The following is a 62,007-nucleotide window of genomic DNA, read 5'->3' as shown; positions in this document are numbered from 1 at the left end:
TCTTCCGTATGATCGGCAGTATTAGACACCTTTGCAACTTTGTCAGCTCATTTTTCTGTGAGCACAAGTGAGTTGAGAGAACAAGTCAAACTGTGAGCCATCCTTTCTTGTCAACACATACCTCGAGGCTCATGTCTTTTTCATGTTAAAGGTGTGTCCGGTTTCTTATTACAGCTTTGGGTGAACAATCATCACTTTGTTGTTAGTACACTGCATGGACCAGTGAGTGAGAACATTATCCATATCCTGGACATTGATCCATCTGAGCCCACACTCCCTAATTCTTTATGGCCCCATTGCAAAGTACACTATTTGCAATGCTTTAATTTTGTCAAATCGCTCTTACTTTTATTCTTGTGATTCTCAGGTATTCAAATGGTCACATGAAAGCAATGATTGTGAATTAAATTCTGGCATAAATACACTGAGAATGTGCTCGCAAGAGTCCCAAACTATTTCTCTGTTGGTACAACAGACCATACCACAGCATCAACTGACTCATGATTTGGAGATGCCGATGTTGGACTGGGGTGTACAAAGTTAAAAACCACACAACACCAGGTTATAGTCCAACAGGTTTAATTGGAATCACACTAGCTTTCAGAGCGCTGCTCCTTTATCAGATGGTAGTGGAGGGCTCAATCCCAACACAGAATTTATAGCAAAAATTTGCAGTGTGATGTAACTGAAATTATACATTGAAAAATTGATTGTCTGTTAAGCCTTTCATCTGTTAGAATACAGTGATAGTTTCACTTCTTTCATGTGTAAATCACAAAACCTTTTTAAAAAAAAGTTGCATTCTCGGGTTAGCTGTTAACAATGGTGATAGCTAAACAATATGTTGAAGGTGTGGGCCCCCTGTGTTCTCTGTCTATGCCATGATGTTTAGATTGATTCTAATCTAAAAAGTGTGATAACGGAGTTTTACATAAATTCATGCAGTTTTTGAGCTCAGAGTTCTACATGAATGTATGCAGTTTTTGAGCAAAGTACAATGTAACCCTGCAAGTACAAATTCATCCCGCAAAATATATGTGTGGCATGTGGGTCTTTGTCTGTGTGTGTGTCTGTCTGGGGGGGGGGTTGTGAGTGTGAGAAAGTGTATGTGTGTGTGTGTGTAGTGAGTGCAGAGTGTCTAAGTCTATGAGGGGGTGCATGTGTGAGTGTGGGAGTGTGTGTGTCTGTAAGGGTGTGTATGTGTGTCAGTGTGTATGTTTGTATGTATAGGAGTGCCTGTGTGTGTGAGAGAGTGTGTGTGTGTAGGAGTATCTGTGTGTGTGTGTATAGTGCAATAGTGGTCACGTGTAATGTGACATGAACCCAAGGTCCCAGTTGAGGCCCTCCCTATGGGTACCGAACTTAGTATCAGCCTCTGCTCAGCCACTTTTCTCTGCTGCCTGTCTCGAAGTCCACCTTGGAGGATGGTCACCCGTAGGTCCGAGGCTGAATGTCCTGGACCACTGAAGTGTTCCCCAACTGGGAGGGAACCCTCCTGTCTGTTGATTGTTGTGTGGTGCCCATTCATCCGTTGTCGTAGCCTTTGCTCGGTTACCCTAATGTACCATGCCTCCAGGCATCCTTGCCTGCAACGTATAAGATAGACAACATTGGCTGAGTCACATGAGTACCTGCCATGTACAAGATGGAGGTGTCCCCATGCGTAATGGTGGTATCTATGTCCACACTCTGACACGTCTTGCAGCGCCTACCGTGGCGGGGCCGTATGGAATTGTCCTGAGAGCCGGGCAGTTTGCTACGAACAACGATCTGTTTGAGGTTTGGCAGTTGTTTAAAGGCAAGTAGTGGAGGTGTGGGGAAGGTCTTGGTGAGGTGCTCATCCTCATTGATAATGTGTTGCAGGTCACGAAGAACATGGCATAATCTTTCAGCTCCTGGGAAATACCGAACAACGAAGGGTACCCTGTTGGTTGCAGCACGTGTCTGTCTCCTGAGGAGGTCATTATGGTTCCTTGCTGTGGCACGTCAGAACTGGCGGTCGATGAATTGGGCAAGGTACCCCGTTCTTGTGAGGGCATCTCCGAGTACTTCCAGGTTCCAACTGACTCAGGTTAACTTTGTCACTCAGAGAGGTCAATGTAAGTGGGAAATGTGAAAGTTGAAATAGGATCGCACACTAGGTGACTGCTTTCCAGAACATCTACGCTCTGTCTATAAAAATGATAGATCCCTACTGGCATAAAATTTACAAAGAGGAGGAAAACAACAACAAACTGCCATTCCTAGATGTCACTGTAGAGCGAATAGCCAACAGGGAACTTCAAACCAGTATCTACAGGAAAACAATACCTACGGACCAAATACTGAACTACGGAAGTAATCATCCCAACACCCACAAACGAAGCTGCATTAGAACATTATTTCAAAGAGCCACCACACACTGCAGCACAGAGGAACTACGCAGAGCAGAGGAAAATCACCTATACAGGCCTCATTCCTGATAAAGGGCTTTTGCCCGAAATGTCGATTTTCCTGCTCCTTGGATGCTGCCTGACCTGCTGTGCTTTTCCAGCACCACTCTAATCCTGCCAGACTACTCAGACTCTTGGCATCATGGTAGCCCACAAACCCATCAACACACTAAAACAGCAGCTAATAAATTTAAAAACCTTATACAGACAACAAGCAAAACAAACATCATATACAAAATTACTTGTAGGAACTGTAACAAATACTAATTGGACAAACTGGCCACCAGGATACATGAACATCAACTAGCCACAAAACGACATGACCCACTATTTCTAGTATCCTTACAAACAGATGAGGAAGGACACCACTTTGATTGGGACAAGACATCCATCCAAGGACAAGCCAAATAGAGACATGCACGAGAATTCCCAGGAGCATGGCATTCCAACTGGAACTCTATCAGCAAACACATTGACTTGTACCCCATTTAATACCATCTGAGAAAATAAACAGGAAATGATATCACCATAGGAAATGACATCACCACAGGGAATTACATCATCAACCCAAGGAAATCTGAACACATAAATAGAAAGCGGGTCATAACACCAGTGCTTTACTGGAGGCTCACTAATGATGTTAACTAGGATGGTGACAAAACGTCTGAAAATGAACCTTACAGCTCAGCAAGCGAACTTACATCCATAAAAATTATCCTGAGCTTCCGCTGTATTGCCACTTCCACACACCACTGTGTTACCATGCCAACACTTCTGTCTCAGGTTTGCTGCAGTGCTCTAATGAAGCTCAACACAAACTGGAGGTAAAACACACCACCTTCCAAACAGTCCTGTACAGCACTCAGGACTCAATGTTGAGCTTTACACTTTTGGAGTATCTTCTTCAATGTCTTTTACCTAACCCCATACCATAGCTCCTGTTTAAATATGTTGCTTTCAACCCAAGCAATCCATTTTCAACAGTTCATAGGCCTCAATCCAGCTACCTAGCCTCTTTTTTTAACCCAGTTTACCAACAAGAATCCCTTTGTCTACGTAACCCTTTTTTTCTCCATCTCTCTGGGCTCCATCGCTACTTATCTGCTCACTCCTCCACCATCCCCAACCCCACCCCCACCTTCACCTCCTGTCATTAGCATATACCACTTTTTCTTAGCAGGCTGCCAGATCTGGTGAAGGGTCACTGGACTCAAAATGTTAACTCTGTTTTCTCTCCAAAGATGTTGCCAGGCCTGCTATGCTCTGCCAGCAATGTCTATGTGTAATTTGTTCGTTGTGCTTGGCCACACACAGTGTGCACCCATCAAAGTAGCAAATCCAGTCAAAAATATCACAGGAAAGGCATTAAGTTGGAGTGAACACATTCCATACTGACTTGGATCACCATACTTCCACCACTAGAACTCTCTACCCAATGCTATTATTTCATGATGTCAGGCTGAAGTTTCATCAACCACTGTTCAAGAGAACTAGGGATGTACAAAGGAAGTTTATCTTGCCAGCAGCAGCCATATGTGAGGAATTAATTTAAAAAGGTTATGTGAAACCCAGAACCAATCTGTAATGCTACACAAGCACAGTGTTAAATCCTACCTGAATGACAGATATTTACAAATCAAAAGGCTATTTGGCCCCTCTTTTCCCAGCATTGCAAAATTAATTCAATACTATCCTCTCTCATTATAGCTCTGTAGCCTCATGTTTCAAAAGGTGCCATAAGCATCTCTTTATGAGGTGTGATGACATCTTCCTCAATTATTTTGAGGGAGCGGCACAGTGGCTCACCGGTCAGCACTGCTACATCACACCTCCAGATTTCCAGGTTCGATTACACCTTTGGGTGACATGGTGTGGAGTTTGCCCATTCTCCCCATGTCTGCGTAGCTTTCCTTTGGGTGCTGTGGTTTCCTCCGAAAGATGTGCAGGTTAGGTAGATTGGCAATGCCAAATTGCCCATAGTGTCCAGGGATGTGCAAGCTAGGTGGATTAGCCATCAGGAATGCAAAGTTAGAAGAGTGGATGGAATGCTCTTTGGAGGGTCATTGAGGTCTCAAAGGGCTGAATGGCCTTCTTCCTTACTGTAAGGATGCTATGATTTCCTATGCTATAGTACTCCAGATTATAACAAATCCCTATATGACTTTTTTCCCCCAACGGTCTTGTTTCATTCTTTTAATGAGCACATTAAATTGATAACCTATCACTCCAAATGAGATTCAGGGAAAATTATTTTTCCCTATTCAATGAAGCAAAACTTTTATTAAAACCTTGATTAAATCAGTCATTATTGCTGAATTACTAAACTTTGAAGTAATGCCTTTATCAACAATAAAACTTCAGAGACCTAAAATCAGTGCTGAAAGATTTATTGTGTTATAGAAATACAATCAAGTCCCAACTCCTCTGTTTCCACTGCAGCGACATATCTATTGTAAACCGATCAATGCAAAAGAAGAATTCAGGCAGGCAACGTGCAGATATTATTGCAGCCAGATTTGTATCAGATGGAGAGAATGGAAGATCACCTCGTCAATAAACCTCCATCCAGCTGCCACAGTAGGGTTCAGCAAGTAGCAAAGGAACAAGCTTCCAATAACTCTGAAATAGAGAGGGACAGATGTTCAGAATATGAACGTTACGATTCTCACTGCAAATACAGCTCACTTTAACAATGGGTTTTCAAATTTACCTGCCACACTAGCAGCCAAGACCAAAAATAATCAAAACAGGAGCAAGAGCTTGGGGAATACATGGAATAGGGCAGAGAAAGGACAGTGGCTGTGAACACTAGAAGAGGTCAAAGGGACAGTCTAGGAACATAGAGGCTGTTTGAGCCAATGTTAAAGCATGATCAGGGGAGTGAAGGAAAGAAAGAAGGGCAAAATTAGAGAAAAGGAGCAGATTATAGACTTGTGAAGAGGAATGCAGAGTACAGAGATGAACAAATCAGAGTTAGAGTCCTGGGGTAGGAGAAACCTAGAACAGAGTCAGACACAGAAGGAGAATAGGCTTAAAACAGAAGTGAGGGGAAGTTAAAAAGATAAAAAATATGACAGCAAGAAAACTTGAGAGCCAAGGAGAGGGAAATAAAGGACAGGGAAATTGTCAGACGAGGAGCTTGAATATTAATGGAGGACACTTACGTAACAATACTCAATAACACTGGGGGTCAGGGGCAGTTTGGAAATAAAGCAGCAAGGGCAAGGGGAGATGGAAGCAAACTTGGATGGCCAGAAGGAAAGGGAAGGGAATGGGGAGAAAGACGAAGGAAGAACTAAATCAACAGTGTGAAGCAGCTGGTGAATTGACAAGAGGCACATTATACTTAAATTGCCGTAAGAGCAACCAAAGCATGCCTAATTGTAATTTCCAAAAGTGAAAACTTGTTGATTAAAGAGGAACGATTGATAGACGACAGAGGAATGGCAGTAAAATGGGATTATTTAGATAACTCAGAGATCTAGTACGGAGAGGTTGACCTGAATGGCATCCTGTGTTACGTTATTCTAACTGACCAATACGTGATGGCTGGGAACAATGCAGGATGGTTAAGAGGGGTTGGTGGTACTTTATGCAAACCAGATTAGTACTCGAGGCCCAGGTAGTGAGAGGAAACAATACAAAAGTAGCTACAGCAATAATCAATAAATAATTAACAAATTAATACAATGTTTTACATTTACATCAGGTCTAGGTTAAACATAGTGGAGTGCACGTCCCACTCATCAAGTATAACATAAAATCTCAGTGATATCACCGAGCGACCGGCGCTTACAATCACATTTAAGTTCAAAGCAGTTTTTTCTGTCATAGTTGATCCACAGAGAACTGTAAAAATGTGATGTTGGGGATTAAAAATAAAACTATTTTAGCTAAATGTAGGGACTGAAAAGGTGGGATGCTCCTGAAGTACTCATATGGACAATACTTGCAGGGTTCCAATTCAGCAAGTTCCTCACTGTTGGTCGAACAGAAACGTAGTGGACTGGTATATAGATTTTATCAGGAGAAAGTGAGGACAGCAGATTCTGGAGATCAGAGCCGAAAGTGTGGTGCTGGGAAAGCAGAGCAGGTCAGGCAGCATCTGAGGAGCAGGACAAGCAATGTTTCAGGCATAAGCCCTTCATCAGGAATGAGGCTTGTGAGCCAAGGGGCTAGAGAGATAAAAGGGAGTGGGGTGGGGGGGGTTGGCTGGTGGGAAGGTAGCTGAGAGTGTGATAGGGAGATGGAGGCGGAGAGATAGGTCGTAGAGGAAGGTGGAGCAGATAGTGGGAAGGAAGATGGACAAGTAGGACAGGTCATGAGGGTGGTGTTGAGTAGGAAGGTTGGAACTGGGATAAGGTGGGGAGAGTGGAGAAATGAGGAAACTATTGAAGTCCACATTGATGCCATGTGGTTGGAGGGTCCCAAGGTGAAAAATGAGGGATTCTTCCTCCTGGCGTCGGGTGGTTAGGATGTGGCGATGGAGGAGGCCCAGGACCTGCATGTCCTTGGCGGAGTGGGAGGGGGGTTGAAGTGTTAGGCCATGGGGCAGTGGGGTTCATTGGTGTGGGTGTATATATTTACCAGGAGTTTGAGAACAGGTATGATTGGGAACAGCACTGCCCTTGAACAGATTTAGGGTGCAAGATATTTACAGACATCCCCAAAGACTGAAAAAGTTCACCCTATCACAAAGTGGATCAAAATGGAAAAAGCTGGAGAATACTGTAGGGAGGGTGGGTAGACTGAGGATCCAGCCTCTCTCCAACGTGGTCTGGAAACCAATTTAGAGGCCTTCTCCTGTGCAGAAACCTGAAATGCGTATTTTTTTTTTTAATTATGTGTGCTTTTCACTGATATGATCCATGCAGCAAGTATCTGAAGGCAGATCTTGATAATAAACACTGGGAATCAAAACCTTTGGATTTTCTCAGTATAGATTTTTCCATCAACCTTTTTGCTCATACAATTGAGGGGTCTCTATTGTAAGGATATTTCATTTCAGGTGTGCAGTAACTTCTATCCATAGAGTCCTACAGTATGAAAACAGGCCCTTTGGCCCAGCAAGTCCACACTGACCCTCCAAAAGGTATCCCATCTGGTAGACCTACTACTTTATATTTACCCGACAAATTCACCTACCGTACACATCCCTGAACACTATGAGCAATTTAGCATGGCTAATTCACCTAACCTACACATCTTTGGACTGTGGGAGGAAACCAGAGCACCCAGAGGAACCCCAGGCAGACACGGGGGGAATGTGCAAACTCCACACAGACAATTGCCTGAGGCTGGAATCAAACTCGTGTCCCTAGCACTGTGAGGCAACACTGCTAACCACTGAGCCAACCGTGCTGCCCCCAGTACATCAAAGGTTTATAGCATTGTTGCAATCATGCGACACAGCTCCAACCTCAGAGGCACGAAATCAAATTCCTACAATTGGCACAGGACCAATTATCTCATCAGCTTGACCGGTCCTTCCAAGTCCCTTCTCCCCTGATGATGCCTGTTATTTTCTTCTACTCCTCAAGTTCTCTGTGCAAAGGCAGGTCCTTCAAAAATATTCATGAAACTGCAGCAGAAGTGCCTTGATTTTATCTGTTAGTAGTAGGGCCATGGACAAGCCGCATAGCACAATTTGAACGTCTGTTCTCAGAAGTTTCACCTGGACCTCAGGATTACTTGCTCAGTGACATTACCATTTCATCCCTGCTTGTCCTAAGTTCCAAATCTACCATTACTGTATGGAAGAGCTTGGCGATCTCCATTTGAATGCAATCAATAAAAACATTTCCAAAACTGTTTAAAGAGCAACACACTAATGACGTCCACTGTTCACTAATGATATTTACCAGGAGTTTTGCAGGCATGGAGCCCATTCAATGAGGCAATATAATCATCACCCAGGAAGTTTTTGTAGTCTTTTTTGGGGACTTCAATGAGGCACTGAGTAGAGTCCTTGAAAAGAAGGTCCTTGCCCGAAAATGTATCCGAGCTGAACATGTTGAAAGTCTCTTTTGAGATTCCACTACGGCCATATTTTTTCTGTAATAGGAAAGAAATTTCTTAATGTGATGAAACTTAGCACACTCCAAAGGTCTACACATTAATTATATTTAGAACAGAACCATCTTCTGAAGGCAATTAATGTTTTGACAATAAGTTTGTCTTTCCAGCATTACCACCAACCAAGACCATGTGAAGAGAGAGTTCTAGGTAACACACTATTATTAGAGTGCAGGATGTATTGTTAAGGTGCATTGTCCACTAGCAATATCTGCATACACTGCAATATATCCACAGTTTTGACAAAACAACATTGTGACTGTTTCTTTAAAACATCAATATGCAAAATGTTTCATATCAGGTCCAGCAGTATTTGTGGAGAGAGAAAGACGGAGTTAACTTTTCAAGTCCGATATGACTTCTTCAGAACTCTTCTGAAGAAGAGTCACACCTAGTTTGAAAAATTAACCCTGGTTCTCTTTCCAGGGGTGTTGTCATATTTGCTGAGTATTTCCAACACTCTCTGTATTTGTTTCTGATTTCCAGTGTCCACAGTATTTTGCATTTATAACAGGTTTTTAGCAATACAAAGCTCCAAGGTTTGCTACTTACAGTCAGGTCAGGAAAAATATGTAAAGAGAAATATAGACCTAAATCTTTTAATTGTATTTTTCTTCACAGCTGCTGATGACCTGCTGAGTATTTCCAGCATTTTCTGTTTTTATTTCAGATTTCCAACATCTGTAGTACTTTGCATTATTTTTTGTGGTCACCATGGTAACTCATTTCAGAAGGAGTCAAATGATTAAGTTTGAAATGGCTGTAAATCTGAAATCAAAGTAGTCTTTGAAAACAAAATGTTAACTCTTTTTCTTTTGCAAATGCTGCCAGACCCACTGAGTTTCTCCAGCAGTTTCTGATTTTATTATAGACTTCGTGATTGGTTCAGTTTAAATTAAACTATATTGACTGACATCTGCAATTACATCCATTGGCACTGACCTACACACTGGGAATGACAATGGCAAACACAGCCCTGTCAACTCTAATTTTGTCCCAAAATTAGGAGGGCTGTCTCGATGCCGAGGCAAGCAATAGCCTGATACAATCATACACACTGAATCTTAAATTATAAAGTCAGAGACACCGCCATGATTATCGTTGGGTATGTTCAGTCCCACCAGCAGAACAGACCCAGCAGCGGTGGTAGCACAGTGGTATACAATAGAGAGGGGCATGCACCAGGAGCCCTCAGCATTGACTCCAGACCCAATGAAGTTTCATAGCATCAGATCAAACTTAAGCAAGGAATCCCCATGCTGATTACTACCTAATGCCCTCCCTCAGCTGATGCATCAGTACTCCTACATGGTAATCGTCATTGAGAGGAAGCACTGAGGATGAAGAATGTACTCTGGGTGGGGAATCAACCAGAGTGGTTTGGTGGCACTGCTACTGACCAAGCTAGCGAAGTCTGAAAGGACAAAACTGCTGGACTGAGTCTGCAGAAATTGGTGATGGAACCAACTGAAAAGAAAACCATATTTGACCTCGTTGCCCATCAATGTATTTGTTGCAGATGAATCTATCCATGACAGAATCAGTTTAGAGTCACCACTGCACAATCTTTGTGGAGACAAAGTCCCATTTTTGCTTTGAGGATACAACTCCATGTTCTGTGGCATTGTCGCTGTGTTAAATGAAACATGATTCAAACAAATTTAGCAACTTGAGATTGGGCATCCATGAAGTATTGTGGGACATCAGCAGGAGCAGCATTATATTTAATCACATTCTATAACGTCATTGCCTGGCATCTTCCCCTATCATTACCATCAAACCGAGGTGTAGTGAAGACTGCAGGAGGGCATGCCAGGAGCAACATCAGGCATACCTAAAATTAAGGTGTCAACCTGGTGAAGCTACAACAAAGAACTACATGCATTTTAAACAGCATAAGCAGCGAGTAATAGAGCTAAGCAATCCTACAACCAATATATCAGAGCTAAACTCTGCAACCCTAAACTCTCCAGCTGTGAAAGGTGGACAACTAATAGGAGGAGAAGGCTCCAAAAATATCTCCATTTTCAATGATAAGGAAGGCTAGCACAACAGTGCAAAAGTTAAGACTGAATCATTTGTAGCAATCTTTAGCCAGAAGTGGTGAGTGGACAATTCAGTTTGGCCTTCTGCTAAGATCACCAGAAACAGAGGGACATGTCTTCAGCCAATTTGATTCAGCCCACATGATATCCAGGAGGCACTGGTTACTGCAAAGGCTAATGGCCCTGAGAGTACTCTGGCAAAAAGTACTGAGGACTTGTGCTCCAGATCCTGCCACATGTACAGCCAAGCTGTTTTAGTGCAGCGACAACACTGGAATCAACTGGACAATGCAGAATATTGCTGAATGCACAAAGCAGGATAAGTCCAACCTATCCATTTATTCCCCATCAGTCTATTCTCAGTCTTCAGTAAAATGATGAAACGTGTCATCAACAGTGCTGTGAAATAGCACTTGCTTAGCAACCAGCTGCTTACTGCTGCTCAGTTTGAATTCTGCCAGGGCCTCTCAGCTCCCGGCCTCATTACAGCGTTGGTTCAAAAATGGAATGCAGGGGATGAGATGAGATTAACTAAAATTAAAGGCAAAGTCACCTTAGTCTTACCAGATCATCAGGCTGCTTTCTCATTAGAGAAAGAGATGTGAGTCACTACACCTGAGGCGAAGGGAGAATCTGGGAAGGGGAATCCTTAACAGTGACTTGAGCTGATGTAGGAATTGAACCCATGCTGTTGAACTCATTCTGCAATCCAAACCAGTTGTCCAGGCAACTGAGAATTGTAAAACATATTGCAGAACGATAAAGTGTTCCTTCAACATGGCAGCAGTAAACAATGAGTTTACAGAAGGAACAGGAACAGAAGTGATGGAAATATTTAGCAAATGAGGCGTTATACTTTAAAAAAAATTGCCAAGTCTCTATTTGATATGCAAGTAAATGAGAAAATGAGATCTCTGTTTAACGTTTCATGTGAAAGAAGACCCTGGGAGAAAATATGACAAAACCTTCTACAAGATTGGTTTATAAGTTGCCATAGTTGCAGAAACCATAGAGCTGTGTTCTCATCTGAAAGACAATTAACCTGAGGGTCACCATGCCTTGGATGAGGGGAGAAGTTGAGAAGGTGGCACCTTCATGTGAACCTCAGCAGACAGTATGGGAAAGTATTTAAATTAGGGGGGAATTACTATGCTATTGGGCAGGAACTGGAGCGCCTAAATTGGGAACAAATGTTCTCAGAGAAATGCATGACGGAAATGTGGAGGTTGTTTAGGAAGCGCCTGTTGATAGTGCTGGACAGGTTTGTCCCACTGAGGCAAGGAAGGGATGATAGGGTGAAGGAACCTTGGGTGACAAGGGATGTAGAACATCTAGTCAAGAAGAAGAAGGAAGCTTATTTAAGGTTGAGGAGGCAAGGATCAGACAGGGCTCTGGAGGGTTACAAGGTAGCCAGCATGGAACTGAAGACTGGGCTTAGAATGGAGCATGAAAAAGCTTTAACGGATAGGGTTAAGGAAAACCCCCAATGCATTCTCCACTTATGTAAGGAATAAGAAAATGGCCAGAATGAGGGTGGGGCTGATCAGGGATAGTGGAGGGAACTTGCACCTGGAGTCGGAGGAGGTAGGGGAAGTCCTTAATGAATACTTTGCTTCAGTATTCACTACTGAGAGGGACCTTGACGTTTCAGAGGACAGTGTGAAACAGACTAATATGCTCGAATGGGCTGATATTAAGAAGGAGAAGGTGCTAATAACTTTGAAAGACATAAGGATAGTTAAGTCCCCTGGACCAGACGGGATATACTTTTGGTTACTACAAGAAGTGAGGGAAGAGATTGCTGCGCCTTTGGCGATGATATTTGCGTCCTCACTGTCCACTGGAGTAGTGCTAGATGATTGCAGGGTAGAAAATGTTATTCCCTTGTTCAAGAAAGGGAATAGGGATAATCCTGGGAATTACAGGCCAGCCAGCCTTATGTCTATGATGGGCAAAGTATTGGAGAGAATTCTGAGAGGAGGGATTTATGATTATTTGGAAAACCATAGTTTGATTAGAGATAGTCAGCATGGCTTTGCAAGGGGCTGGTTCATGTTTAAAGAGGTGAGACTAATTGCGCACATTGTGAACCAACTGGAGATACAAAATCCTAAAGAGGGGGGCCACAGGGCAGCTATTGCTCTTCCGCTCTTTCCATAGAAGTCAGTCACCAATAGCCTGAGCACAAAATTGAATGATCAGCAAACAGTAGGTTGAATTAACAGTTGGTGCGTGTTCAGTGGAAAAGAATGTTGGCAGAGTTGTGCAGGGCCGACCTGGAATTTTGGACAAGGGTGCTTTGTCATTTGTCACTATTCACTAGAGAAGATTTGTACTTTGCAGGGCCAAGCAATAATATTAATAAAAAATTAACACACTGACCTGTTCAGCTTTCAGCAGATTGACAATTTTCTTTTCCATCCCATGTCGTGTCATAACGGCATGTGCTGGCACTTCAGCCAGGTTACAGGTCAAGTAGTCAGAGATTGGTGCTGTACTACCATCCTTGCACAGGAGGCGATAGTTCGCAGATTTCAGATTCTCATTCCAACTGAGATGTCCGTTCCCTGCGAGTGAAAATTATTCCAATCGTTATTGTCATCTCCTTGTCTCCCACAATTCAACCGGGGCCTGTCTTCTGGTTTTTAAGACTTAGCCAGGCATTGTTACCCCAATCCGGACAATACTTGGCAATTTATTGAAAAACACACATTCGCAAATATGGTACAATGTTGACAAAACTAACTGATAAGAGGATGGTATCTTTTTTGTTGATTTAAGCACTTACAATTGATGAGTGAAGGACATATGACAATACAAGGAATTGTCAACATCCAATGGATGTGCTTTACTTTAATGTTCCTTTAGAAAAGGGAATTTAAGTATTTTATATTGACATGTGAAACTATTAGACTTGATTTTTAAATCCAAATTCATCACTTGATGGGTCTTCTGTTTCGATCAGTAGTCGAGCTGAAGGTGAAATATGCTTGCTTTGGACTCTAGGTAAAAATATCTCTGTCATTCCAACTTTCACAAAGACATTCGCCTCTTTCAAAGCACCTTGGCTCCAGAGACCTGTTGCTGTCCCATAGGCTAAAGATTCTCGCTCTCCTTCTCTAAATCCCATGCTCTAAATCAGAGCAAGCCCACTTCAAGTCTTATCGTGTTCACAAAACACTACTGCTCACGTCATCGGCAGATACATCACTAAGCCATTGCAGAAGTTGAAAACATCAGATTTTCACCGTCCAGACCAACACAATTCAAATTTATGAAGAAAGTTACACGCACCGTCAGTGTTCTCTGGCACGGTGGTATGTTTGACGAAAGCAACATCACCTGCTTCTGCCATGCACCTGAAGGAGATTTAAGTTAAATTCAGAAAGCACAATTACAAAAATAACCACGTTCAACTTCCTCCAGTTTCCTCTGTTCCGCAGCAAAAGTATTGACTATTGACCTACAATTACTGGCACGCTGCCCATGTATTTAAACTAAGATGTTGAGTATCAGAAGACTATTCAACCATGTGATTTGTCACCGTTGAATTTAAACTTATGTTTAACCCTGTTAACTCAGAAAAGAGTGCTGTCCAGGAGTAGCAAATCTGACTGAAATTTGGCCTTCGTCACCATCAACTCTCCTGCTGTGAGTGGGGCACTGAACTTCCAATGAGAGCAGTCACTTGACTTAAATGGCGTAAATCAGATGTCTGCCCAATTTGTTGGCTTAGGAGGGACAAGGGGAATTTCATGCTGGTTCCAAGAAATGATATCTGACAGCAAAGTGGTTTGGAAAGACATATGATGCATAGGACTTGGGGCTAAGAGAGAATACTTTAGAGAACAGAAGTCCAGACTTGTACTGCCAAGTCCTGCTCCCCCCAACCCAAAAAACAAAGTTCTTTTTATACTGGTCACAGATAGCCTTGGTGGCTTCCTGTTAAATTTACTGGTCAGGTCAATCAGCTTGCACTTAAAAGAAACCTACAGCCAAACTTCATACAACTGCAAGGAGCATGTAGAATGGAGGAAGCTATGAGACTATTCTGCCAAATGTCAAGACAAAGCTGATCAAGAAAACAGAATAACTCAAAATGTATCCCTTTGAACATGAATGTTCAACACTCTTGCATATACGAGCAATGATGTGGAGGTGCCTGAGTTGAACTGGGGTGGGCAAAGTCAGAAGTCATATGACACCAATTTATAGTCTAACACGTTTTGGCGGCACGGTGGCTCAGTGGTTAGCACTGCTGCCTCACAGCACCAAGGTCCCAGGTTCGATTCCAGCCTCGGGTGACTGCGTGGAGTTTGCACATTCTCCCCGTGTCTGTGTGTGTTTCCTCCGGGTGCTCTGGTTTCCTTCCACAGTCCAAAGATGTGCAGGTTAGGTAGATTGGCCATGCTAAATTGCCAATATTGTTGTAGGTGCATTTGTCAGCGGGAAATGGGTCTGGGTGGGTTACTCTTCGAAGGGTCGGTGTGGACTTGTTGGGCTGAAGGGCCTGTTTCCACACTGTAGGTAATCTAATCTAATATTTATTTGAAATTACAAGCTTTCAGAGCGCTACTCCTTCATCAGGTGATTGTGATTTCAAATAAAACTGTTGGACTATAACCTGGTGTTGTGTGACTCTGTAAGAGTAAGGTAGGGCATGAAAAGGTGAGGTATGAAGGAAATGAAACTGGCTGAAGAAGGAGAGTTCAGGCAGAAAGTTTGGGGTGGCAAGAAACAATGGCACACCTCGAAGAGTAAATAGATCGAAACAAAAGACAATTGTTTTGGTTGGTAGATTATAGCAATCGAATGACTTAAGCAACAAAGTGAAAAGTTTCAAGTAAACAAGGTAACATGTTGTCATTGACATTGCACAGTACAGTTCAAACCAGATAAGGATTCCATATTGTACCTGAAGGCTCCACTGTAGCTGAAGTATCGTTCATTGTTGTTAGCTACACATTTGCTTTCTGTATCCAACGGCTTTCCAGTACCAACACAAAGGGAGCACAGTTTGGGGTAAACACTCTTATCCGCTCCAGGAGCACAGCTCGAACTAAAATAGGTTGCTTTGTTAAAAAAAAATAGAAGACATATAAATTATGCATTTTCCAAGAAAATTAATATCCGCTTTTCAGTTGCAGTCTGAATCCAGACTGCGGTGTAAAATTGGCCAACTGTACTCAGCTGAGAAGGAAAGGAGGGCCCAAAGTTCTAGTGAGGTAGGAGATTACAGAGCAAAGGAGTCTTCAGAGTGAGAGCAAAGGAGGAGTGGAGGAATCCAGATTAATCAGTCTTCACCTCCAGTTAGGTCACAATTCAATTCTGTCTTATTTCAGGGATGTGGTTAATGGTGTGGTTGGATTACACTAGGTAATTCACGCAGATTGTCACCAACACTTTCAAAACTGAAACTCTGTTACTGACTTTTTTTAAAAACAGAGTCTTAGCTATATCCTCGCAAAGCAAGGGACCATTCTGAGTTTCACTGTTTCATTAAAGTAGTTTCTTTGTTGCGCTCAATGAGGACCAGACTCGTCAGTCTAACTAATAAAACCAAATAAAAGATATTGCTATCAAAATCCCATTCTAGTGACACCTGCCTTTTCCTGGGATACTTGGAACAGTCCTCCTCAGTCAGATATATGAAAAATTTCATGATACATTTTGTGATCTTGAAGCTCCTATACCATTTATAGCAGAGAGAGTGTGTGCTATGCAAAGTGAATAAAATAAGAGAATAAAATATGCATGTGAACTATTCATGCAGTTCTAATTCTAAATGTCTTCAACTGACACCATTCTGTCCCAAGAGCTGTAGACTCAGATCCCCCAACTTTCTTCCTCCTAATCTTTCTTTGCAGTATCTTGATGATTATACTGGTGTAATTCGCTAATGTGGCCATAAACACGAATTTTTAAAATCAATTTTGCTTTCAAAAGCCACTATATCCTCATTTTCTTGGTCCATCATCAACTCTTACTTTGCATTTCTCAGCTTCTCTGCCACCATTTCTATGGATAGGCTATCAAATAATGTTTGCTGCATGTCCATTGGCTCTATCTATGACCTTGATTACACTTCCTCCACCCCACAAATCTTCTATTCCATAATTCAAGTTGCTTGTCATTCATTCTAACAGTTCTGACAGGTTGAATCAGTTTCAAATTGTCCAAAGTTTTTCTCCTACTGTGTCAAATACGGCAACAGGGAAGAGGAAGGATTAACAGATTTGCTGATCTCAATATTATGTGAATCTGTGGACCCTCACAAACCTCACATTCTAGATGTTCAGCAGCACAGTATATCTCTGGCTTGAAAATCGGGAATAGATATTTCCTGTAGATGCAAAGATCAGCATTATAAAAACTCCTTCTAAAATGTTCTCCGCCCTTCTTTCACTTTTGTCTTGTGTTTTATATCACTCATGTGCTGCCTTTCCCTTTGATCACATGTTTTTCTGCTCTAGGACCCAGTTGACAGGCTGTCTCTCAACTGCTGTAATTTCTACAGTATTCTCCAGGACTACAGTATAGTACAGATTGTATCTCCCAGGTCATTCGACAGCTCTCATGGTACTTGTAGAATCTCCAAGGCAACCTTCTCTTTCCCACTTCTGGCCTGCCTCTGAAAAGGTGACCAATACTCTCTAGTTTTCACCTTATTCTAGGTTTTCAAATTGTAAAAGATATTAATTCAATAAAAGAGCATGCATGAAGTGCAGCTAATATGAAGCATACAGGCGAAAAAAGATAACAAGTTTCCAAAAGAAGCATAAGAAAGAATCAGTAATAAGATGCAACAAATATTAGGTAGGAAAGTATGCAAGATGTTAGAGAGCAAAGGATGGAAAACAGATAAATTAAAGAGTTTGAGCAAGTGGAAAGCAGAAGAGAAAGAGATTGACATTGACATGGATAGAAGACAATTTACCCCTTATGGAATTTAACAGAAGTATTACCTCGTGCAATTAAATATTTCACAAGGGCAGAGAAAGGTGAAAGCATACTTACAATTATAAACATCACAAGCTCTGATTTTATTTTTGTTGATCAGGTATCCCATGGGAACGTTCCAGCCTGCAGTCCGGCCAATAGCTGTATGACAGGACGTCTTCCCTCTCAGTTTCTCCCAGTTCAGGCTATGATCCTTTATAACCGCCACAGCATAGTAAGAGGCTGTGAAAGAATACAATCAATGTAACATTTTCAGTGGAAGAATGAATAAATATTTATAGCAGAACAGGATTCAGGATAGTGGAAAGTCACCAGGGTAATATGTAGGTTTTAGATTACTTCAGTATTGAGATGTCAGAAATCTGATGGGCTGCATGACTTTTTGTCTTTGCCTTGAGCTACTTTGTCTTATCATTCTATCAATGCCAAGTCCCTACAAGATCAGTTCCTTCTGAGCCAAAAGGTTTTGGATCAAACTCCAATTCCAATCTTGGCCAAGTAATCTAGTTTGACGAGGAGATAGTAAGGACTGCAGATGTGGGAAGTCAGAGTCAATAGATGTAGAGTAGGGAACCACAGTAGGTCAGACAGTATCAGAAGAGCAGGCAAGTCAATGTTTAGGGCCAAAACCCATCATCAGTACTGGGCAGGAGGAGGGGAAGGGAGCCTAGAAGTATCTAGAGGCAGGGGTGGGGCGAGGGGATGGTGATAGGTGGATGCAGGAAGGGGGTTATTGTGATTGGCCAGTGGGAAGGATGGAGTAGATAGGTGAGTACAAAGGTGGACAGGTGAGGTCTGGTCAGGGAGGGAGGGCTGGACATGGACTGAGACTGGAGGGGTTTTAAATCTGGTGAAATTCAATATTGAGGCCATTGAGCTGTAAGCTCCCCAGGCGGTTGTTCCTTCACACCGTACTCAGAGACTAGCTATACTGTTATTACAGAATTGGAGGCCATTATTTTCATTGAATTCTTCTTACTGTGAAGATACCCTTTGAACTTGGTGTATCTCTAACTCACACAGCATAGGGTTCAGAAAGAGAGAACAGGAGGTCACAGAGTGGAGAGCTAACCAGTCCATCTGTGGGGGTAGGGAATGTTTGGATTGCATTTGCAGCCTTTATGCTTCTGGTAAAATGCCTTCAAAACAAACATTTCTTCAAAATTGCTGCAAGTGATTGCATAGTGTTTTTGGTCCTTTAGAATTGAGTTGTTGCTACATTGGCAATATGTGGTGTTCATTGCAAGGCAACAATGCGGCAGTGTTGATTGCTCAACCTTAATTACATAGATTGAAAAAGATTTGCTTGGCTAATATGTATTTTAACACTTACGTATTTTTGTATTCGTTGGTGAGCTGCATGGATTAAGATTTTCTACAGAAAGAAGGGAAAAAGTATAATTTTAATGTAATGCAATCAGAAGGTAATAATTTGCAGCATATATAATCTTAAGTGCCTGAAATGAATCCTCCCCAGCTCAGTCATATCACATACACACAAAAGTAAAACACTAACTTCAAACACCCACAAACATATCAAGTCAAGTATCCTGCATCCGGATAATACTGTATGCATCTCATCAAAGTCATCGAGCCTCACTTGCAATCGCACTGTACACGCAAGTGATGAACAATAGACTGGAGCCATATGTTTTGAGAAAATCCTATGGCAGATTTTCCAATTCCTTAACATTTCAACAGTCTCCTAATTTTTGGGTAAATCCTATAATATGAGTTGTAGTTTTATGTTTTCTTTTTAATATGGTGTTCCTGAAACTCCGAATTATAAATGGGATGTGGAATACAATAATTCACTGACATTACAGAGCTTCAACAGTTCCATTAACAACTTTAAACCCACATTATAGCTCAAGGATGGTGTGAAAAAATAATTAAAGAGATGGATAAGTTGTTCAGGATAAGTAGGACCCAATCAGATGTTCTGAGAATAAGCCCAGACTCACTCTGACAATGACATTAGACGAGATCCTTCTAACTCAGCAATCACATGTGGCCTAAGTTGTTAATCTTCACGACCAAGTTCCCAAATGGAATGAGATTGGCGGGATTGTTTGGGATGCAGAACCAAGTTACCCATATCATGTCCACACAATGATTCATGCCATATGTTAATTAAGCCATGCAAGGAAGATAGCAATTTAAAGCTTTTGCAGAATACTTACTTTTGTCATAATGCTCTGCCATAACTGGAACAAGGCCACACTTTCCTCCAACATAGACTTGCCCACCATCAAGACTTACTGCATCAGCAACACCAGACTGCAAGCAGAGAATTTATAAAGTGTGTCTGTTACTCTGAATCTCTTTTTCACTCCATCTGTCCATTTTGTTTTAATCTCAGGGCATAACCTTAGCTTTCGCTTTATACTTGTATTTGGTACATGATGCAATCTCCTGTGAGCTCTCATCAAAAGTTACACCTCACTCTCCTGTTTTAGTATTGTAGATGTAGCTAAATAATGATTTGTCCGGGCCTGCCAAAATGTCTCTTGCTTACGCTTAGTTATCAGAAATTGAAAGCATTTGAAGCCTGCACAGCAGCTGCACTAACTTCTACAGGCTGCTTGTATCAAAATTACTGGGGCCATTTAACAGAGAGTCTATCCAGGAAACAGTGAGAATGCCATAATTGAATTTGGTCTCAGCCTCCTTGGGCATGAGGAAGCGTGATCGGGGAAATGTTGATTTTAAAGGAGTGAGGAACCAGTTAACAATTCTGAAGAAGACCCTGTTAAACTCAAAACATTAATTTTGTTCTCTCTCTACAGTTTTGATTTTTAAAAAAAGGAAAATCGTGCTTTGAAATAGTTTTCAGCAAGGCTTTGGATACAATGTCAACTGAGAGATTGATCAATAAAGTAATGATGCACAAACGATGGGCCGATTCATCCAGGCCTGCAAGAGCTGAGGATGGAGGTGGGAGACCATGGATGTGAGGTAGGTTGTCATCTGATTTAACACTCATTTCACCAATTCTGATTCCCTTGAATCTGAAATCCCATTTTCCTGCCAATCTAAAGTAAATCCTCCCAGAGGACCACAGAATCTTCCTATACGAGTTCAACTTGACCCAGAGAGAGTCCCAATGCCTCCAAATCTGATGCCGTCCCTTCCTGCATCAATTCTCCAGCCATGTGTGTAGTTGTCCTATTTTAATCCGCACGAGCAGATGGGAATGAAAGTAATCCTGAAATAACTACTTTTGAAGTCCCGCTTTTCAATCTCTTTCGGAGACCTCATCCTCCTTCCTAGCCAAGTCAATGATATTGGCATAAATCACAACTTCTGGCCTATCACCATCCTCTAGAATATTGTGCTGGAGCTACTCCATAATATCCTTGACCCAGACACCAGGGAGCTAACAATACAATCTGGACGCACACTCACAGCCCATAAAGAAATGCCTATCTGTTCCCCAAATTAACAAATCCCCCAACAATATTGATCTTTCCCTCTTCTTACTCCCTTTTGTACATCTGAGCCAGCCATGATGTCATAAACAGAGTTCTGACTGCACTCCTCTGAGGAACCAGAATCCTCGTCATTATCTAAAGCAGAAAGCCTGTTATTGAGCAGGACGTCAGGGGACTACTGCAAAATCTATCTGGTTCTCTTGGACTGCCTGGTGGTCCCTTCTCTACTTCCATGCTACAAGCCTGTGGCATGACCACCTCTTTGAACCACTCGTGACATTTCCTGCATATGTGGTGACCTAGATTAGCAGTAGTGCCCATAACCCCCCACATACTTGATTGGCACTACATCCACAAGCATCCATTCCTTCCACCACTGATGCTCAGTAGCAGCAGTGTGTACTATCTACAAGATGAACTGCAAAAATTCACCAAAGAGCCTGAGACAGCACCTTCCAAACTCACAAGCACTTCCATCTAGAAGGGCAAGGGCAGCAGATAAATGGGAACACCACCACCCTCAAGTTCCCCTCCAAGCCACTCACCATCCTCGCTTGGAAACATATCACCATTCCTTCATTGTGGCTGGGTCAAAATCCTAGCATTCCCTCCCTACCGGCATTGTGGATCAGCCCACAGCAGATGGACTGCAGCGGTTCAAGAAGGCAGCTCACCACCACCTTCTCAAGGGAACTAGGGACAGGCAATGTATGCTGGTTAGTCAGCAATGCCCACATCCCACAAATGAATAAATAAAAATACATCAGGACACACATTCCATGTGACCAAGCTGCCTGTCATGCCTTAATTTTACCTTGTATCAACTTTATTTTAAATAGATTATCTATATTAACTTAATATTGCTTGGCCTTAACTTACAAGTATTCATAAAACTTATAGGAGACAATGAGGACTGAAATGCGGGAAGCCAGAGTCAATAGATGTGAAGCTGGAAAAACGCAGCAGGTCAGACAGCATCAGAGAAGCAGGAAAATCAATGTCGTGGACAAAACCCTTGGTCAGGTGTGGGGAAGGGGAGGAAGCCCAAAAATACATTGAGGGTGGGATGGAGGGGGTGGGGGGTGGGGGGAGGGTAGGTGGGATGGTGATAGTGGATGCAGATAGAGGTTATTGTGATTGGTCAGTGAAAAGGTTGGAGCGGATAGATGAGTAGGAAGATGGATGGGGTGTGGCTAGACATGGGATAAGGGTGGGGGAGGGGGGTGTTTGAAGCTGGTGGGATAAGGGTGGGGGAAGGGGTTTTAAGCTGGTGGGATAAGGGTGGGGGCGTTGAAGGTGGTATGATATGAGTGGGGGAGGGGGGTTTTGAAGGTGGTGGGATAAGGGTGGGGTTGGGGGATTTTGAAGTTGGTGGGATAAGGGTGGGGCGTTGAAGGTGGTATGATATGAGTGGGGGAGGGGGGTTTTGAAGGTGGTGGGATAAGGGTGGGGTTGGGGGGTTTTGAAGTTGGTGGGAAAAGGGTGGGGGCGTTGAAGGTGGTATGATATGAGTGGGGGAGGGGGGTTTTGAAGCTGATGAGATAAGGGTGGGGGGAAGAGGGTTTTGAAGGCGGTGAAGTTGATATTGAGGCCATTGGGCTCTGAGCTTCCCAGGCAAAATGCAAGGTGTTGTTCCTCCAGTTTCTGTTTGGCCTCACTCTGACAGAGGAGGAGGCCAAGAATCGCTGACGGAGTGGGAGGGGTATTAAGATGGATGGCAACCAAAATGTCAGGTTGGTTCATGCATGCAGAGAGCAGATGCTCTGCATTTTATCCATGAGTGTGCGTTCAGTCTCCCCAATATAGAGGAAACCCCACTGGGAGCAATGGATACAATAGATGAGGTTGGATGAAGTGCAGATAAATTTCTGTTGGGTCTAGAAGGATTGTTTGGGGTTTTGGACAGAAGTGTGGGGCAGGTTTTGCACCTCTTGTGGTTGCAGGAAAAGGTACTAGATATGGTGAAGAAGTTGGGGGGGGGAGTATAAAGTTGACGAGGCACTATTATAAAACTTAGACTATTGCTTGGCACTAGGTAATTGAACTGTGCGCGCAGAATGGGTCATATGAGTTCCTTGCATACCATATTAATTCTGTGATTCTGTGAAATTCAACTAAAATTTAGCATACTTTTATTAGTTATTGCTTAAAGCACTTCTTTCCCTTAGACATCAAATTCTCATGTGAAACTCATTCTTTGTTGAATCTGTCTACATCTCATTTCTTGACAATACCAAGTCATTCCTGTTCAAGAAGGCAATCTAACTTATTTGAAGGTTCTGAGTTCTACGCCAAAGGCTGACTCTTAATCAATATTTAAGCCTAAAAAGTACTTAACAAAACTTACCACGTGAACCTAATTTATTATTCACTCCTGACCAGGTGTCCTTAGCGACTGTGAAAAACTTAGCTCTTGCATGGAGCCTCTTATGAGTCAGTGTCTAGTTTATCTGTGGTAATACCACCAAATTAACCAACTACTCCAGTAAACTGACAGAAAATTGCCACCACTAGACATTTGTAAACCAGTGTAGTCTAATTTTGTTAAAAATCTCAAAACACCAGGTGATAGTCCAACAGGTTTATTTGGAAGCACTAGCTTTTGGACTGCTGCTAGCAGTTCCAAATAAACCAGTTAGACTATCACCTGGTGTTGTGTGATTTTTAACTTTCTCCCTCCCCCACCTCCCCAGTCCAGTACCGGCTCCCCAACATCATACTTGAATGTTGTTAGTTCGATATCAGAATGCAACGTTTGATTTATATATACTTTTTTAAAAAGACTTGCCAGAATGTAACAAATAAACCTAACTCACTATTCAATTTGTCTACAGCTCACTCAGATGCAGTCTCTTGATTGAGAATCCCTTATTATTGTAAATAGACAATTTCAATCTCTTGCACAAAGAAAGCTTCTCACCCAGTGAGGAAATAAAATCATATCTCTGTCTCCCTGCTTGAGCCCCGTCTATTCATAATCTATAGCAATGATTTAGATAGGGGGATTTGATGCAATGTTCCAAGATTGCAGACGATATAAATTAAGTGGAAATGGGAGTTGGGAAGATGCATCAGGGGTTGGAGAAACATTAAATAGGTTGTTACAAATTTGGCAGTTGGAATACAATGTAGAGGAATTGCGAGATTATCCATTTTGATGGGCAATAATGAAATGTTGCTTAAATAATAAGAGGCTGGAAAGTGTTGAACTTCAAAAGGACATAGGCATCCCTGTTTATGATTTACTGAAATCTAGTACACAGCGACAGCAAGCAATTAGGGTAATAAAAGATAGCAGGTTTTGAGAAGATTTGTAGCTCAGATTGAGGTTCTGGATGTAATTTTGCTTGCTAAGCTGGAAGGTTCTTTTTCAGATGTTTAATCACCATACTAGGTAACATCATCAGTGAGCCTCTGGTGAAGCACTGGTGTTGTGACCTACTTTCTATTTATGCGCTTAGGTTCCCTTGGGTTGGTGATGTCATTTCCTGTTCTTTTCCTCAGAGGGTGGTAAATGGGTAACAAACTCAAACAAGCAGACAAAATGCATCCAGAAACCATAGCCACTCTCCCCTATATCAAAGACATCTTTGAAATGACAGCCAGACTACTCATACCTCTTGGTAGCCCACAAACCCACCAACACACTAAAACAGCAGCTAATAAACTTAAAAGACCCTCTGCAGAAAACAAGAAAAACGAATGTCATTTACAAAATACTTGCAAGAACTGTAACAAACACTACATTGGACAAACAGGCAGAAAACTAGCTACCAGGATACATGAACATCAACCAGCCACAAAGACATGACCCACTATCACTAGTATCCTTACATAAAGATGAGGAAGGACACCACTTCGACTAGGACGACACATCCATCCTAGGACAAGCCTGAGACACACACGAGAATTCCTAGAAGCATGGCATTCCAACCAGAACTCTATCAACAAACACATCGACTTGGACCCCATTTACCACCCTCTGAGAAAAAGAACAGGAAGTGACAACATGACGGGAAATGACATCACCAACCCATGGAAACCTAAGCACATAAATAGAAAGTGGGTCATAACATCAATGCCTCACTGGAAGCTCACTGATGATGTTCCCTGTATGGTGATGAAATGTCAGAAAAATGAACCTTCCAGCTCAGCGAGCAAACTTACATCTATAATAAATGGTATATTGGTCTTTTTTACAAGAGGATGGGAGTACGGACACTTTACTACAGTGAGATCACATCTGAAGTTTTACCCTATGAAAAGATATCCTTGCCATACAGGATGTGCAACATAGGTTTACCAAAGTAATTCCTGATATGGAGAATTTGTCCCATGAGAAAGGATTAAATAGGCCAGGCCTTTAATCTCTGTAATTTAGAAAAGTGAGAGATGATCTCACTCAAACATGTAAAATTCTTATAGGGCTTAACAGAGCAAAGGTAGGAAAGATTTGTCCCTTGGAATGGGACTCTAGAACCAGATCTCAGAACCAATCTCAGAATAAAGGGTAGGCCATTTGGAGCCAAGCTGAGTGGTAGCAAGCCAGGTTGAGGGGAGACAGTGAGTAGAGCAGTCTCAGTCACCTTGGCAAAACACAGAAGGTTACACAAATGGTTAAGGCTGCTCACCACCTCAGTGACCTGTCACTTTGTGTTGGTGGTAAAGGCTTGTGACCAGCATCTGACATCCCTCCAGATGAACACTTTCTCAACCTGGATATTCAAATCATGACCTGAGAACCTTGGCACTGGCATGTCTCTAGTGTCTGGACTGCTGCCTGTATCAGCCATCCATTGAATGTTCTCGTCATTTATTTAGCTACTTGAATCAACTGGGAAATTTTAAATTTGATTTTCTACCAGCTTAAACATCTCTAGTGAATTGTGCATTTTAATAAATCAAAGATCAAGTGCTGGAAACGTTGACCAGTGAATAGAGTTACATAATCATCACAATTAAACATAAAAAGAATCCAATGCTGAGGTCATTGTTCATTATTAAATTATATGCAACCCAATCAAAGGCTATGACTCCTGCATCCTACTTCTGATCAGAAATATTAGAGAGCCTTGGTTGTTTGGATATGTGAGCACTTAGTGGAGACAGTAAGTAGCTGATAGCACTCTTAATCCTAAGCCACTAAATTCCTGGGTTCAAAATCATACTTGAGTTTTTGAATACAAAAATCAATGTTAGCACCCCACTGGGGGAGTGCTGCATAGTTAGATTGATAGAGTGACGAAACCAAAGCCTTGCTGACTTGCTCAAGTGAATGTAAAAGATTTCATGGTGTCCTAGCCAATATTTATTACGCAACCAACAGCAATAAACCAGATTACCTGGTCATTGTGACATTTCTGCCTGTTGAAGTGTGTTGCATGCATTTTGGCTAAAGTATCTCTTACATTCCAATAGTAATCACATGTAAACAAAAATGTCATTAGCTGTAAAGAGATTTGCAATGTCTGGTAGTCATGAAAAGTGCTTTATTAGTATTAGCCTTTTAAGTGAAGGAGACTTAATTCATTATCTAACTTGTGCTGTACTATTCTAGAGATGATGGATGGAACAGGATGGAGGTAAATTTTACTCTTCAAATAATCCATGTTTTACCTGCGCAGGGAGTGATTACTGTGAAGAGTCAAGGGAGGTTTAATCTCTATCTTATTGATTTAGTATTGACCTGCAATTGTTTTATTAGGTAGTACACTAAAAAAAAGTATTAGATAATATTTGCAGGCTTAATGGTGTTATGCCCCATATAAGCCTCCTCCCATTCTGCTTCATGTAGCCCAGTGCTTCCCAAACTTCATTCCATTGTAACCCTTTTTGGGGCCTGAAGATTGACACAACTCTTCATTGAGAACTGAGATCATGGAAGCAGGGTAGCTGTTAGAATTAGGGAGGGATTACACCTCTGTCAGAGTTCAACTGGAGGTCATTGTTACCTCAGAATTTATCACTCCCCCCCCCCCCCCAAAGAAAATCCATTTGTGATCCAACTTAAGGCCCTGACCACCACTTTTGGAAAGCAAGAATGAAATCCCCTCAACAGATCCTTCTTCCTTTGTATGTTTATTCTGAGTTCCCTTAATGCAACTCTGTCAGTTACCTCAAGTCCTATTTGTGATGGCAGATTCCACATTTTAAAGACCATTTGGGTAAATATGTTTTCTTTCTGTGAATTCCCTTTTAAATTCCAGATAACCGCGAATAAAACCCTTATTCTGGTCTTACTCAAGAAGAAACATCTTTTCTGTTTCCCCTTTCAAAGTCTTTCATTGTCTTATAAAGCTCTACCAGGTCACCCCTCAGTGTTATCCTTTGTAAAGAGTTAAAAAAGACAACTACCTGATGAAGGAGCAGCGCTCCGAAAGCTAGCACTTCCAATTAAACCTGCTGGACTATAACCTGGTGTTGTGTGATTTTTAACTTTGTACACTCCAGTCCAACACCAGCATCTCCAAATCATGCCTTTATAAAGAGAGCGCTTCAAACAATGTAATTTTTCCCACTATCAATGAGTTCTGGCAAAATTCTAGTTTTTTTTATTCCTGCGCCACTTTCTCAGCGTTGAAGGAACATACTCTGTATCTAAACTGTTTCAGGCATGGGAGTAATGGAATAGTGTCAAGGAAGCTTTATTACTGCAGCGGTTCCATGTTGTATTTGAACAAGGGCAAAGAAAACAGTAACATGGCCCATTGCTAACTTTAACTTGATGAATGTATAAGAAGGTTTTGTGAAACATTGTCATTTACCATAACCTGTTTGATGCAGTCCTCAGCGTTGTCACCTGAGACACAGTTTACTGATGTCCACATGTCGCACTTATTCTTTTCAGCATCACCAATTGTACACCAGCGTATCTTATCACTCAAGCTACCGGGCTCTACAACACAAACAATTGGAATTGTTTGTTAGACTCACGTCACTGTAATTTTTGGACTGGGCAGCTTTTCAATCTGTAAGTTCTTATGGAAACATACAGCACAAATTGAAAAACTCGAGTTCCCGTCACTACACAGTGAAGAAGTAGGAGCTTTCATTGTCTTGCAATCTTTCAGCAGCAGTGGAAAGAGAAGAACAGAGCCAATATTTCAAGTCAAATATTACTCCTCCAGTTCTGAAGTAATTCAGATACCTGAAGGGTTACATAGGCCACCACAGCTTAAAGTAGATAAGACATGAGCACTGAAGAAGAGGCATCCAAGGTTACTGCGGCAAGGGAAGGTGGAAGTTGCAGAGACATGGTCATAATTGTTCATCTTCCTTAGACTCAGAGTGGTACCAAAATTTGGAGAATCACAAATATTACCCTCTTGTTGAAAAAGCCAGTCAGGTTATTTACACAGGTAGATAAACTCTTGAAACAATAATTAGGGTCAAGATTAATAGGCATATGGACAAAGATGCTGAAAAATGTGTTGCTGGAAAAGCGCAGCAGGTCAGGCAGCATCAAAGGAGCAGGAGAATCGGCGTTTCAGGCATAAGCCCTTCTTCAGGACAAAGATGGGTTAAATCCAGCATGAATTTCTTCAAATGCAGCATGGGTTTTTAAAAGTAAAGCCATGTTTAACTAGCTTGCTAGAATGGTTTTAAGAGGTGACCATGTGAGTTGATATGGGTGTTTGATATATGCCCATACAAGCGGCTTATGGACAATGTTATAGCTCAAGGAATACAAGAGATATTAAAACCTCGGCTGCAGAATTGGCTGACTGACAGGAAATAAAGAGAAGTGGTTAATGGATGATTTTCAGTTATAGAAAGATGTGCGATGGTGCTCTCTGGTTTTTGGGATGTTGAGGCACCGATCTTCCTGCTATATCAACAATTCTAGACTATAGCTTATAGGGTTTCAAAGTTTGCCAAATATACAAATTGTGGAAGCAATGAGAAGTATAAGAATAGTGTGGAACCTCATTCAGGATATACACAAGTTGTGGAATAGATGCTGAGATGGCAGGTAAAATTTAATGCAGAGAAATGTGAAATGATTCAATTTGGTAGGAAGAACATGGAAGGATAATATAAAATGAAGGGCTGAATGTTACAAGGGATGCAGGAGTTGAGGGACCTTGGTGTACATGTGCAAATGTCCTTGGAGGTAGCAATTCAGCAAGGTGAGAGGAAAAAGATTTAAAAGGACATGAAGGGCAATCATTGTTACACAAACAGTCATTTGTGTATGGAATGAGCGGCCAGAGGAAGTAGTAGATGCAGATACAGTTACAATGTTTAAAAGACATTTGGATGAATACATGAATGGTAAAGGTTTGGAAGGATATGGGCCAAAAGCAGGCAGGTGAGTCTAGTTTAGTTTGGGGAAATGGCCACCGTGGGCGAGTTGGACTGAAGAGCCTGTTTCCATGCTGTTGATTTGATAACTCCGTGTAAAAGGCAAAAGTTATTTTGGGAAAAGTCATTGGAGCTCAGAAGCAAGTGAGAGAGACTGTAAAAGGGTCTAATCATGGTGAATGAAAATGCACAATTAATTTTGCCATTCAGAGATACTACTTTAAATTATCTCATAAAATCAGACATTTATTTAATTTCTTGGTTAAAAAAAATTGAAAGCAAGATGGAAGAACCAATATTTATTATAGCTTATTGCCACTTATTTACCACTGGAACAAAGGAAGACTCATAACTGTCAGAGATTATTACTACTCCTTGCTGATTAGCATTGTGGATGAAACCCCCATAACAATTTTGCACTAGATAAATTAATGAGAAAGCTTTTTTATTGTGACCGCAGAATTTAATTATAGCCAAGGATCACTTGTGGATGATGTTTGATCTTGGCCCCTCTGAATAGGTATCAAAAACTCTCTAATAGAGTTCAAAATCTAAGCAGGGTTGCTCAGCATAAAGGCTCAAAAATATCATTGGCAAATCCTGACAGGAATATTGATCCAAAAGGGAGGACCAAAGGTGGTTCAATTCAAACTAGTAAATGGTTACATTCAGTTCTCACCAAAATATTCTCTTACCTTTGGTAATGGTTTTCAGAGCATTTACATAATTCGTGCCAAGGTACAGAAGGTAATCAGTTGCTTTGGGAAGGTGAATCAGTTGTTCCGTCGCATCTTTAAACATCAAATCCTTCCGTCCATATTGTGATGAACTGAAAAGTTTAAATGTTCCCTGACTCTGTGGCCCAAATCTTTTCTGTAAAACATAACATTAGGAAACCCCAATAGTATTAATGAACTCTCATCAATCTTGAGGATTAAACAATGCTTTTCAAACTAAAAACTAGCAATAATCTTCCAAGTTAATAACTTGCCTGGAATGTTAATATTAAATTTTATCCATCACCAGTAGTAGGGACCATGCATGCATCCTGACTTATTTTCAATTTATAATTGACACCAGCACTTAGATGTTCCTGATTCTCTATGAAGACTCCATTACAAACTGAACACTGTTACAAGGGTTGACCAAAAGCACACAAATCTGACCCATGCTTCATTGCGGAGAGAAACTTTTCATGTCTGAAACCTTTGTAGCAGCAACAATTTTTCACGAACATTTTAAAACTATTTGAAGCTCAAACTGAAGGTCAGCTGACCTGCACCACAATTCTTATGACTAGAAAAGTTATTTTATGTGATTACATCTTTTGGTATCAGCAAACCGCATACAAAAATCTGACAGCAATTGCCCTGTGGTGTTCTCCCTGTATATTTTGTTACAGTTTCACTTGAGTAGAAACCACCTTGTTTAGGGGGCATTTGGATTTACTGGAGAGTGAGAGAGTTGTACTTTCAGCTCTGGGTTCTGATCAGGTTCACACTGAGTTGATAAAAATCTCCTCTCTCCGAAACCAAAATGAGGGCCATACGAATTGAGCACAGATATTTTCAGCTGGGTGGGTAGGTGTATGTTCATAACATAAATTATCCATAAGTTTCAAAAACTGACATCCACAAGTCACATTCAGCGAGATGTATCCATTTCTCCTGTCCTTACATGGATACCTAGCAAGTCCCAGAGCAGAGGTCAGCGCGGGGAAAGCAAGTCCCGGAGAAAACTTACCTTGGAGCAGCTGAGAGCTAGTGAGGAGCGGACTGAAGGCTTGTAGTGTAGTGGGTACGGTTGTTGGACTGGTTTATGGTGCAGGCGATCAGACTACATGTGGAAGCTGAGCTACTGTAATGTGTTATCTATCTGTAATTTGTTTATTTGACTGTAATGTCTATTCTTTTAACTATGTCATGTTTCTAACTTATGCTATGCATTACTGTAAAGTAATGCAACTACTTAATTCCTCTTTTTGTATCTAAGATTTTTACCTAGGTACCTGTACCTAAGATAGCACCATAGAGGCGACATTGTAAAACTTTCCATTGTACTCCTGTACATCTGTACATGTAACAATAAAGGATATTCTATTCTTGAAAAATACCTCAAGCAGCAAAGAGTGTTTTATGAACAACCAACTAATACATAATTTATGAATTATGCTTCAATTGTGAATTTGGAGTTGTATGTTTATCTCAGCTGTATGATGCAAACCCAGCAGATAAATCAAAGCTCGTGTGCCCATCGAGGCTGCCCCATACTGTCATAGTGCAGCAGAACACTATGGTCTTCTGCTGTCTCCAGTGCAGACTGGGAGAGGGACAAACAAAAATGGAGAAAGAACCCTGGATCAATTTAGAGGGAGAAAATTCATTTCTAATTTTTAAAGATAATCAAAAGAAGTTTCTGGAAACCAGTGATTAGGAGACACACTACCCAAGGTAGTTTTCATAAAAATATTGTCATTGTTCAGAATTAAAAAGTTATCCAAATCGCTGGTCAATATTCATCCTTTAATTGACACCAGATTACCTGGTTATGGATCCATCTGCTGTTTGTGGGACATGAACAAATTGGCAAATGTGTTTGCTTATATAAGAGCAAGTATTGCACTCAATTCCATGGAAAATGAATGAGCATGTTTGAGAGACTTTATGTGGCAGTGAGAGTTCCAAATCTATCATGCTGGTGACCCATGCATCATTTCCAAGCTGTTTGGTATTAGGCATTGACACTTAATGAAAGATCCCATTCTGCATGTTCCTGAATACCTGGGCTGTCGAGAGGAATCTCCAGATCTCATTATTTTTCGCATCTTCAACAGTTCCGCTCCTTACGACCACTGCATGAGCTGGCACTTTTGCCCAGTTACACTCTTTGTATTTATCGACTGCCTTTCTGGTATCATCTAAGCACAGGAGCTCATAGTTTGCCTTCTCAGCAGCTGAAGAATAATGCAAAAAAATACATTATCAAGAAGGCTGTGCATTGCTCACAGTCACCGGTCCTGGCCCCAGTTCAGGCAATATAAGTTAAATTGGTACATATAACATAGGGTTGGATTTTCTGCCTACTCCATGGAGATCAAGCTGGTTTATTGGAAGAGATTCTCTGCCTTGCAGGGAATTTGGCATCTCACCATTTGGGGAAGCTATCAGCTAAATACATGGGGTCTACCTCCAGTAGGGCAGGGCAGGGGAGACATATTAGGGAGAGATCTGCTCCCAGATGTGCAAGCAAAAAATGTTGAAATCAAAGTTGATACTGACCCAGCTCAACCCCAATGGGCTGCTGGTTTAAAAGTTGCTCAAGTCTTCTCTGCTGCTCAGGTCAGCAGCAGTATCTCCTTAAGTAAGGTACCGTCACGGTTCTTGACTCACGGCAGCATGCTAGCTTCCCCTGGTGGTCTTGTCTAGAATTCAAAATCACTTTTCTTCTGAATGGTCATGCTACATTGAAAACTTGCTCAGGGTCCTTAACTAGGCAGTAAACACGGAGGCAGACTAATGTCTCCTGAATGGTTACAAATGTGGGCTCAGGTCACTTATTCGGTGACAACATCAGGCTCCAAAAACTGGTGAGAAATGGTGGTTTGTGTGTGGAATGAACCTGCAGGGAAAGTGGTGGATGCTGCTACAATTGCAACATTTAAAAACAAATTTAGATAAGTACAGGAGTAAGAAATGTTTGCAGGGATATGTGCCAAACGCAGGCAGGTGGGACCAGCTTAGTTTGGGATTATGGTCGGCATGGACTGGTTGAACCGAAGGGTCTATTTTCATGCTGAGTCTATAGGACAAAATGAGGACTGCAGATGCTGGAGAGTCAGAGTTGAGAAAGCGTGGTGCTGGAAAAAGCACAGCAGGTCAGGTAGCATCCGAGGAGCAAGAGAGTCAAAATTTCAGGCATAACCCTTCTTTAGTCCTGTCAACTGTCTTGCTCCTCAGATGCTGCCTGATTTGCTGTGCTTGTTCCAGTGCCACGCTTTATCAACTCTATGAGTCTAAATTCAGTTGACGTGGTGTCCATGAATAAAGTTCTAAAGTTTCCATGTGTTCCCATGTTCTCACACTCATACAGACAATTTCTGTTAAAAATTGACCCATTCTAAATCTAAATTGTTCCTGTCACTTTTTAAAATCATTGAAGGAATGCCAATGAGAAAATAATCTACTAGAAGTAGATCCATCTGTCCTTTTGTCTCAATTCTACTCTGGTATGAATTAGAAACATTGCACATATTAAGACTGGACAATTCAAATTCAGTTTATAATGTCACAGCTCTGAAAACTTTACCAAGTTCAACTTTCAAGAAATACCTGGAGTCTTCAAATAAAAGTTTGAATGAATATAGTAAAGGAAAATGGTGTAAATATATTAAGTCATGCTGTTAAGAAGTAAATAATCTCTTTTGGAATTTTACATAAACAATGATTTCGACCCTTGTATTGAACAATAGAAATTCCATTTACAGAAAAAAGATGGCAAGATTCAGAGAGAGTTTTAGGAAATTTATTGGCAAGTTCTGCAATTGCAGGATGATTGCAATTGTGGACAAATTTGAATCAAAAGTGAGACAAAACATTGCAAAAGAAACAATTTTAGTCAGGACATGTTTTAATAAGATCTTTAAATAAGGTTTGGATGAGGCGCAGATTAATTAAAACCGACCCTACCTGGCACTGTGGTATGTTTCACAAAGGCTACATTTCCTTTTCCATCCTTCAAGCATCTAGAAAGAAATAATCACTCTAGTTAATTAACCATACTGAAATAGTGACAACTCCCAATGTTTACTGTGCAACTTGGTAAGCCCTTTACAAGAGCCTTCATCAAGGCTAGGCATAGAACTACTTGCAATCGGGATGTGTGATGCACATTTTTAAAGATTTATTTCCAAAGAAAGATAAAAATGAAAAGAAAAAGTTGTAAGCTTAATACTCCAGCAGATTCAAAGCTCGTTATCCTCCAGAAGACTAAACCAAACCCGCCAAATAAATGCTTCCTGTGTTATCAACAAACCATTTTAAACCGTAGACTCCAGTTTAGTGACACAACTCATGCAATCCACTATAACCAATGGCTCCTCCCCACGTCTTTTCCAATACATCATGAACAAATCCATGTGTTTATTATACTGTAGGCAAATTCCGTGTTAGTGTTTGCAGTTCATACACACCTTGGGATTAGAAACAGAGCAAATTGACTCCACACTACCATTAGCTGCACTTGTTGTCACTTTCTGTGACTGACACTATCTCTGAACATTTGCAGGATCTGCTCTCCCTAGGGTCACAATGCAAGTAATCTCAGCTGCAAAAGAACATTTGCTCCACTCAGTTCTGACAATGCATTTCAGTCTCAACATAAACCACACTCCGAAGCTTGTGGGCTCATGTTCCACTCTGGAGATTTCAGTATATAACCTCAGATGGCATAGTAAATGTTAGCTAGGACATCAAACCAAAGTCCTGCCTGTCCTTTCAAATATCCTAGGACACTTTTAAGGAGCAGTGGAGTTTTTATATTGTCTGGAGAGAACTTATCCTACACCCAACATTGCTAAAACAAATGATCAAGTCATTCATGGGACTATGTGCTATATTCATTTTGATTACGTTATAACTGGGACTGCATTTCAAACATATGTCCTTTGTGAAGCGAGTTTAGTCATTCTGAGGAGGCACATAATTTCAGTGATTTCTTTTCAGTGTGGTTCAAAAGCATTCCAAAGTGTAAGCTGAACAGTCTCTAATTTATTTAAAAAGAACACTGAAATAGTTTCTCATTTATTTCAGAAACACGAATGACATCTGGTTAATGAAAAACATATTTTAAATCAGTTTATACATTTTGTTCTACAAATAAGTATTAACAAATAGGGTGGAGATATCACAATTACTTTACGAGTAAACTGAACTGAACAATCGGAGGAGTAGAACTTGCTGGACAGCAGAAGGCTGATTGGGACTGATGCTGTTGTTCTACATGACAGTTTGATGATTTCTGACTTGAAACGTATAGAATACTTACTGAAATGCTCCTGAATAATCATAATAGGGTTCGTTATGTGATCGCTGGCAGTGATTTGTTCCTGTTCCATTGCAGAGTTTACAAAGACGAGGGAAAGTTTTAGGGGCACCTGGAACACAGCTGCTGGAAAAGAATTGTGCCACAACTGGAGAGGGAAAAGAAAAGAGAAATTAATGCTTAATAATCAAATATATGAATCAATAGAGGAGACTTTCCAGAGTTGACAACCAATATAGCAGGATTATTTGGGTGTAGTGAATTTTGAAAAATTAGGCACTTTGGGATGCTTGATCTGATTTTTCTCTTCTGCAGAAATGAAGGGGAGGAGAAACTGGAATATTCCTTTATGCAGAGGTTCTGATCTACCCACTTCTCCAGTATTTGCTTCACACAAACAATCTAGTCTGGCTGGGCAAAGATTCAGCAAAATCTACCCTTCTCAGTTTAAAGGCCAGACTCACAGGCCGGTGGATAACAGTTATGGATCACAGAGGAGCTCATAACTTCTGCAAAATAAGCACTGAGGGTACGCTGGGGATTACTTGTGGAAAAGCACAAAACCTATTCTTACACATTTAACAACAGATGAGGTGATGCATGTATTAGAGTAACAGAGAAAGTAACATAGAATGAGATTTAAAAGTAGGCAAAGACAAAGAATGAAACTCTTGTCGAAAATCTGAGATAGAACCGGAAAATGTTGAAAATATACAGGTGAACATTTCAGGTAAGGAAAATCGAAATTTCTGTGTCCATCAGTTCTGAAACACCAATCATGTGAATACATCATGTTAAGAATGGGTAGGTCCAGTCTGCCCCTGAGAATCTGGGAATTCTAGCAACAAATGTTCTAGATTAATGATAGCAACACTCTCTAATACTTAATATAAGTAAATGAGACGTAATTTTCATCTCCTTTCTCAAATGTGGAACTTCAGTTTCTGCAATCTTTCCTTGCATGTTCTCGCTTTACACAATGAATGTTTTCATCAGTCTTTTCTGCACCTTCTTTACTGCGTCAACTCCTTGTTTGTGACATGATAATCAAAGTCAAAGACTATAATCCAGGTTGGATATGCTATTTAAAGCTGTAAAAATGTCAGTGTCTCATCACAAATACACACAGTTTAAATATTTGGAAAGAAGCAAGCTTTAAATGCATTAGTGATGTCAGGGACAGCGACGGGGCCAATTCTATTTGCTGTTAGATAAATAGACTGGCATGATGTATGAGCAGAGAAAAGAGAAAGTAAAGGGCAAGAGAGGAGTAGAAGAATAAAGAAAAGTATGAAAAACTGAAATGGAAAGAAGAGGCAGAGAGGAGAAAGTGAAAAAAGAAGTATGCAAAAGGATTTACAAGGATGCTACCGGGGTTGGAGAGTCTGAGCTATAGAGAAGTGCTGAATAGGCTGGGGCTATTTTCCCTGGAACATCAGAGGCTGAGAGATGACCTTATAAAGGTTTTAAAATCATAAGGAGCATGGATAGGGTGAATAGCCAAGGTCTTTTTCTCAGCTTAGGGAAATACCAAAACTCCCCTATGTTTCATGTAAGAGGTGAAAGATATAAAAGGGACCTAAGGGGTAAATTTTTCTCACAGAGGATGTTGCGCGTATGAAAGGAGCTGCCAGAGGAAGTGGTGGATACTGGCACAATTACAACATTTAAAAGGCACCCATTTGGGTAAATGAATTGGAATGGTGAAAAATAAGACTAGATTAATTTAGGATATCTGGTCAGTATGGATGAGTTGGACTGAAGGATCTGTTTCCATGCTGTACATCCCTTTAGTTTTAAGAGTATGAGAGAGCAAAAGGGAGGCAAGGGTAAGGGAAAAGGTAAGGACAGGAAGTAAAGAAAACATTTGGTAAGGAGGGAATTTTGAATGATTGAGTGACACAGGACTGGAATTCTGCTAAGTGGACTCCTGAAACCCCAGCACAAATACTGGAGGTGAACCTGTCTTTACTCGGCTAAAATCTTCCTGAAGAATCTAATGAACTGTAGATTCATATAGAGAATTTATTGATTTGAAACTCTTGCCCTCAGTACTGATTTCCATAATCCCAAAGGTTGAGGTAGTGGACTCGATGGGCCGAATGGCCTTACTTCCACTCCTATGTCTTATGGTCTTATAGTTAGCGTGTGGTTTCCTAGGTCAGATTTGGTGCCCGGGCAGAAATGATAAGGGAGGGACTGAATGACTGCAGTCGCTTTCTAACTTGTAAAGTTGGCAAATGGGGACCTTTAATGCCCAGATGCTGACCTGAATTAACTTGAGACAGGCTTGACTTGGCCTTTCCAGATCAAAACAGGCTGTTTGAATGCACAACTGGGAAGTGAGGTCCCATGCCTGTTGTAGGGCTCCAACTGCCACTTTGAAAGAGAAACAAAGAGCACTCACACACCAGGTGGGAGTCCATCTCTTGACATATCCAGAAGATCAACTTATGAATCCAAAAGGGCTCATTGGAGGTATTACCAAAAAGATTATTACTTTGGGGTTTGTAATGTCGTTTGTGAAACCAAATATGGCTAATTCATTAAGTGCTGACAGCATATTCAATCTGACTAGCATTAACAATCTATTTCCAGTCAACACTGTTGTTTGAATTGATCTAGTGTGAATACAAACATGGAAAAGTTCCTAGCAAAAGAAAGCAAAACCAGACATTACATTTTTCAATGGGATCTTCGTTATTGAAACTTTCTCCAAAACGTTTCAGAATGGTGCCAACTGGGATATTCCATCCAGCAGATTTACCCAAACCAGTGTGGCATGACTTCTTGCCCTTCAGCTGACTGATATCAAAGCCACTGCCTTTCTTTACCACTGCTACAGCATAGTAGCAGGATTCGCCTGTAACACACAAAATGCACTGTCAATAATTAGATCACAGCAAAATCTTATTTCCACTTCATATCCAAGTATCTGCATCAACCACATTAATTCTTTATGGCATTTTTACAATGAAATAATGTCAATCCCTGTTAAAATTCTGCAGAGGGATCACAGGTACCAAACTTGGCTAGCAGCTAATGGACTCTGCACAACAATCACCAGACAGGGTCATCCCCTCCCAGTCCAGGAACACTTCAGCGGTAAGGGACATTCAGCCTCGGATCTTTGGGTGACCATTCTCCAAGGTGGACTGTGGGATACTCAACAACGCAGAGTGGCTGAGCAGAGGGTGATAGCCAAGTTCAATTCCTATGAGGATGGCTTCAACCGGGATTCAACTGGGGTTCATGTCACACTACAGGTGACCCCACTACACTATATACTCTCTCACACACACATCCACAAGCACACATACACACACACTCTTACATTCTCACACACTCACACAGACCCTCTCACATACACATGCTCCCTCTCAGACACATACACATACACCCTCCACACTCACACCCACGCACAAACCCTTCTCACAGGTTTATACTGCACACATGCAAACACAACACTCTCTCACGCAGGGTCACACTTACATGCATACACTCATTCTCTCTTTGTCCTTCACATATACCTCCCACATGCGCACGCGCACACACACACACATATATATAAGTCTACGGGATGAATTTGATTTGCAGAATTGTATTTGCAGATACATTCTATTTTTGCTCAAAAAGCACACAACCTGCAGGCAGTCATTCCAAATAACATTTTATAAATTCCTACTTTGGAAATAGAACCATTCTGACTCAAGATTGGGATACAGACAACTCTAACCGTACACCTTTGATACATTGTCTGAGCTGAGATGTCAACCTTTTTTTACAAAACCTTAAGTTATCTCAAGAATGTAAAGTAATTCTGGGATTTACATATTAATAATCCAAAACCTGGAACCCATTGTAAAAGACGAAAGACTTAACAACAATCTAGGTTTGTTCAATATATTGTATCAGTTGCATGCATGACACTGTGATCTATTGTTATAAAATCTATGCCTTATGATCCTGCTCCACAGCCACCTGATGAAGGAACAGCACTCTGAAAGCAAGTGCTTCCAAATAAACCTGTTGGACTATAACCTGGTGTTGTGTGATTTTTAACTTTTTCCTTTTGAAGAGCAAGCAATTACCTGTGACATTCTCAGCTGCAATAGGTTTCAGGCGTGGTTCAGGCAAGAGACCTCCCTTGTAGATATCTCCAGCATCCACAGTTATAGCATCTGCTTCTCGATTCTGAGGATGAGAAAATGTACAGTAGTAATTGAAATTCCCTGCAACTAATGGAGACTTTGCCTGCTTTTCCATCTAACTGTGTCAAATCTTTTGTGAATCCTTCAATGAAATTGGTTAATCTAGGTCTGAAGGAGACAATAAGTATACATCCTCCAATTTTACACATGGACCTCAGAATTCATGGAGATAGCAAAAATATTCTACTTTTAAAAACACATAATCACTGTACAGAAGAAGGTCATTTTCAACATTGTAGTTGATGTACATGAGAAACAGTATGAATTGCAACACTGACCATGGGACATTGAGAGACTTTTGCCGATGCTGACATGATTCTTCTATGGTCACTAGTCCTGATGAATTGCTGATGAAGGGCTTATGCTCAAAACATCGACTCTCCTGCCACTGGGATGCTGCCTGACCGACTGTGCTTTTCCAGCGCTACACTCGACTCTGATCACCAGCATTGCAGTCCTTACTTTCTCCCAGTTTCAATGATCAATATCCAGCAGGGGAACCTCAACCTCCATTCCCTGAATGTTCTCTGGATCATTTCCAATTGACAAGTCAAAACATAGCCTGCTGCTCATAATGTACCCGCTCATGAAACAGCTATACACCATATTTCCCTGCATGGACTCAAAACAACTTCATTTCTCCCAATTTAGAATTGCTTGATTGAAATCCCAAATCAAATAAACATTCAGCATTTGTGCAGCTTTTTGATTTGTTCACAGAGCAAATCTATCATTATGAAGTGCTTCAAATGGCTAGTAATGGCACACATCAACTCCAGCCTCCCAGACTGCCTTGATCTGTGGCAATTCGCCACAATAGGTCCACAGCTGATGGAAGTCCCTGGCCCTACACTCATTCCTGGAACACCTATGTCAGGTTCCTGTTTATTGACTGTAGCTCTGCCTTCAACACTATAATTCCAACAAAATTTATCTCCAAACTCCGAGTTCCAGGAGTTGAAGAAGGGTCACTGGACCCGAAACGCTAACTCTGATTTCTCTCCACAGATGCTGCTCGACCGGCTGAGATTTGCCAGGAACTTCTGTTCTTGTTTCTGAAACCTAGGACTCTGCTCCCTCCTCTACAACGTCCTGACCTGCGAATCACAATCAGTAAAGATAGGCGACAAAATTTCCTCCATGATAATCCTTAATACTGGTGGCCCCAAGGCTGTGTGGGCAGTCTATACTACACTCCTTATAGACTCAAAGTTGTGGCCAAATTCAACTCTAATCCCTTTTACAAATTTGTTAATGACACCACCATTGTGGGCTGAATCTCAAACAACAATGAGACAGAGTACAGGAAGGATATCGACAGTTTAGTGGCTTTGTGGTGAAAACACAACAAACTCTCCCTCAATGTCAGCAAAATGGAGGAGCTGGTTATGGACTTCAGGAGGCAGAGTGGAGGACAAGCCCCTGTCTGTATCAATGGTGCTGAAGTGGAGGTGGCCGAGAGCTTCAAGTTCCAAGCAGTAAGTATCACCAGTGATCTATCCTGGTCCACCCTCGTTGATGCTACAGTCAAGAAAACACACCAATGCCTCTAAGTCCTCATAAGGCTAAGGAAATTCAACATGTCCAGAATGACTCTTACCGAATTTTACAGATGCATTCAGAAAGCATCTTATGCAGATACATCACAGCTTGGTATGGCATTTGCTCCTGCCAAAACCGCAAGAAATTACAGAGTTGTGAACTCAGCCTAGGCTGTCATGAAAACCAGCCTTTCTTCCATTGACTCCATCTACACTTCCCGCTGACTCGGGAAAGCAGCCAACATAACCAAAGACCTCGCTCAACCCGGGTATACTCACTTCTACTTTTTTCCATTGGGCAAAAGATACAAAAGTTTGAAAACACATACCAACAGATTCAAAAACAGCTCCTTCTCTGCTGTTAACAGACTTTTGAATGAACCTCTCATATATATTAGAGTTAATCTTTCTCTGCAAATTCTCTGTAGCTGTAATTCTATTCTACTACATTGACGTTTTATGCAAGATGTGATTTGTCTGTTAGCAAAACAAAACTTTTCAATATATCTCTGCGTATGGAATAATAATTATTCAAATCAAAATGATGTGCTTCCTTATTCTGACCCCAGCACCTCTGCAGCATACCCCTTGCGTTAGCTTCATTTTTGGTATATTTAAAATTTCTGAGGCAACTTTGTGAAGTAACCAACATGCTGCAACAAGATTGGGATTTCCTACGTTTTAGTTAAAGTATGGGAGTAGGCATCTGTGAGGATGAGGGACCCCCACCCCACCAGTGAGATAGCCTAATGGATCAAGTGGGAAACAAGCAATTACGTATTGATTATCAATCAATCAACCACCTAGCCAACCCGGCAAGCAAATATCCCCATTTTCCTCACAAAGAAGGCGGTCATTTCTGTTGACTGCTGGGAAGGCAAGAAATTGAGCTGGTGACAGGTTGAAATATAAGGGACCAGTTAGAATTGAGATGATGAGAAATTACTTTACTGAAAAAGTTCTAAATCTTTGAAATTCTCTACACAGGGCTTGTGGGTACTCCATATATTTAAGACTGAGGCAGACAGATTCTTGATCTTTCAAGGAAATGGGCAGTGGATGTGAAAGTGGACTTAAAGCCCAAAATCAGCATAATTGTACTGAATGGCAGGGCAAACTCAAAAGGTCATGCCCTTTACTTCTGATCGTTTTCTTATATTCGTGTGTGAATAATACATCCAACTTTATGTTACCATTTCAAGCCCATTTCATAGCTGCCCTGCAGTAGTTGGATTTGCTTGTCCTAATAAAATGCAGTAAAGGTCATGGTCAGTGTGAAAAATGCATATCGGTAACCCAGTCAAATGGGCAGAGTCCCACAGTAAAATTCAGGACAGCACATTTGATTAATATAACTCTGCAATTTGTTTCAGGGTTGAGAAAGTTTTTGTTTACTTAGATCGACCAAATCAATTCTTCATATTTGCCTGAGAATCCTGTAATAAAGTAATTAGACTACAATCTTATGTACAAGATCGAATAAAATTAAATCTTACCTTGATGGCACTCAAACAGGTTCCAGGACTATCCTTCTGCACACATTTAAAGTTGGAGAAGCCTTCATTTAACATGTGGCTTTTTAAATCCTCGCATTTCCTTGTCTCTTGTGGAGAAACTGTACACCACTTGATGCTTGACTCAACAGCAAATGAAAGGGCTTGATAAACAAAAAGAAAGTCAGATAATTGCACAGTGTGAGAAAAAGCACAGCAGTTATGCGAAAGAAGCACATTAAGTATCGAGAGAGCGAGATATACAGTAGATACTGAATAGAGATTTAATGGTACAAAAGAGAGCAAGATATGACTGCTTATTGAATAAAGGAAGATAACACAACTATAACAAAGCAAGGAGGAAGAATGGCAATTATGTGGTGAAGAGAGAATGTGAGGTGGGGTGAAAGAGTTAATAAAGGTGGTGTACAAGAAAGAAAAAAGTGAGTTTAAAGTTCCAATAGCACAGTGATTATAAATGAGAGAACAAATAGCAATTGCACAGGAGATGCAGCTCATTGATTGTAAATAGACCGCACAGTGCTTATGGAAATATCTCATCTTAGAAGATATGAGCAGGAGGAGGCTGTTCAGCCCATCAAGCCTGCTCCACCATTCATCACAAACATGGCTGATTGTCCAACACGAGTTGAAACCTGCTTTCTCCCAATAACCTTTGTTCCCATTTGTCCCAAGTGCTATATCTAGCTGCCTCTTGAATACATTCAATGTTTTGGCATCAACTACATCCTGTGGAAAAGGCTTCCACAGGCTCACCACTCCTTGAGTGAAGAAATGTTTCCTCATCTCTGTCCTGACTGGTCCACCCCGAATCCTCAGAATGTGACCACTGGTTCTGGATGCACCCACCATCGGGAACATCTACCGTGTCGAGTCCTGTTAGAATTTTATAAGTCTCTATGGGATCCAAAGGGTAAAGCACAGGGATTGTAAGGATCAAACACGGTCATTGCGAAGGAGAGAGTACAGTGGTGATAAAGGGAAGGAAGGTCAGTGATAGTAAGTAAATTAATAACATGTAGTAAAAAAATGATGAATGAAATAAATAAATATTTTGCTTGTCTTCACTAGAGAGGACACAAAACACATTCCGGTAATCACTGTAAATTATGAGTTGGAAGAGAGCGAGGAACATGGTGAACATGTAATCACTAGGGAAGTAATACTGTACAAACTGATGGAGCTGTAGGTTGACAGGACCGTGGTCTTAAAAATGGTGGCAAATGAAGCAAGTAGATGTATTGGCATTATTGTTCCAACATTCATTAGGTTCTGGAAGTGTTCTATCAGTCTGGAAAGAGCTCCTCAATTGAAAAGGTGAGAGAGACAGAAAGCTATAGGCCTGTTAGCTTGATATCTATCATGAGAAAAGTGTGGAATTAATCATTAAATGGTTATAACTGGACACATGGGAAATCTCAACAGAATCAGGAAGATTTTGTGAGAGGATAATGATGTTTAGCTATTGAATTGCATTTCTTTGGAAGAATAATATGTGCAGTGTAGAAAGGGGAGCTTACAGATTTATTTTACTTTGACTTCCAGAAGGTATTTGACAAAGAGTCACACAAAAGGTTTTTGTACGTTGTAGGAGCTCATCATATATGGAAATAACACAGCATTTTGATCCAAAGGGAAAAAGTGAGGAATTGTCACCCACTCTTTAGTGCATGATGATCCTGCTCCTTTCACAAGGGGTCATATTATACTAGGCTTTTTTCAAAAGGGGTTGTAAAGGCAGAGGTTCCGATATGTCTGGAAACACCTACTTAAGAAGGCTTTTCAGTCTTTCTTTAAAACACATGCACAATGAAAGAAAAGTGGCCAGTTATCCAGCGTTTAGTTGGTTTGGCTTCAGCAAGCAGTCTGTTTGAAGTTGCAGGTCAAGATTTTAGCTGAGAACCCGGAGAAGCTGCTGGACCCAAAGAAGCTCATGCTGATCCTCTCACTCTCTGCAAAATCTCTCCTGAAAGAATTTGTGTTTGAATTCACATTTTTGTCAAGGGAGTGTTATAGGATGTTGCAGGCATTTGAAACAGCATCATTACGTTATGATAGAGTCAACTGGATTTTCAGATAAGTTAAGATGTTCTAAATTCTTTTCTGTTTCATTCATGTTTCATTCAGTTGTCTGTAAATAAATTCTGTTTTGTTTAAAACTGAGTGGTTAGGCCAACCGCATCACTCCTGGAGTATCCACCTCACACCAACTATAAAATTAAGGGTCTTGGCTACCTTCTTGAAATGTTTTGAAGGGGTCTGACCTGGTCCAAAACAAGTGAACAAGCCCTTTCACCTTGGATGGTCACAAACAGGTTAACTTAAGACAAAAATAATCTCTTCCCTTGTGGATATCCTTCCCAGTTCCAATGTAATCATGTTTTAATAGAAGTCAATTTAACCAGTTTTCTTGGGTAAGTGAAAGAGTGGATTTATTAGTTCATAAAACACAAGGAAGAATAATAAAATGTAACAGACATACACAGAATTGAAATGGGAAGTGAAGAAACACATAACAGCATGAAAAAAGATCTTTAAGCTTGCATGTGAGGAGACACAGACTAATTCATATATCCTTTACTAACTTTTTTGTGTTTCTTCACTTCTTATTTCTATTCTGCGTATGGGTGTTACTTCCTATTCTTTCTCGCATTTTACTAATAAGTTCACACTTTCTTCACAAAAGCCTTGTTATGTTGACTCCCTTTAAAACATAAATACATTGGAACTGAGAAAGGTATCCACCAGGGAAGGGTTCCCTTGTGTTAAGCCTGTGACTCTCCGAGGTGGAGGGGGCAATGACAGGAGAGGGGGAGACAAGTCCTCTCTTTCTCATTTGGAAGCAAAATAATTTGGGAGTGCCCCATTTGAAATCACGCAAACCAAGGACCCCTGTCCAGGGATAGATATAAAATTATTTTTCCTCATACCTCCTCACTAGCCTACCAACAGCACTAGTGTAAATTTAGAAAATTTTGTAATGCCTTAACATTACAAAAAGATAAATTGTTATCGCTAAAGCTCATTAAACCCTGATATTTGAAAAGCTATCAAATTTCAGAAAGCTAAGCTTGACAAGAAGACTGCAGACAAAATCCTGATAAAGAAATTGGAAAGTTCAGTAAGTGACAATAATTGCATAGCCTTTGACCTTTAATCAAATGATTTTAATGCAGTTTATTTTTTGAACATGTATGGGCTCAGAAAATATAAAACAGAGAGTAGAAACAGAGAGTAGTTATCTAGATTGAAGAAAGATTTAAAATAATGTTCGACAGGAATCAATTCTGGGATGGTTGCTTATTCACTACATGATTTAAGTCTAAAATTTTGCAGATGTCACACACAACTGCAGCTTATTGTAAATTCTGAGAATAGATGCAATATAAGATCTAAGATATAGGAGCAGGATTAAACCATTCATCCCATCAACTCTGCTCCACCATTTGATCGTGGCTGATATGTTTCTGAACCTCATTCTCCTGCCTTCTCCCTGTAACCCTTGATCCCCATACTCATCAAGAACCCATCTACCTCTGTCTTAAATAGACTGAACGACTTGGCCTCCACAGCCTTCTGCAGCAATGAGATCCACAGATTAACCACACTCTGGCTGAAGAAATTCCTCCTCAGTTCATTTCTAAAGGGTTGTCCCTTCACTTTGAAGCTCGAGTCCTAGTCTGCCTTACTCATGGAGACATCTTCTCCACATCCACTCTATCCAGACTTCTCGGTATTCTGTAAGTTTCAATCAGATATCTCTATCTCTTTAAACTCCATCAAGTACAGAGCTAGAGTCCTCACTGCGCCTCATATGACAAACTCATCATCCCCAGGATCATTCTGCGAAATCTCCTCCAGACCCCCTCTAATGCCAGCATATCCTTCCTTAGATATGAAATCCAAATCTGCTCACAATATTTCAAATACAGTCTGACCAGAGCCTTAATCAACAGTACATCTCTGCTTTTGTATCCTAGCCCTCTTGAAATGAATGTGAACATTGCATTTGCTTTCCTAATTAACCTATATGTTAACCTTAAGAGAATCCTGAACTTTGATTCCTAAGCCCCTTTGTGCTTCAGACTTCTAAAAACTTTCCACTTTAGAAAATAGTCTATGCCTCTATTCTTCATACCAAAATGTGTAACCTCACACTTTCCCACATTGTATTCCATCCATCACCTCCTTACCCAGTCTTCTAGCCTAAGTCTGCCTGCAGCTTCCCCCTTTCTCAATACAACCTGTCCCTCCACCCATCCCTGTGTCATCTCCAAACTTAGCAACAATGCTCTCACTTCCTTCATCCAAATCATTAATGCAAAACATGAATAGCTGTGGTCCCAACACTGACCCCTGCAGAACCCCATTTGTCACCAGCTGCCATCTTGAAAAAGATCCCTTTATCCCTATTCTCTGTCTTCTGTCAGTCAGCAAATCTTCTATTCATGCCAGTACTTTTCCCCTTATTTAGCAGCCTCCTCTGCAGCATCTTGTCAAAGGCCTTTTGGAAATTCAAATAGATCACGTCCACTCTCCTTTGCCTAACTTGCTCATTAACTCATCTAAGAATTCTAACAGATTTGTCAGGTATGACCTCCCCTTGTTGAAACCATGCTGACTCAGCCCTATTTTACCATGCATTTTCAAGTACTCCACAATCTCATCCTAAATAATGGACTCTAAAACCTTACCATAGACCAAAATCAAGCTAACCGGCCATAGTTTCCTGTCTTCTACCTTCCTCCATTTTTAAACAGGGGTGTGATATTAGCTATTTTCCAGTCCTTTGTGACTTCCCTGACAACCCCCAGTGATTAGATTAGATTAGATTAGATTACTTTACAGTGTGGAAACAGGCCCTTCGGCCCAACAAGTCCACACCGACCCGCCGAAGCGCAACCCACCCAGACCCATTCCCCCACATTTACCCCTGCACCTAACACTACGGGCAATTTAGCATGGCCAATTCACCTGACCTGCACATTTTTGGACTGTGGGAGGAAACCGGAGCACCCGGAGGAAACCCACGCAGACACGGGGAGAATGTGCAAACTCCAGACAGTCGCCTGAGGCGGGAATTGAACCCGGGTCTCTGGCGTTGTGAGGCAGCAGTGCTAACCACTGTGCCACCGTGCCACCCAAAGATCCATGAAAGATCACCACAATGCCTCTACAAGCTCCTCAGCTACCTCCTTTAGAGTGCTGATCAGTAGTCTGGTCCACGTGATTTATCTATGTTCTGAACTTTCAGCTTCCACAGCATCTTGTCCTTAGTGATGGCCACCACACTCTCCTTTGTCCCTGACTCTCTTGAAGTTCTGGTATGCTGTTGATGTCTTCCACCGTGAAAACTGATGCAAAGTACCTATTCAATTCCTCAGCCATTTCTATGTTCCCAATTACTACTTCTTCAGTCTCATTTTCCAATATCCACTCTTGCCTCCCTCTTAATTTTAGATATCGAGAAAAAACCTTGCAGCCTTCTTTTATATTACTAGTTAGCTTATTCTCATGTTTCATCTTCTGCCTCCTTATTGATTTTTTACTTATCCTCTGCTGGTTTTTAAAGGAGTCCCATTAATCTTCACCACATTGTAAGTGCCTTCTTTTGCTTCCCTTATCAGCCATGTTTTCCCCATCCTCCCTTAGTATTTTTCTTCTTCCTTGAGATGAATTTCTGCTATGCCTCCAGATCTCTCCCAGAAACTCCTGCCATCACTGCTCCACCGTCATCCCTGCTAGGCTCCTCTTAAAATGAACTCTGGCCAGCTCCTCCCTCATGTCTTTGTAGTTACCTTTACTCAGTTATAATACCATTACATCTGATTTGAGTTTCTCCCTCTCAAACCCAGAGTGAATCCATCACATTGTGGTTACTGCCCCCAAGGGATTCTTTCACCTTAAGCTCCCTAATCAAGTCTGCATCATTACACCTCACCAAATCCAGAATTGCCTGTTCCCTTGTGGACTCTACCACAAGCTGCTCCAAAAAAAATCTCTCAGACATTCCACCAATTATTTTTCTTCAGATCCAATAACAACCTAATTTTCCTAGTCCACCTGCATACTTAAGTCCTCCATTATTATTGTAATAGTGTCTTTCTTACATGCCTTTTCTACCTTCTGATTTACTTTCCTGTACATAACTCTCACTAGGATCTTTTTCTCTTTGCGTTCCTCAACTCTACTCTATGTCACTTGCTATTGATTTAATTTCATTTCTTGCTACAAGGCAACGCTGCCCCTCTACCTGTCCTTTCGATTGGATGTGGATCCTTGGATATTTAGTTCCCAACCCTGAACATCTTGCAGCTATGTCTCTGTAATTCCCACAACATTGTGCATGCCAATTTCAAATTGCACTACAAGCACATTTACTCTGTTTTATGTACTGCATACATTTAAGTACAACATCCTCAGTTCTGCATTGACTGCCCTCCCTTCTCATAGTTTTCCCCTTATCAACTGTGCATGAGGTTAGATTCCTGACCCTTGCTCTATTCTCTGTCCTATTACTTGTTCTAGAAACTTTAATAACCGCTGCTGAGCCCACCCCTCCCTTGAACCTTATCCAGAATTTTTCATGTATTATGAACATTATACAAGAAGATATTAGAAAACTTGCAGAATAGGCAGCTAAATGTGGCTTTTAACTTTGATAAATGTGAGGTGACACAATATGGGATAAGAAACAGAAAGATAACTGACATCTTAGAAAGAAAGTAACATTGCAAAGGGATTTGGGGAAACAGATAAATAAAAGATTAAAAACCAAAAATACAGTTTGAAAAACAGTTAAAATTACTTCCAGAACACTGGAATTTTTCTAGGGATATAGAATTTAAATGTAGGGACCAGATGTAAGTTTGCTCACTGAGCTGGAAGGTTCGTTTTCAGACATTTCTTCACCATACTAGGTTACGTCATCAGTGAGCCTCCGATGAAACACTGGTGTTATGGCCCTCTTTCTATTTATATGTTTAGAGAAACTCTTCTCCAAACTCATTAAATGTAGTGAAATTATTTCAAACATGAATTGCACCTCAGCTGAGCTATATGCCATTTATAAATAGGACATGGCAGCATCAAGAAAAAATGCAAAAAGGAATTATTATAATAACCCCGGAACTGAGAGATTAAAGATCTTTAGGACTTTGTTCTGCAGGAGGGAGCTGATATGGTGTTGACCTCATAGAGGCCATGAAAAGTTATGAATATGTTGGTCAGAGTAGATATTTCCATTTTAGGAAGAATCCACAATCAGGCCAATAAATACAAGATAGTTACAAATAAATTCAATAGGGAAATATGGAAACATTTTCCTCACAAGAAAATAGTTAGACTCTGGTATTTGCAACCATAGGAAGTGATTGATATAAGTAATTTAGAGCCATTTAAAATAAAATTGGATTAGTACATTAGAAAGAAAGGAATAGAAAAATATGCAGAAAGGTTGAACTGAGGCTGATAGAATAGAGAGAGACTTGTAGGCAGTTCAGAACAATCAGGCTGAATGTTCTATTCCTGTCCTGTATATTTTTTGTGATTCTATTTAATTTGTTACTACAAAATGTAACTGCTGAAAAATGGGAATTCAATGTTGTTGAGAAACAATTGGTTGTTGAGAAAATAAATGCTATGTCCGGTGTGAGTAGTGAATTGCCATTGTGGCTGGTATATCTAGAAGTGTCATTAAACAAGTTATGCTGTATAATCAGTCAGTCATTGGCATCAAATGTACAAAACCAGTTATCAACCACTTAACCTGTGACACCAGCAATGCCCAGTAAAAGTATGTTTCCTAGTTGTGTGAAGTGGCAGAAGCTAAAGAAGTATATGTCTCTTTCATTTGGCTCTATCTCCGTTCTCAGTTTCTATAATTCTATGCATTTTGGTGTCTGAATCTTGTTTTGACTAGAAATTACTCTTGCCTTTATCACAAGTTGATAATTAGTCCAAGTGTATGATTTTGCTTCATTATTCATTCGCCTTTTGAACAGCAAACATGAATGATATGTGTGCATTGAATGTCAGTCTATATTTGTCTCCAAAAATAAATTATTCTTTTCGATATATGTGTGTACATTTATTTTATTCATTCAGGGAATATGTATCAACCTTTGCTGCCCATCCCTATTTGCCCTAGAGATATCTAGTGGTAATTTGCTTCCTTTAATGCATCTCTTCATCCAATCTTTTGCAGGCCTAGAAATCCATTCATGCATTGGCACAGGGGTTAATCCCTCTACTTGAATTGAACACTGAAAGCCTAAGCTGATACTCCAATGCATTACAAAGGATGCACTGTCGGAGGTGCTATTTTTCAGATAAACCAAGGTGGTCCTTCTGAAGTGGGTACAATAGATCCCATGAGAAAAGCAGGGGAATTATAGCCTGAGTCAATATTTACCCCTCAATCAACAACCCTAAAGGGTTTCTTATCTCATCAACATATTGCTACTTGTGAGAACTTGCAGTGTTGAGATTAGCTGTTGCAACAGTCACTACACTGCAAAGTGCATAATTAGGTGTAAAACACATTTGGGAATTTTTGAGTGGTGAAACCTGCAATATGAATGCATATCTCTGTGCTATAAACTGCTGGCTAAAAACTGGTGGGCCTGAGTCAAACCTGGCCTTGAGCCTAACTTAAGTGGTGAGCTGTAGGAACTTGCTGGTCAAAGGCAATTCACTGGTGAAGGGGATTCCAATTTCAAACAGTGTCTCCTGACAGTTTCTGACGGGAAATCGAAAGTAACATAAAATAGGGAGTCACCAGAAAAAGAGGGAGGGTAGTGGGTAGGATAATCAAGAAGAGGAGGTCATCAAGATGGAAAGGCAAATGAGGGGTGATTTAAGTGAGATAATTAGAGTGTGGACAATTAGGGAAGGGTTGGTAGTAACAGCGCGTAAAGGAGGGGCAGGGGAAAGGTTGCTGACAGTAGCCCAGGATTTCTAAGGGAAGTTACAAAAACACTCCTGTACCTTCTGGCTCCAAGGATGTTCCTCTTTTTAAAAAAAACTTACCTTTCTGGTGTGGCCGTTTTGAACACATCAACCTTATTTTCCCCAAATACAGGCTGCTCTTCAATAGCTGCATTCAGGCCAAATCAAGGTTCCAGGCATAAACTTTGAATGCCTTACTTTTGATTCTACCAACATATCACATTTCCTGTCCACTACATTCAAGATTTGTCCATCAATTTAGCAGTTGAAAAAAAATGAATGTGACACTGTCAATCCTTAAACAATTATCTCTCCTTTACTTCCTCCATCTCATTTTTTAAATCTATAGGTTGCTTTTACAACTTGAGTCCCAGGCATAAAACTGACCAAGAGCATTGAGTTTTCCTGCTAGAAATTCCCCAATTGTGTTTTGAATTTCAGAGAAATGAGAGCTGAGTGATTTCTATGATGTGTATTCAATCTTGAAACATTGGCATTACTACCAAAAACTCCACCCTATAAGTCTTAGGCGTGTGTGTGTCTGCACTTCGGAGCCTATCACTGTGTGGCCATTTAATTGGAGAGGGGTATGAGCTGTTGAGTGCAGAAGTGGCAAATGTATGGCCTTTGTTTTTAAATCAGAGATGCATGACTTTCACGCACCATGGAGATTTACCCATGACCCCAGCTGGCTTTGAGGCTTCGGTATCATTTAAAAGTTCTCTGCCAAAATGAGGACCATACTCAGTATGGAAATCCTAACAATACCGCCTGCCATAAACTAGCTCCATTACAAATTATGGAATGTTTCTTTAGGATACTTTTCCTCAATATTGTTACATGCTTCAAGTAAAAATCTGGACTTCACTACAATCAGAAAGTAGTGGACATCTTGCAAGTCAATCCTTAGACCCAGGATTAGGAGGTTAAAAAGTGCAATATGTCAGAGTGTACATTTATGGCATTGACATATACCACACTTTCATAACCAGGTCATAAAACAAGGAATACAGATTAAAGAGAAGCAAGGAGGTAGAAGTTGGGAAGGCATATCTCTAGTAAATTTAGCATGACTATGTCTATGTTAACAATGTTATAAAGAAAAATCTAAATCTCTGAATGTTTCTTTTCCCTGCATCTCTGTTTGCCTCTAATTCTGCATTTCTGTCTATACCTGCTCGCTTCAGTAAGTGCATTCTTTGTATAATTGTGTTACACAGAACAAGGCACAGTTATCTTGTTCAGTTGCATTTTACTAAGTGTGAGAATATATTGACACTAAAAAAAACTATAACTGATTTTGAAAACTTTCATTCTATATTATAGTTGTTTAGAGTCTAATTATACTTTAAATAATTTCAGCCAGAATCTACAAAGTCTATTTCCCAAATACATTTACTGGGACTCATTGTCAAATTATAAGTAAAGAATTAAGACTTTTTATATCTTTTCTGCTACTCACTTTAACAGCAATATTTTGACATTCATTTTTAAGCCTATCCTCTCAGTTGCAAGTACTCTTTTTATAATTGATGATACTTTTAAAATCCCTAATGAATTTACCATGAATCTTTTTCCATGATAAAAACCTGCCCATAAGTTGAATCTGAATTAGGGCAAATTTTATTTCAAAACAAAAGTTAAAAATAAATGTATTTAAAAATAAATGATACATTTGGGAAAGCTGGCTTCAGATAAATTCTCTTAGAACAGTTAAGTTTAATACTCACAAATAATTCCCAAGAGCAAAGCAGCATGCAGAGAAGTCATCTTGCCAAACTGTGGATTGAAGAACAGAGGAGTGGGACTTCTGTCACAAACCAGCGAAGGCTTGTGATAGGATTTCTGTGTTCTCTGTCTCCTTTATAATGTCTAGAAATGACTACGTGAGCAGAATGATAGATAAGACTGTCATTGGTTTGTTTGGGTTCTATTTCACAAGAGGATTTACCAAAACTCAGCCCACTTCTGATATACTCAAATAAAACTTTGCTAACCTAACATTATTGCAGAAAAAGAAGTGGGGTCGCAAGCATTTGTTTGCCTATTGCTTAAATCAGAAAAATCAGACAGTCCTTAAAAGTAATATTGTTTCGGCGTTCAAATAAATTGTTTTCCATCACTCACATTTTCTGTATTTCAATCTGAGCTGATTTCACCTTTATCTGAACTTGTTGCTTGGTCTTAAAAGCTTTTTGTTTTGTTTAATTTATTCAGTTACTCATTTTATTCACATTTACTAATTTTCCTCTGTCTTTAGTGGAGTTCAACGTTCACTTAATCGTCAGTTTAGAACTTATTTATTTAGTTTGCAAATAGATTTCTCTCTCATTTTCCACAAATCGTTCCTTCCTTCATTTTGCCTTGTTTCCATCTTTCTGTTTTGCTTCTCGGGGCTCTCATTTCCAGTACTGACAAAAAGTAACTCTGCATGCATTGTGTGTCCTTGGGATATGGGCTCCAACCAAAGTCAGAGTATTGAGAAGAAACATTCTTCCCTCTATTCTCTCTGTCTCAGTCCAATCGAAGTTGGAAGCAATCTCTATCCAGAGTTGACAGGTATTGACCCACACCACAAAACTATGAACAAATTAACAATGTTAAAAATCACACAACACCAGGTTATTGTCCAACAAGTTCATATTAAAGGACCAGCATTCTGAAGACTTGCACTTTCAAATAAACCTGTTGGACTATAACCTGGTGTTGTGTGATTTTTAACTTTGTCCACGCCAGTTCAACACTGACACCTCCACATCGAATTAATAATGTCACTCATAATGCTAGTGGATCAGCTGATGTTGGAAATGTTGGAAATGAAGATACCACATTGGTGCTTTGCATATTGGAGCATTTCAGCCAGGATTAGGGAATCGGATGAAATGGGTTTTATCAAATTTGTACAATGAGGCAACCTGATAACATAACATATAAAGAGCTTTTAAAAAAGACATGCATTTATATAGTGTTTTGCATGATGACTGGACACCTCAAAGTGTTTTACGACTGGTGACATGCTTTGAAGCATAAAGGAAAAATTGCCACAGTCCCACAAGTCTGCTGTCTCATTAGAGAGAGTTGACTGTTGGTGGGTTTAACCTGAAGATCACCACACCTCAGGTGAAGAACAAGATTGAGAAGTAACAGCCTTTATAGTGTCCTCTGTCCAAACATTAATTGATCTTACATTAAATACAAACTGAAAGAACTGCAGATGCTGTAAATCTGAAACAAAAACAGAAATTGCTGGAAAATCTCAGCAGGTCTGATAGCATCTGTGAAGAGAAAACAGAGTTAATATTTTGAGTCTAGTGATCTTTCCTGAGAACTCAGTTTGCATCATGAGCCAGTTATCCAGCCAAATCAGCTAACAAACTCCAATTTTTGAATTGTAGTCTCTGCTGTAATTAACCAAACCTGAGTCTGAACACAAGTAGTTTAGAGTGTGGTGCTGGAAAAGCACAGCAGGTTAGGCAGCATCCAAGGGGGAGGAGAATCGAAATGTCGATTCTCCTCCCCCTTGGATGCTGCCTAACCTGTTGTGCTTTTCCAGCACCACACTCTTGACTCTGATCTCCAGCATCTGCAGTCCTCACTTTCTCCTCCAGAACACATTTAGTTCCCATAAATAATACTGTGGCAGTGACAAGGTAATCATTGCTATCATATTGTTTGGGATAAACTATTAACCAGGCTGTTTGCTTGGGCTTCCTCTGGGCATTCTGCTTTCCTCCCACAGTCCAAAGATGTGTAGGTTAGGTGGACTGGCCATGCTAAATTGCCCATAGTGTCCAGGGATGTGCAGGCTAGATGGGTTAATCATGGAAAAGCAGGACAACAGTGATTGGGTAGAGGGGGCGAGTCCGCTCTTCGGATGGTAAGGTGGACTCGATGGGCTGAATGGCCCGTTTCCACATTACTCCTGTATGTAGTGCACTGACCAGTGAGAATGAAAGTGCCAGGCACTTCCTTCGCTACCCTGTGTGTGTGCGACTCTACTTTCAAGGGACTGCGGACCTGCATCCCAGGGGCTCTTTGTTCAGTAACAATCCCCAGGACTCTACTATTACAACTTGCCTTGCCAGGGTGTAGCACCTCAGATTTGCCTAGGTTGGACTCCATCTGTCACTCCTTGGCCCATCTGATCAAAATCCCCTTGTACTCTGGGACAACTCTCTTCACTGTCTCCTACACCACTAATTTGGTTGTCATCTGCAAACTTACTCACCGTTTCTCCTATATTCACATCCAACTAATTTATATAAATGACGAAAAGCTATTGACCCAGCACCGACCCTTAAGTCTAACCGCTGGTCACAGGTCTCCAGTCTGAAAAGCTACCCTCCACCACCATTCTCTGTCTCGCACCTTCAAGCCAATTTTGTATCTGAGTGGCTAGCTCTCCCTAGATTCCATGTGATCTAACCTTGCCAGCCAATCTACTGTGCGTAACCTTGTTGAACGCCTTGCTAAAGTCCATATAGAAATGCTCACCACTCTGTCTTCATCAATCTTCTTTGTCACTTCTTCAAAGAACTCAAATCAAATTAATGAGACATGATTTCCCACGCACAAAGCCATGCTGACTATCCCTAATCAGTCTTTGCCCTTTCAAATATATGCAAATCCTGTCGCTCAAAATCCCCTTCAACAACTTACCCTCCTCACCGATCTATAGTTCTATGTCTTTTCCTTACAACCTTTCTTAAATAATGGAACCACATTAGCCATACTTCAGTCTTCCAGTACTTCACCCATTGCTATCAATGATATAAATATTTCAGCAAGAGGCCCATCAATCACTTCCCTAGCTTCCCATAATATCCTGAGCTACACCTGATCAGGTCCCAAGGACTTATCTACCTTTATGCATTTGAAGACATCTAGCACTTTCTCCTGTGTAATATTGACACTTCCAACATATCACTATTTATTTCTCTAAGTTCTCTAGCTTCCATATCCTCCTCCACTGTAAATACTGGCATAGAAAAGATTAAAAGGGATATGCGCCAAACACAGGCAAATGGAACTAGTTTAATTTGGGAAACTTGGTCAGCATGGACAAGTTGCACTGAAGAGTCTGTTTCCACGCTGTATGATTCTATAACTCTATATAGAGATTCTATGACAGTTCCCCTGTTATACTTCAGAATAGTGACATGAATCATTTACATCCACGTGAGGATACATAATGTCTCAGGTTCATATTTAATCCAAAAGACAGCTGCTCCAACAATCGGACATTGCCACAACTAATTTGGGAGTGATCGGTGAAGCAACATTTTGGAGTGTTTGAAAGGAAAACTTTGGTCTGTAACTAACTGGTGATATGCCTGACATACAAATACGTAAAGGGGCATTATAGATGGAACATGGTCAGGATCCAACATTACCTAATCTGTGAGCGCTTGATGTTGACTCAGTTTCAAAGTTTCAAATTTCTTGTTAGTCACATGAAAAGAAAGGAAACAGTTAAAAAATATTTGCAATAATGAAGAATCAATTAAAAGTGGTTGGAGCAAGTCTTGCAAAGAGATTACAAAAGCCAGAAAGAGAAATCCAGAAACCTAATACAGATTTTCGCAACTTCCCAGCTGCTGTTGCAAGGTAAACATGTTCTCACTGAAATATTGCAATATTAGAACAAGTTGCACTGAAGAGTCTGTTTCCACGCTGTATGATTCTATAACTCTATATAGAGATTCTATGACAGTTCCCCTGTTATACTTCAGAATAGTGACATGAATCATTTACATCCACGTGAGGATACATAATGTCTCAGGTTCACATTTAATCCAAAAGACAGCTGCTCCAACAATGCACTCTCCTTCAGTGTTATGTGTTGGAGTGTCAGCCATGTTGTACGTGCTCAGTTCCTGTGTGGAACTTTAACCCAGAGTTTCCTGACACAGGGATCAGAGTACTACCACGTTGAGCTACTGCTGATACATAACTTATATCGGACATTGCCACAACTAATTTGGGAGTGATCGGTGAAGCAACATTTTGGAGTGTTTGAAAGGAAAACTTTGGTCTGTAACTAACTGGTGATATGCCTGACATACAAATACGTAAAGGGGCATTATAGATGGAACATGGTCAGGATCCAACATTACCTAATCTGTGAGCGCTTGATGTTGACTCAGTTTCAAAGTTTCAAATTTCTTGTTAGTCACATGAAAAGAAAGGAAACAGTTAAAAAATATTTGCAATAATGAAGAATCAAATGGTTAAAAGTGGTTGGAGCAAGTCTTGCAAAGAGATTACAAAAGCCAGAAAGAGAAATCCAGAAACCTAATACAGATTTTCGCAACTTCCCAACTGCTGTTGCAAGGTAAACATATTCTCACTGAAATATTGCAATATTAGAAAGGCATAGAACTTCAGTGTAACAGTAAGCACTTACAAATCAACATTAACTTCATGATTCCCACTCATTGAGTTGGACTTTGTCTGGCCAGGGTTTCAAAATCAGTATTTTGACTTTTTAATTCATGTTGTCTTTGGAATGTAAATCAAAGACACATATTTTCTCTTCCTTTAAAGTTTCTCAGTAATAAGGGAACTGAGGAGGTTGCATGTGTTAGAAGCCATTAATTATTTAGTTAATAAGCATTAGTTATTTTACAGGCAAGGACTAACATTAATCTGCTCTACATTTTGCTGATAAAATAAGTGGTGAAACCAAAGCAGACAGGATCAATTCCTGCTCTATCTAAATTAATCATTGAATAAGATATGCAGCTACTTGGAAAAGTCCACAACCTATGACTGAGTAGAACTTTACAGGAGAGCTGAGCAAATGCAACTGATCTAAAGTTTCTCTATCTCATCACGGTACATGGTTCCAATGTTGCACAAAACACTACCAATCAATATGGCACTAGTTAGGTAAAGAATAAAGTCTCCTTTACACTGTTTCATCAAGTATTTTCAGGTCACGAAGAGCATGGTAATGATAGAGAGTTAACAAATTGTGATCATCAAGGTCCCGTATGCACATATGACCTGACTCTGCAGAACTTAATTAGCGCCTCGACACCCAGGAGCATATGCAGTGGCAGTGATATCCCATTAACATATTGATGCAAAGGTTAATAACTAGCATGTACCTAAAAATGAAAAATAAATATATTGGATAAGAAAAAGTGTTTTACAAAGTATGATTTCTGTTTCGATTTGTAAAAGCTGGCAACAGCAGCGACTGCAAGAACACAGCTCCTCCTGGCACTCGGTGCTGTCTGCGGTGGTAAAGCTTCTCCAGTAATCGGAAGCAGCCTCAGTATTTCCCATCAGTGATCAATATGTGGCTGACCGAGACTCCAGGCTGTAGTTAGGCCTGAGTGCCTGCTCCAAATACCATTATGGAGATAAGGCTAAGACTTTAAGATCAGGTCATTTCTTTTTTTTACCTTTTGGCTCTCTTCTGTTTCTGTTTTTTGATTAATTCTGGTTTTGTAACCAACATCGTGCCAGAGAATGGCAATTTTGTGTACACTTTTCACTGTACTCATGCATTCCTACACTTAGTTAAGAATCACACAACACCAGGTTATAGTCCAACAGGTTTATTTGGAAGCACTAGCTTTCGGAGCGCCACTACTTCATCAGGTGAAGGAGCAGCACTCTGAAAGCTAGTACTTCCAAATAAACCTGTTGGACCATAACCTGATGTTGTGAGATTTTTAAACTTTGTCACCCCAGTCCAACACTGGCACCTTCAAGTCATTCGTATACTTAAGTACATGTGATAATAAAATGTAACTCTAAGTCTGGGTGTTAGGATATACCCTGGAAGAGTTTGTTTTCTTTATTCATTCATAGGGATGAGGATATCACTGACCAGGCAGCATTTAATGCCAATCCCAAATTGTCCAGAGGGCAATTAGGAGTCAACCACATTGCTGTGGGTCTGGAGTCACATGTAGGCCAGACCAAGTAAGGATGACAGTTTCCTTCACTAAATGACATTAGTGAACCAGATGGGTTTTCCAACATTCAACAATGGATTCATAGCCAGCACTAGACCCCAAATTCCAGATATTTATATTGAATTCAAATTCTACCATTTGCTATGATGGGATTCAAACCTAGATCGCCAAACATTATCTGGATCAACAATCCAGTGATAATACCACTAGGCCATCACTTCCCTTGCAACAGTGAAATCCGCTTCTTTTGAGCTGCCCATGGGTGCTGACCTTTGCAGCCACCACTGTCCAGGCTGCTATTGTCAGTCAGTTTGGCCTTGTGTTACTATCCATAGGGAAAAGTACTTAAGAAGGGTTACACCCGAAACATTGACTTCTCCACCTCCTGATACTGCCTGGCTTGCTGTGTTCTTCCAGCCTCCTGTCTGTCTACTCTAGTGTGTATGGAATGAGCTGCCAAAGGAGATGGTGGAGGCTGGTACAATTACAACATTTAAAACAACTGGATGGGTATATGAATATGATGGGTTTAGAGGGATATGGGCCAAATGCTGGCAAATGGAATGAGATTAGGTTAGGCTGGCATGTATGAGTTGGACCAAAGGGTTTGTTTCCATGCTGCACATCTCTATGACTCCATGACTCTCTGAGTAGGCCATTCAATATGATCATGGCTGATCATCTGACCCCATACCCTGTTTCCACTTTTATCCCATACTCTTTGATCTCTTTAGCCCCAAGAGCTATATCTATCTTCTTCTTGAAGATATTCAATGTTTTGACTTTAACAACTTTCTACGGCAGAGAATTCCACAAACTCACCACTCTCTGATTGAAGACATTTCTCTCCATCTCAGTCTTAAACCCAGTACTCCAAGATTCTGAACCCTTAGTCATCGGGAATATCCTTCCTGCATTTACCCTGTTTAATCCTGTTACAATGAAAGAGTGTTCGACAAATTGATCCCAAGATTATCTGCCCCGGGTTTACACTGTAGAAATGGCCTTTTACCTTCAACTTTGTACCCATTCCTCTAAGTGTTTGCCAATAACTATGAGGAGATGCAGTTTGGTTAATCTATAGGTATGAGAATAACTGGGTCTGAAGAGCTATATGAAGGTACTAAAGCAAGGGAAAATATTAAAACATGCTCTTTGTGATTCGTGTGATAGGTATAACCTGTCACTTTTCATGCTATATGTGTTTTTGGCTAATAACTGTAAAATGTACACCTTAGGTATGTCTGCAGTCTGCCTAGCACCTCATCACCATAACTAGGTAGAAGTGCACTGAACAATCATATGTCAAATGCTTTAGTAAGTCAGTGATTATCACCCAAATACTTTATAATGCTAATCTTTTATCAAACAGTTCTGACATATAGCCACAGCTGTGTTGTTTTTTGTCAAGAAAGATCCTTGAACTTTCAGTTTTGAAATATTTGCATGTTTTGAAATGACAGCAGAGGAGGGAAAGATCTGTCATATTAGATGATTATCTCCAGGCTCAAACCAATTTTTAAAAGCATATGACACAGTTTATTTATTGTACTGTATTGATATAATTTCAAAGTTATCACTGTGTGAAGCTAACTACAATTCCTCACTACGTAGCACCCTTGAGCTTTTCATTCCACTTGGTACATCAGTTCAAAGCTATTGGTGGGTAGGTTGCATAGTGGATAGGCCTAAGTTCACAATACTGATGATCATGATGCTTAACTATGGGCTAGTGCATCAACTAAGCAAATGTTTTGTATAAAACAATGGTTTTAGTTGAAGGCTTTTAATAGAAGGTAAGGTTTTTTTTTCAATATTTATTCAATCTCTCTTGGCAATTTAAAGCAGAGGGGATTGAGGCTAGGGCAGTTGCATGCTCCTTTTTTTTAGATTACTTACAGTGTGGAAACAGACCCTTCAGCCCAACAAGTCCACACCGACCCGCCGAAACACAGCCCACCCAGACCCTTTCCCCTACATTTACTCCTTCACTTAACACTAGGGGCAACTTAGCATGGCCAATTCACTTAACCTGAACATCTTTGGACTATGGGAGGAAACCAGAGCACCCGGAGGAAACCCACACAGACACAGGGAGAATGTACAAACTCCACACAGTCAGTCGCCTGAAGTGGGAATTGAACCCGGGTCTCTGGTGCTGTGAGGCAGCAGTGCTAACCACTGTGCCACCGTGCCACCATCTTGCAGGATGTGGGAGGTAAGGGTCACCACTGGTGTCACTGCTGACTTCGCCTGGGAGAGGTGCACTCAAATTCAGCTCCTCACAGGCTGCATTAGGAAACTGGAGCTGGATGAACTTGGATCATTCTGGAAGCTAAGGGGGTGATAGAGAGGGGTTAAAGGAAGATAATCATACCTAAGTTATAGGATAAAGGTAGCTGGGTGATCGTCAGGACAGAGAAAGGGAATAGGCAGACAGTGCAAGGACCTCCTGTGGCTGTCCCCCTGTTTGCAGGTGAGGGATGTGTGTTGGGGGCGGGGGGGAAACGACCTACCAGGGGAAAGCCTCAGCAGCCAGGTATCCAGCACTGAGCCTGGCTCTGTGGCTCAG

At 40.8% G+C, this 62,007-nt stretch overlaps 1 protein-coding gene across 1 annotated transcript; it reads right to left on the bottom strand.

The window, feature by feature from the left end:
• Positions 1–4,803: 4,803 nt before the first annotated feature.
• On the bottom strand, positions 4,804–53,389 carry LOC122555750 (serotransferrin-B-like). Its single transcript, XM_043701833.2, has 17 exons — positions 53,235–53,389; positions 42,538–42,698; positions 39,381–39,483; positions 37,970–38,152; positions 35,293–35,437; positions 33,936–33,991; positions 32,031–32,203; positions 29,946–30,123; positions 27,711–27,841; positions 19,696–19,792; positions 18,846–18,887; positions 17,570–17,734; positions 15,468–15,624; positions 13,847–13,911; positions 12,935–13,119; positions 8,294–8,486; positions 4,804–5,051 (listed from the first exon to the last, which is right to left on the bottom strand). The coding sequence occupies exons 1-17, from the start codon at positions 53,272–53,274 to the stop codon at positions 5,017–5,019; spliced, it is 2,109 nt and encodes a 702-aa protein (XP_043557768.1). The 5' UTR covers positions 53,275–53,389; the 3' UTR covers positions 4,804–5,016.
• Positions 53,390–62,007: the final 8,618 nt, after the last annotated feature.

This window comes from Chiloscyllium plagiosum, unplaced genomic scaffold (genome assembly GCF_037043375.1).
Source record: "Chiloscyllium plagiosum isolate Xiang-an unplaced genomic scaffold, Cpla_swu_hap1 HiC_scaffold_13, whole genome shotgun sequence".
NCBI classification, from domain to species: Eukaryota; Metazoa; Chordata; class Chondrichthyes; order Orectolobiformes; family Hemiscylliidae; genus Chiloscyllium; species Chiloscyllium plagiosum.
Note: the sequence above shows the minus strand (reverse complement) of the source record. Positions and strands in the feature narration are given on the sequence as shown.

What these genes read in the sequence shown, in the direction of transcription:
- LOC122555750 (XM_043701833.2), bottom strand. Translation starts at nt 53,274, where the DNA reads ATGACTTCTCTGCATGCTGCTTTGCTCTTGGGAATTATTT. An exon ending in TTTGCTCTTGGGAATTATTT is followed by an intron (nt 42,699 to 53,234) that starts GTGAGTATTAAA and finishes TTGTTTATCAAG; the next exon opens with CCCTTTCATTTGCTGTTGAG. An exon ending in CGTGCCAGAGAACACTGACG is followed by an intron (nt 13,120 to 13,846) that starts GTGCGTGTAACT and finishes TTTCACTCGCAG; the next exon opens with GGAACGGACATCTCAGTTGG.